General features: G+C 42.5%; 3 protein-coding genes across 7 annotated transcripts; 2 read left to right on the top strand and 1 right to left on the bottom strand.

Annotated features, from left to right (window-relative positions):
- Positions 1-20,641: 20,641 nt before the first annotated feature.
- Positions 20,642-32,313, bottom strand: lpar4 (lysophosphatidic acid receptor 4). 4 transcript variants are annotated; one of them, XM_079838659.1, is made up of 4 exons: positions 32,122-32,313; positions 30,790-31,574; positions 30,601-30,657; positions 20,642-22,977 (listed from the first exon to the last, which is right to left on the bottom strand). In XM_079838659.1, the coding sequence occupies exon 4, from the start codon at positions 22,801-22,803 to the stop codon at positions 21,760-21,762; it is 1,044 nt and encodes a 347-aa protein (XP_079694785.1). In that variant the 5' UTR covers positions 22,804-22,977; positions 30,601-30,657; positions 30,790-31,574; positions 32,122-32,313; the 3' UTR covers positions 20,642-21,759. The 4 variants fall into 4 exon arrangements, with proteins under 4 accessions (XP_079694785.1, XP_079694787.1, XP_079694788.1 ...); XM_079838662.1 differs by lacking the exon at positions 32,122-32,313 and having other exon boundaries at positions 20,662-22,977; positions 30,617-30,657; positions 30,790-30,887; XM_079838661.1 differs by lacking the exons at positions 30,790-31,574; positions 32,122-32,313 and having other exon boundaries at positions 20,656-22,977; positions 30,617-30,746.
- Positions 32,314-32,891: 578 nt separating this feature from the next.
- Positions 32,892-39,267, top strand: p2ry10 (P2Y receptor family member 10). 2 transcript variants are annotated; one of them, XM_079839652.1, is made up of 3 exons: positions 32,892-33,009; positions 33,733-33,903; positions 35,669-39,267. In XM_079839652.1, the coding sequence occupies exons 2-3, from the start codon at positions 33,746-33,748 to the stop codon at positions 36,495-36,497; spliced, it is 987 nt and encodes a 328-aa protein (XP_079695778.1). In that variant the 5' UTR covers positions 32,892-33,009; positions 33,733-33,745; the 3' UTR covers positions 36,498-39,267. The 2 variants fall into 2 exon arrangements, with proteins under 2 accessions (XP_079695778.1, XP_079695777.1); XM_079839651.1 differs by lacking the exon at positions 32,892-33,009 and having other exon boundaries at positions 33,644-33,903; positions 35,669-39,265.
- Positions 39,268-53,155: 13,888 nt separating this feature from the next.
- gpr174 (G protein-coupled receptor 174) lies at positions 53,156-64,422 on the top strand. The gene is made up of 2 exons (XM_079839118.1): positions 53,156-53,336; positions 61,468-64,422. Exon 2 carries the CDS (start codon positions 61,690-61,692, stop codon positions 62,680-62,682), a length of 993 nt encoding a protein of 330 aa, XP_079695244.1. The 5' UTR covers positions 53,156-53,336; positions 61,468-61,689; the 3' UTR covers positions 62,683-64,422.
- Positions 64,423-72,089: the final 7,667 nt, after the last annotated feature.

Here is a 72,089-nt window from a genome sequence, read left to right as displayed (position 1 = left end):
TTTCACTCCTCCCCTCACTGCAGACGCCTAGTCTCGGCTGAACTGCAGGCCGAACTCAAACAAGCCTATGGGCAAGGAGGTCACATGACCAGAACCAGGAAACATGACTGAGGCAAAATTACAAAAGAATTGACAAGTATGTAAAAGTATAGGCCTAAAAACTTAATCGAAATTCCTAATTGAATGTAAAGGATGGGTTATTTGAAAAGAAACATGTAAAAGAAGTAATAAGTGTTGTAGTTGCATCTCTGTTTTGTGTTTTATTGTGTGTTGGGTTGTACTGGTGTCCTGTATCAGGCTGTACTGGGGGGATTTTAATGAAATGTGTAGGATTGTATATTAATTCAACTTGAAGAAGCAATAACTTTTTTACAATTTGTCCATTCATTGGCATTAGCAGATGTATGTAACGTTTACATTTAGTCTCTGTACATATTTCATTTGAAAAGCTTTTTTGTTGTTGTATTCTAATAACTAATATATCTTTAACATGTATCCAGAATATAATAAACAAGGGTGCCACTCATGTTCTCAACTGAATAGAATTCATAAATTCAATGTTCAGTATGCATATGCACCATGTGTAGTATACACACACGTTTCTGGCCTTGCCTAGCCCTTCCCTGGTGGTCTAGCGGTTAGTGGTTCCGATTCCCAGTCAGGGAGCGTGGCCTAATGGTTAGAGAGTCGGACTTGTAACCTGGAGGTTGTAGGTTCGAGTCTCAGGTCCGGCAGGAATAACCAGCGCTCTCCTCCATCCTCAATACCACGACTGAGGTGATCCCTTGAGCAAGGCACCAAACCCCAAACTGCTCCCCGGGCGCCGCAGCAATATGGCATCTCCTGCACATAGCATTTGTCTCAATGACTGCTACATGACTATTGTAAATAGTTTTGGAATATGGCTGAATGGACCTTATAAGTTTATGGAGTTTCAGTGCCCCTGTCTCCCAACACTGGCGGTCTATAAGCTGATGATGCCCTTGTTTGCCTATGTCTAAAACTGACCCTGAGTCTGATTTCCAACAATTTGGGTGGGTTAGAGTTTATTTTAAAGGGTAACTTCAGTGATTTAGCATTAAGCTTTGATTCAGTAGAAACTCAGGAGTATATTCAAATTATGATACTTTCCCCCCTCATATCCCCCTGAGACAAGAGAATTATGCATTTTATTTCTGGAAAAAATCCTCAGATGACGCAAATATCGTCATTTTGCGTCATCGGAGGCTTTATTGACCAGAGGCTAGAGACTACAGTCACTAGATGGAGCTGTTCCGCATGTTATCAACCCGCCCATAGGGGAGGATCTCACTCAGATCGCGCATTCATGACGGAGCAAAGTGAGAAACTTTCCTATGAGAGTTAATCTTCCACATGCGATCAGATAACGCTCCAGACTGGACACAGGCTGAGAATGAGCCGCTCTTCCCTCAGCTCAGCTCAACTCTTCTCTCGTGATGAATGAGATCTAACTCTGCTGCGTCTGTGACGGGACTCTCGTTCGGCTCACTCACACTTTACTGAAAACACACGTTCAGTTTTTAATTGTAGTGTTTATTCTCTAACTGAACAAAATTATTGTATTACTATGAAGATCAAAACGACGGTGTACGGAGTGGCCTCGTAGGGCAGCGAAGCAAGTGCATTCTGGGAGTTGTCTTTCATCCACATGAGACAAAAACACATGTTCTGTCTTTTCTCAGTCTAGAAGGCACCAAAATCAAAAATAATTTAATATTTCTACTACACAAATGACCCAGTTTAAATACACATTCATCTTCCCAGGGTTGAAGTGCCCCTTTAAAGTGTTATTATAAAAATAGAAAAAATCCAATTAAACTTTACCAGGGGCCTGTGCCATGATGGTAGTTTAACAAACTCAGGGGATTAGTTTCAAGTTGACAAAAACCAAACCTATCTATTCAGGCTTTGTTGGTCCCATGATGCTGATCATCAGCTTTCTCTGTCGACTCAGGCTTTGATCCTGAGTTTAGGAGTTTAGCTGTGACATCAGCAGTGAACAGCCAATCACATGCTGTGGATCAACTGAGATTCACTTCTCTCTTCTGCAGAATATTACATGAGGGAATAATGTTAAAATTTAAACAAATTTACACAGCAAGAAGAAAACAGCTCTATAAAAGAGGACAACTTAAAGAAAATATTCACTACATTGATGCAAGTAAAAGTTATGAAGTTAGTTTACATTTACATTCACATTTACATTTAGTCATTTAGCAGACGCTTTTATCCAAAGCTACTTACAAATGGGGGCAATAGAAGCAGCTAGAGCAGTCGAAGGGCAACAATATCAGCAATATGCAAGTGCTGTAACAAGTCTCAGTTAGTCTAGCACAGAAATATATATATATATATATATATTTTTTTTATAAATAAATTAGACAGACAGACAATGAATAGAATGATAAGTGCTATTCTCGATCAGTCAGGTGTTGCTGGAAAAGATGTGTCTTTAGACGTTTTTTGAAAATGGCTACAGACTCGGCCGTATGAATTGAGATAGGCAGGTCATTCCACCAGGTGGGAACGGTCCAGGAAAAGGTCCGTGACAGCGATTTCATGCCTCTCTGGTATGGCACCACAAGGCGTCGTTCACTGGCAGAACGCAAGTTCCTTGAGGGTGTGTAAGTCTGAACGAGCGAGTTTAGGTATATTGGTGCAGAGCCAGTGGATGTTTTGAAGGCGAGCACCAGTGCCTTGAATTTGATGCGAGCGGCTATTGGTAGCCAGTGGAGTCTGATGAAGAGAGGCGTGACGTGTGCTCTCTTCGGCTCACTAAAGACCAACCTCGCCGCTGCATTCTGGATCAGTTGCAAGGGTTTGGTAGTGCATGCCGGAAGGCCCGCAAGAAGAGCATTACAGTAGTCCAGTCTGGAGAGAACAAGAGCTTGGACCAGTAGTTGTGTGGCATGATCTGATAGGAAGGGTCTAATCTTCCTAATGTTGAATAGTGCAAATCTGCAGGACCGGGTTGTTGCAGTGATGTGGTCAGTGAATTTTAGCTGATCATCAATCACAACTCCAAGGTTCCTGGCTGTCCTGGACGGAGTTATGGTTGATGATCCTAGCTGAATGGAGAGATTGAGATGCAGTGCTGGTTTGGCTGAGACCACAAGCAGTTCTGTCTTTGCAAGGTTGAGTTGCAGGTGATGCTCCTTCATCCAGGCAGAAATGTCTGTTAGGCAGGCAGCGATACGAACACCAACCGATGGATCATCAGGTTGAAATGAGAAGTAGAGTTGAGTGTCGTCGGCATAGCAGTGATAGGAAAAGCCATGTTTCTGAATGGCCGATCCCAATGATGACATGTAGATGGAGAAGAGAAGTGGTCCAAGCACTGAGCCCTGTGGAACGCCAGTGGCTAGATGATGTGACTTAGACACTTCACCTCTCCATGACACCCTGAAGGACCTACCTGAGAGGGAAGACTTGAACCACTGGAGAGCGGTTCCTGAGATGCCCATCTTCATGAGAGTTGCCAGGAGGATCTGGTGATTAACTGTGCCAAAAGCAGCAGACAAATCCAGTAAGATAAGTACTGTGGATTTGGAGGCTGCTCTTGCCCGTCTCAGTGCCTCCGTAACTGAGAGCAGGGCAGTCTCAGTTGAGTGGCCGCTTTTGAAACCGGATTGGTTGATGTCCAGGAGATTGTTCTGTTCAAGAAACGTAGAGAGCTGATTAAACACAGCCCGCTCAAGTGTCTTTGCAATGAAAGGTAGAAGGGATACCGGTCTGTAGTTTTCTAAAAGTGCTGGGTTTAGAGAGGGTTTTTTAAGCAGTGGGGTTACCCGAGCCAGCTTAAATGCTGTGGGGAAAGTCCCGGTGTGAAGAGAGGTGTTGACAATGTGAGTGAGTGCAGGAGTAACAGAAGAAGAAATGGCCTGAAGGAGGTGAGTGGGCATAGGATCAAGCGGACATGTAGTGGGATGATTGGATAGGATGAGTTTGGAGACATCTGCTTCAGAGAGCAGAGAGAAGGAGGGAAGCGTGGGTGTGATGGTCGTTGAGATGTGTGTGTCGGTTTGTGGTGTAGAGAATTGGCTGCTGATGGAAGAGGTTTTGTTTGTAAAGAATGATGCAAAGTCATCAGCTGTAAGGTTTGACGAAGGAGGGGGGGGGGAGGACAAAGGAGCGAGGAGAATGTTTTGAAAAGTGCACGAGAGTTGGAGCAGTTGTTGATTTTATTGTGGTAGTATGTAGTTTTGGCAGTGGAGACATTAGTAGAGAAAGAAGCGAGAAGAGACTGATACAGGGTTAGTTTAGTTGATATATAGAGAGAATTGAACATTTAAACTCACATGTAGTCATTTTTATAGCTTTATTTATTGATTTTAAAGCTTATTTGTATGACCTTTTATATAGGCAATTTATATTTATTTCAACTAAGTGCCTTGTAATCATTAACTAATGATACATGTGTAATTGATTAAGGGTATAATAATTACAGAAATGATGTCTAAATCATTCAAAAGTATGATTATTATAAATCAGCATTGTTAAAAGCCAGACGCTTTAGTCTTTAATAGCCATTTGCTCTGTCTTGACCTTTAATGTTGAGCAGAAACAGGGGGAGTGGCTTTATTGCATCAGAGGTGTGTCACTTTGCTCACAGCTGATTGGTCCAATTTCAGTTTGAGATCTCTTATCCAGAACATAGCCTGCCTTGGAACAGGTTAGCCGTGGAGCGTAAGTTACTATGGACATGAATACAGCTAAAAGCCAAACCACTTTAATGGTACCTAAAACCCAAGATTAGCACAAACTAAGCTTAAACATATCTGGCTAGCAGCTAAACCGGCTTCATGATACAGGCCCCTGGACAACATGCTGGGCTGTTCTGCTGATTAGCCAATGATTAGTTTTGAATATATGGGCTGCCAATGTTCCCGATACAGATTCAGGCATGATCCCTGATCTCAGTGTGTCCCACCCGTGATTCATGTGGCCTACATTTATATAAGAAGTAATAAGTATTGCATTTGTATTTTTGGAATTTTTAATGCAATTGTTTAATTATTATTATTATTTTCTTGATTTGACATGAGGGAGAAGTGTTTTGCTTGTACTTCCAGCAGGTGGCGATAATCATCTTTATATTCCTCTGTGAGTCTAATAACTGAGCATCTGATCTCCTCTGGTGTCTGAAAGAGGAAAATATACTCAATTAAAGATGAATTAGCCCATTGATGAGTGCTGTTGTTATCAGGATGACATGTGACTTTACACAAAGCTCATATTGTTACACAAGACCTCAAACACATCGGCTCTGAAACCACACGAGAGTTTAAGAGAGTTTGTCCAACAGGCATCTATAATACAAAATATGGATATGAGTATTTTACACTGTAAAACATAACTATATAAACTGACCCTTTATTACATCCTGATGATCATTTATTCTCCTAAAAGTGTACATATATTCAGGGTTGAAGATGTGTTTCACTACAGATTACAAAACACATGCTTTAAAAGGTCATTTGTAATGTATTTTGTTAGATTACACTAGTTTTGTATCTTAATCTAAATCCTCTGAACACTAATAAGGCCTAAAACACACACACAGGACTGGCTTTTCCTCTGCACATTAGTTTAAACTACATCAGTTATAAACAGTATTTCTTGAAGCCAAAAGCAGACAATCTTAGAATAAAGAAAAGAATCCTGACTCTCGAGAAGGAAACACGACACATGGAGATCTGGAGTGTGTGAACATGTGGGATCAGATGAACATAGTCAAATACACTCATTCTGTCTTCTGGGAAACATGTGGTTATCTTCTGCAGTGCTACATGAAAAAATATGATCTTTAAACAAATTAAGAAAAAAAATCATCCTCTGCAAAAGTGTTCACCCCCTGCTCTTAATGAATTGCGTTTCATGGAAATTTGTTTCCGCCACTAAATATAAAAATAAAAAGGTATTTGCGACTTTTTATCCTCATACTTGCGTATTATAAAGGTCAAAATTGTAAGATAAAAAGTCACAATTTAATCTGAGAAAAAGCTCAGTCTCAGTTGAGGAAATGAACGGCTGAAATGAATACGAAAGCTTCACTTCATCTTAATGCACGAGATGTGACGGCTCTACAGTAACACACTAAACATGAATGATGTTCAGCATCTGCCTAGACCTCTTCAAATAAAATCAATTCATCTTAGATTAAAAATGTTTTCCTGTAGGCTTATATTATGTTCATACATATTCTATGAACTCTTGCCCTGCCATTGACAGGATTTTCCAGCTTTCCGTGTTTTCCCTGTTATACAGTAGGGGGCGCTATGACACATCTTCTGAAAGAGTACAGATCTGATAGAAACAAGCCATATCATATGTAATCATATGCATATGTTTAATACCATGATCATCAACATTAAACATCATATAATTCACAAATGCGGAGATGTGGACCCATGAAGTGTGAGGTGATCATCATCGCTCTGAATCACATCTGCATGAAGACTTTGACAGACACATGATTTTCTCAGCTGTTTACTCTAAATGTTGCTGTTTTAAATGAAACTTGTGTTGATAAAGGAATGCATGAGGCTAGAATAAAACAGATTTTTGTTTTGTTTAAAATCTCTCTTTTGATATATGGCATGTTCAGATATTCATACAACAAAATATCCTTGGGCTCATGAACTTTTATGAAAATGACCAAAAACACTGGCGGGAAAAGAGTTAACATTTATTGATAATAAACTTACTTTCACTTTATTCTTTTTATAACTGTTTTTATGATTTTATTATTTTGTTAAGGCCGTCTGTGTGGAAGAGGCTGAGAGAAGGGAGAGGGATCTCATCCGGGATATTCCCAAGAAACACAGGAAGAGTTAGCCCTGGGGTCTGTTCTTCTCTTAACACATCTGAGAGGATACGACAGATCCCAGATCTTCTCATCATGATAACTGATTTGGTTCTTCAAAGGATTTGCGTATTGGATTATAATATCTGGAGGAAGTTGAAGATTACTGTGTGTTCTTGTGTTCCTGAAGAGGGCAGATGATCGATACTGGAAACCACGATCAGCAGTGCAGCGATTGGCTGGAGCAAGACAACGCAATGACATCATATCATTTAAAAGTCAGTCCAGGAAGATTTAGGCCAGAAAACACTTCACTTTTACACGTATGCGAGGGTAAGCGTATAGTGCGCGTGGCATGAAGTTCGTCATCAGAGGAGCACACATGTACTGAACACACACTGCTGGAGTTTCGTAACATGTGCTTTTAAAGGGGTGATGAACTAAGAAATCAACTTTCCTTTGAGCCTTTGGTATATAAAAGTTCATTGTGATATAAGAATATTCTGTAAGTTTAAGAGCTGAAAACATCCTTGTTAGTCAAAGAACAGCTTTTATAGACACGAGGCCCAGAAAACGAGATCTCAGACCACTGACTCGTGGAGCGAAATGATGCGGAATTGATTGCAAACAAGACACAGGTCAAGACTGGATCTGCAGACATATTGAGATTAAAACACAATGCTGTGCTTCTGGATCTGACAGGAACGCTGCAACACACTAATGTGAGTAAAACATGTGTTTATATGTGTTAGTGTTGCATTGTTACAGATGGTTTGATATCTATTGATTACACACCTCAGCTCGCGCTCACAGCCTGGAGAAGCTGTTATTGGTTCATTCGGGATCAGACTCGGACTTGTAACGCCAGCTCGCAAAGCCCAACGTCCAATGTGTGTTTTTCAGACGGGCGAGCGTGTGTGTACGTTTTGTGTGTTATATTCATTGATGATCAAGTGAAATGATACAGAAATATCATCCAGTCATTGGCGGGTGTATGAGATGAATCATTGTGTGTGTTTGATAAAGACATGAGCCCTGGCTGTGGGCGATTGATGCTGTTTACCACACGCTGTCCCTGATAGGAGGAGCTGAAGCTCATTAAATATGCAAATCTGACCCAATCCTAGCCGTGGGCGTTTACTTCCAGTCTTCAGTGTGGCACGCCCATCAAAACCAGCCGTTCCATCAGAGAGCCTCAAAACCAGGGCAGAAATAGCCTATTACTGATTCATTATGATATGTGTGAATGTAAAAACCACACGGACGTCATGACCTCAGACAACAGGATAAAATTAAAAAAGTCAGTTCATGACCCCTTTAATGTTTTTGCAGTATTTCCATGGGCTGTAACTCGTGGCGAGAGCTCAAACCTGTGCGAACGCCTGTGTACACGTGCGAGTCAAAAGAAGTGTACTCTGGGCTTTTGTCTGCAAGTGTTTAAACACACAGATAGTGATTCAGGTTATGAATATTTGAATTCCTTTTTTTGTGTAAAGCACCATTATGCATGAAATGTGCTATAAAATAAACTCGCCTTGCCTCATTCGAATCCTTTCTATTGGCAACATCGCGTGCAGTGTAATATAGGTTCATTTATTTATAACACACTTTTTTGTCTCGTCATTCAAAATGAAATATGAAGTTATTAATTATTTAAATTTCTGATAATCCCAGGTTTCTATGACCACACAGGCTTGTTTACTCATTAAACTCATGGACACAAGGAAAAATTTTCCCTCAACATAAAATCTCAAGACTTCACATCGCCTTCCCTTAACATAAGGACAAACGGATATATCATCCCTGTCAGGAAACACCAGAGATGTGGGACAGGTGAACACACACATCAGATGAGAATGAAAAGCCTCTCACTGTTTTACAGGTGATGGTGAAGAGCACACACTTCCAGGGATCGCCCACACAGGAAAGGGAAGCATTGGGGAATCAGACACAGGGAACAGGGAGGAGATCGGAGGAGAATAGTGTTCAGGTAAGCAGATCTTGAATGTGAGGTGTGTGCTCTTGATATCTGCTGATTGGTGTCAGGTGCAGGTGAGAGCCAGGAGGCATGCTGGGAAATATAGTCTTGGGTCTCGTGACAATAAAAAGCTCCTTCACCAAGACAAACTCTGTTGTATGTAGCATTAAAGCTCATTCAGACTCTGATATTGCTTGCAACTTATAATAAAAAAGGTCATTAATTGGAAAGAGAAAATGAGTGATTATTATAAGATTAACAAATGAGTGATTAGTAATAAACTTGATAAAGATGAAAATGGGCATTTAAAAGTAAAGGGGATAAACCCCTTCAGAATAGTTTAGAGGGCTTTCCCATAATCTGAGGAAGGGAATGTGCCAGAACATATTTAAGAGCATTAGGCGGCTCTCGTGACCTGGACACAAGCCTTTCCCAGCCCAGACAATGGAGCCATTGCTGCAGTCTAAGCCCCAGAGAACGGTCAGACAGTTTCTGAAGTCCCCGCAGCCAAACTCACATGTGTCCAGCTGCTTATTCAAGACAGAACTGTGCTTAAAATGATGGACGTCGGTCTGACTGATGAATGACTTCAGTCCCTTTAGTGTGTGAGGTGTGTGATCGCTCAAAGGCCATGTCACACACTCGATGCTGTGATACAGTCACACTGAACACACACACTAGGGCTGTGTATGCCCTTATACGTGTATCTGATATACACTGACCGTCTCTGATGGATTTAAATAGGCGTCTATGACTGGATCATTACTGCAGGGATTATTATTGTCTAGCATGTTATATGTTTGGCATCCATTCTTCTGACCCTAACTGATGGAGTGTGTAGCATTTCATTTCTTAAACAAGCATGTATGAAGACTCATCATGGCCATTTTCCAGGATGACAAGGTCAAGATTCATCAGTTCAAACTGTGAGAGAATCATCAGTCCAGACCGTACATTCACTGAGTCTTTGGGATGTGCTGGAGGAGACTATCCTGTCCTCGTGTCGTTCCAAACCCGTAAGATCTTCGGGAACACAAATGAAGATCTTTCTGATGAAATCTCAGATCAAAATGTCAATTTTTTGGGTGAACTAACCCTTTGAGACCCAATGAATCTAGCCAATTTTCCAAGATTCTATTAATTCTGCTAATTCTTGCCAGTTAATAAATACCTGTACCAGTGCTGAATAATCCACCACACACTTGACACATCTGAGGGCATTCATTATGGTGCGCTCCTTAATGTATAGATGAGAACATTTAAATACCAAAATCATGAAGGAAAGTATGGGGCTCTGAGTAACCGGGGCCCTTAGAATCGTCCCAATCACTGATTTCCCAATCCTCTGCAGGAGAACAGCCTTCCTAGCACTGGTCAGGATTCAGACACACTCTGATGAAGTCTAAAGGCCTTTGCAAAATGAGTCCGAAATTCACATGCGAAATTTTCGCACGTCAAAAAATTAATTCGACCTCACGTTATGTCAATCACGCTTGCACACTGCCTCCGAAACTTTTGTCTGTCAACAAAAGAAATCGAAACAGGTTCGATTTTCTGCGTTTTTCGCATCTGTTTTTCCCATCTACAGTGTCGATGCCAACATAAAACTGCTGGCAATGCTGGTGAATGAATCGCAGTGCTCATACAATTATATATATGCGGATCCATACCTTAAGACATTCTGCCAGTCTCTGTTCAGGATCAATTGATTCACGGAGATTGGTGGTCTTCTTTTTAATATGTGGCTCCAGTATCGCTAGCAAAGCATCAAACTGAGCCACTGACAGTCTAAAGTAAACTTGGAATCGGTCTGGATAATCCCGCAGATCCTTGATAAGGAGGTGGAACTCTCCTTCCTCTCTACGTGATCGCAGGAGTTGATGATGGACCCATTATTTCCTCTTTCTTTTTCTCTTTTTAAGAAGAGAGGACAAAAAAATCATCCTCACTACTTGAAGACGGCATTTTGTATTGTTTTGCGTTTTTTTCCGTAACGCATTCATTAATACGCATCAGACTCAGTGTGCAAGGTCTCTGTGCGTGACAAATTTTTCGGATCACGAATACGAAAAAACGCGGAATTTTTTTACTTAAAGGCTCAAGGCTCATCTCTTCAACTGAGCACACACCTCATCACAAACACAATGAAACCAGACAGAACCAAACGCACTTCTCATGGAATATAAATCAAAATTATTACGTGAATGGCATGTGTAATATCAGTCCAGTTTGGTTCACAGTCTGGCACTATGCTTATGCTGTACAGCCAGAGAACTGAGAACATCAGAAAGAAAAGCTGAAAATACAACTTGATTTCAGACCAGAAATAAGCAGTTCTGTTCCTGCGGGGCCAATGTCTTGCAGAGTCAGATGCTGTCTTATCTTGAAAGCTACCGCAGATTTTAGAACAGAAACTGAGGCTATCCGTTTACCTATGTCGCGTAACCTGCTTTCTGAAAACTACAGTACGGCCTATACCAAGAGTGGCCAACATCGGTCCTGCAGAGTTTATCTCTAATAAAACCTTCCTGTAGCTTCTAGTAACCCTGGAGAGCTTGGTCAGCTGGTTCAGGTGTGTTTGACTAGGGTTAGAGCTAAACTCTGCAGGACCGACTGTGGCCACACCTGGCCTATACTTTTAACACAATGTAAGTGTGGGCTTTTGATGAAATCAAAATGGCGGCGGCTGTTGTGAGAGGTTTGGGAGGCTCCTCTCACGAGCGTAAATCGGGATATATTGCCGCTTATACAATCCTTAACCAACTAACAATTGGTATTTTAAAGTTTTGGCACAACGCTTTATATGATATCTACAAATGCTTTCTCAAACAAAAGAGAAACTGCAAACATGAGTACGACAACTACCATACCGCAGTCTTCGCTACCTGTTGCGTTCTGGCGCTTATGTCTGTTCTGTTCATATGTGATGTACCAACTAAAGCGGGTGAAAATATCAACAGTGCTGCTGCTGATCAAGATCCATTTGGCATTCGGGGTGAGAAAGCCAAACTATATTTTTTTGGTTTTGGCTATGCTACCATCTTCTCTCACACCTTTGCTGCCAGTGAAGCACAGGCATCCAAAAGACTAAATCAACGAAACTGCATGAGCAAGCAGAAATGTGCTCCTACAAGAATAATTAAAACTCTATTGTTGTTGCTACTTTTGTCGGGAGATGTACACCTAAATCCCGGGCCTCTACGTAAACTCGATGTACCCCAACACATCTTTGAACAACAGTACCAAGCTAATGATTTACTACCGGGAGTGAATGTGACAACAAATGTACTCTCCCTGACTAAAAGAAATGCGGCTGAGATGGGTCATCATATCTCACAAGTGAATGCTGCGGTTGATGTGCCTTTTCCTGTTGCTGAGTCCGTGGGGGCGTCTGGGGGTCTGGGTGCATCCGTCGGCGGGATGGATGGAGCGGTTGCTGGCGCTGCCGTGCTGGAACCGCTGAGGACGCGTGCCCTTGGTCGCGGCGGGGACCGGAGCGTTGTGGAGTGCCATCCAGATCTGGCGGCGGGGTCTCGGGGCGCCGGTGTCTGTGGCCCAGATTCGGACAGCGCGGTGAGTCTTGATTTGCACGGCGCATGCATTACGATTGATGCCGAATGGAAACAACAACGGCAACTCATAAGGTCCAAAAATCCAAATCGGGCAGCGCTCAAGCAGAAAGAGCTGAAGATCTTTCAAACTGTAAATCATGCCCAGATTATTTGGAATCCCCAAACAAAACCAAAGGGGATTTTGGGTGGACACATTAATATAAGCAGTATTTTACCAAAAATAGATCAAATTAATCGAATGTTAACTGACTCTAACCTGGATTACTTGTGTGTGACTGAAAGTTGGCTAAATCCATCCACTCCTACAGACCTAATCAACATACCTGGCTTTAAGTGTCACAGGAGAGATAGGGTCCAAGGAAGGGGTGGGGGTGTGCTATTATACATTAAAGAAACATTTAAATGTGAGAAAGTTAACATTGATATGAAACTGGAATGCCTAGGGCTAAATGTAATTTTGTCTCCAACAATGAATTTCAATTTAATCGTCATTTACAATCCACCTTCACATGGAGCAAAGTTTGTCGATGATTTTAAGAGTTTTTTATTGAATATTGACAATTGTACTGAATGTATAATTATGGGTGATTTCAATATAAACTGGCAGGAGAAAAACAACAGCAAAACAAAGCTGAAAGCTTTGATGGATAACTTTAAATATAAGCAAATGATAAACAAACCTACTAGAATTACAAGACATAGCGAAACATTGATTGATTTGATTTTTGTAAATAGACCAGAAAGAATAATTAAAACTTATAACCTGATCACAGGGCTTACAGATCATAACATGACATTAATTGCCAGAAAGTTAACTAAAAAGCGTTTCATTAATCATAATAAAGTGGAGAACAAAGTGAAATCAACAGGAATTCCTAAAGCAAAAATAAATTCCTTTGAATGTGAATTAAACCAAATTAATTGGAATAGTATTACTGCTGAGACCGATATAAATTTGAGTGCTTCAAAATTTGTTACTAAACTAAATGATGTAATAAATAAGTATACAAAAACCTGGATAAGAAAACCAAGAAAGTATTCTCTTCCATGGTTCAACAAAGACATTTGGCTAATGGCTAAAAGTCGTGATCTTGCACTTAAAAAGTATTTAAAATCTAGGAATAATACTGACCATCTAATTTTCACTGGTCTTAGGAACAAAGTCACAAGTGAGCTGTGCAAAGCAAAAACAAAATATTTTATAAAAATGATAGAAGAAGCAAATGGAAGCAGCACCAAACTATGGCAACATATAAATAAATTGACAAATTCTAAAAGAAAAAAACATCAAATGACAGATTGCCTTAAAATTGATGATAATTACATTAATGACAACCAGCTAATTGCTAACGAGTTCAACAAATTTTTTGTTGAATCAGTTTACGTTTTAGCTATACCTTTCAAGGGCAAATTACCTTTTGCGAACAAAGTTCAGCCTAGCAGTACAGATCTTTTTAAAATAAGAGAAGCTTCGCATGACAAAGTAAGGAAAATTATTGTCAATATGAAAAATTCTACATCAAGAGACATACATAATCTTAATGTAGATCTAATTAAAAAACATCTAAGCAGTTTACTCGATCCTATTACTTACCTTGTAAATTTGTCAATACAAACAAATACTTTCCCACAGAGCTGGAAGATTGCTGTAATCACTCCAATTTACAAGTCAGGCAACAAAGATCAAGCCTGCAATTACAGGCCTATTTCCATTCTCCCTGTTGTTTCCAAAGTGTTGGAAAAAACTGTGGCAGAGCAATTAATAGAACATCTTGAAAATAACCAATTGTTGCATCCCCAGCAGTTTGGGTTCAGACAAAAACACAGCACAGAAACTGCCAACTGCTTTTTGTTGGAACAGATCAAAGGGTCACTGGACAAAGGGAAAGTCGTAGGTGCTGTGTTTTTAGATCTGAAGAAGGCTTTCGACACAGTGGACCATTGTATCTTAATGCAGAAATTACAGCAATTTCAATTCTCAGCTGCGGCCTTGTTATGGTTCAAGTCCTATATGGAGGGTAGAGAACAATGTGTGAAAGTAGGAACCATTAAATCCAACCAGATTCCAAATGACTTACGAGTGCCTCAAGGGTCAGTTCTAGGACCGTTATTGTTTTCACTGTATATAAATGATCTCCCAGATTGCTGTCAGGGTGTAAATTGCCAGCTTTTTGCTGACGACACAGTTATCCATGTGTCAGCAAAAACAACTGTACTGGCTGGACAGCAGTTAACACAGGCTTTACATAACATCTCAAAATGGCTTCAGCTGTCCCATTTAACTCTAAACACACAGAAAACTTTCTCAATGTATTTTTCTATCAACCTGAGGTCCCCTGACAGCATCTTTGAGGTTCATTTAGACCAAGAACTCATTCAGGAGGTTCATGAAACGAAATACTTGGGGATAATCTTGGATAAACATCTGAAGTTTCAAAGTCAAGTAAATCATGTTTGTAGGAAAGTCAAATCAAACCTGAACTGTTTTCGTTTTATTAGAGGAGAGTTGTCACATCATGCGGCTTTATTGTTTATGCACGCAATGGTTTTTTCACATCTGTCATACTGTATAACAGCATGGTCACAAACATCAGCGTCCACTTTGAAACCAGTTATCTCTCTATATAAACAAGCAATTAAGATATTTGACAAAAAACCAATGAGATGGCACCATTGTGATATCATACAAAAGCATAAGCTTTTTACTTTTGAAAATTTTGTAAATTTTAGTATTTTGAAATTGACTTTTAAATGTATGAACAACTGTGTGTCACCACTGCTCTCTGGCCTCATGGAGAGGCGTCAGGGCTCTTTTAGACCTTCCACCAGAGCCTCAGTTAGTGGTGATTGTGTTCTCCCGAAGTTTAGAACATCTTTTGGACAATCTAGCTTCTCCTTCAGAGGGGCAACACTATGGAACTCTCTTCCCACTGGATTCAAATTGCAGAACAATATTAACATCTTCACCAGAGAGCTCAAACAGTGGCTTAAATCGGGCCAAAGTTGTTCCCATGTGTAAATTGTGTAGTGTTTATTTAACAATTGTGTTTTCTGTTGTAAAAGCCCCTATGGACAGGTGTTGAAAATTAGCACATGTGCTATAACACTTTAAACAATGCATCTGGTTTGTCCAATGTTATTGTTATGTCCATACGAAATAAATAAATAAATAAATAAAAAAATACCGTCCAGACCACATGTTTACACAAAATGCATTGCCCAAGGAAGTGGCATAAGTGGATGGGACAAGAGCGTGTGTGGGGGGTTAATACAATGATATGTGCAATAACAATTGCAGAAAAAATAACCCAGAAATCACTTTCAATAGTACATGAGTTAAATGTATCGTCACAGAATTCGGGTGGCGCTTAACTACTATGTATGTACTACTTAACTAAATGTACTACTAACATTTTATTTCATAATTTGATACAATGCAATAATTGTGCACATACATGTTCTTACATTGTACTTACAATTTTAAAAAATACCTCCCCGTAATTACATCTGTAATTAATTTATGTACTTACATTTATAATTACACAGTTGACACTTCCCTTACACCTAACCCTACCCTTAAACTTACCCATACCACCACACCTGTCCCTAACTTTACCCTTAAACTTACCCACACCACCACACCTGTCCCTAACTCTACCCTTAAACTTACCCACACCACCACACCTGTCCCTAACCCTACCCTTAAACTTACCCACACCACCACACCTGTCCCTAACCCTACCCTTAAACTTACCCACACCACCACACCTGTCCCTAACTCTACCCTAAAACTTACCCACACCACCACACCTGTCCCTAACTCTACCCTAAAACTTATCCATACCACCACACCTGTCCCTAACCCTACCCTTAAACTTACCCACACCACCACACCTGTCCCTAACCCTACCCTTAAACTTACCCACACCACCACACCTGTCCCTAACTCTACCCTAAAACTTACCCACACCACCACACCTGTCCCTAACTCTACCCTAAAACTTACCCACACCACCACACCTGTCCCTAACTCTACCCTAAAACTTACCCACACCACCACACCTGTCCCTAACTCTACCCTAAAACTTATCCATACCACCACACCTGTCCCTAACTTTACCCTTAAACTTACCCACACCACCACACCTGTCCCTAACTCTACCCTAAAACTTATCCATACCACCACACCTGTCCCTAACCCTACCCTTAAACTTACCCACACCACCACACCTGTTCCTAACTTTACCCTTAAACTTACCCACACCACCACACCTGTCCCTAACCCTACCCTTAAACTTACCCACACCACCACACCTGTCCCTAACTTTACCCTTAAACTTACCCATACCACCACACCTGTCCCTAACTTTACCCTTAAACTTACCCATACCACCACACCTGTCCCTAACCCTACCCTTAAACTTACCCACACCACCACACCTGTCCCTAACCCTACCCTTAAACGTACCCACACCACCACACCTGTCCCTAACTTTACCCTTAAACTAACCCACACCACCACACCTGTCCCTAACTCTACCCTTAAACGTACCCACACCACCACACCTGTCCCTAACTTTACCCTTAAACTAACCCACACCACCACACCTGTCCCTAACTCTACCCTTAAACTTACCCACACCACCACACCTGTCCCTAACTTTACCCTTAAACTTACTCATACCACCACTCCTGTCCCTAACTTTACCCTTAAACTTACCCACACCACCACACCTGTCCCTAACTTTACCCTTAAACTTACCCATACCACCACACCTGTCCCTAACCCTACCCTTAAACTTACCCACACCACCACACCTGTCCCTAACTTTACCTTTAAACTTACTCATACCACCACTCCTGTCCCTAACTCTACCCTTAAACTTACCCTCACCCCAACACCTGTCGCTAACTTTACCCTTAAACTTACCCACACCACCACCTGTCCCTATCCCTACCCGTATCCCACCTCAATATCAGCAAAAGTGTTTTGCAATACAGTATGAACACAATATGTACATTGTACTTATATTTTGATGTAAGTACATAGTAGTTACGGCCACCTAATATAAAGTGGGACCAGAAGTCGTGTTTAACGTGACAGTTTCACCCTTACATCTGCTATAGCTTAATATTTTTATTATCTGATGTTTTATCTTGATATCATATCAAGATGGCGCCGCGGATGGCAGCCTCGGTATGGAGCTCTTCAGCTATTGTGTTGTTTTTGTTTGTTTGTTCTGCATTTAGTCATTCTTTTCCGATCAGTTTCACCAAAGACGAACTACTGGACATTAGGAAACACACACCAGACAACATATCTGCAGTTTTTGATTATTCGGACGTTTTGTTTGATTTTCTCGTCGGAGCCGCAGCTGTGTGTTTAAAACGCGTGGCCAGACGCACGCGGGGGAAGCGAGCAGGCGCGCTAGTGAAACTCTGTACGCGCGGCCTCCGAACTGCATTCCCTAGTATTTATCTTGCGAATCTCCGATCACTTCCTAACAAAACGCACAAACTTCTTCTCCTCACCCGCATTAACAAGGATTTTTCAAACTCTGCTGCACTTTGCTTCACTGAAACTTGGCTGAGTGAAGCCATCCCGGACAACGCACTATATCTGCTGGGCTTCCAGCTGTTCCGAGCGGATCGCATCGCGGAAATAACAGGGAAAATGAGAGGTGGTGGATTGTGTTTCTACATTAACGAAAGTTGGTGTTCAGATGTAACAACGCTGAAGAAGATGTGCTCTCCTAATCTAGAGGCGCACTTCATAAACTGTAAACCCTTCTACTCTCCGCGCGAGTTTTCCTCGTTCATTCTCGTGAATGTGTACACCGCTCCAGACGCGTGTGAGCGCGGCGTTACAACAGCTGGCTGATAAAATAACTGAGACTGAACAAAGGTATCCAGACTCTCTTTTAATCATTCTTGGGGATTTTAATAAAGCAAATCTCTCCAGTGAACTGCCAAAATACAGACAGCACGTTACATGTCCCACCAGAGACAGTAATATACTGGACCACTGTTACACCACAATAAAGAATGCATATCACTCCCTCCCACAGGCAGCTTTGGGGCTCTCTGATCACTGTGTGGTTCATCTTATACTGACCTACAGGCAGAAACTGAAATCAGCTAAACTTGTAATAAGGACTGTAAAAAGATGGACTAATGAAGCAAAACTGGACTTACAAGCCTGCTTCGATTGCACTGATTGGACTGTTTTTGAAGCTGCTACCACCGATCTGGACGAGCTCACAGAGTCTGTTACATCATACATCAGATTCGGTGAGGATACATGCATTCCTACCAGGACATTCTTATCATTCACCAATGATAAACCATGGTTTACTGAGAAACTCAAACAGCTTTGTCATGCCAAAGAGGATGCTTACAGAAGTGGGGATAAAGTCTTGTATAACCATGCCAGAAACAGACTGACAAAGGAGATCAGAGTTGCTAAAAGAAGCTACTCTGAAAAGCTGAGAAACCAGTTTTCTTCCAACGACCCAGCTTCAGTTCGGACAGGCTTGAAGAATATCACCAATTACAAGTCACCATCCCCCCGATCTGCTGAGAATCAACACCTGGCCGATGAGCTGAATGCTTTTTACTGCAGATTTGAAAAGCCCAGTCTCACACCACACCCGCTCTGATCTGCAATTCACACGTCCCCCATCACCTCCTGCACCCTCTGTCCTCCCGCCTCCTGCCATCCAACCCGAGCTTAAGGTCTGTGTGGAGGATGTGAGCCGAGTCTTCAAAAAACAGAAGACTAGGAAAGCTTCAGGCCCAGACGGCATCTCATCTGCCTGTTTGAAAGCCTGCGCTGACCAACTGGCCCCAGTCTTCACGCAGATCTTCAACAGATCATTGGAGCAGTGTGAAGTTCCCTGCTGCTTCAAACGCTCCACTATCATTCCCGTCCCCAAAAAACCCAAAATCACTGGACTTAATGACTACAGACCTGTCGCTCTCACGTCTGTGGTCATGAAGTCGTTTGAAAGACTGGTTCTGGCCCACCTGAAGGACATCACTGGACCCTTGCTGGATCCTCTTCAATTTGCCTACAGAGCAAACAGGTCTGTGGATGATGCAGTCAACATGGGACTGCATTATATCCTGCAACATCTCCACAGACCTGGGACTTATGCAAGGATCTTATTTGTGGACTTCAGTTCGGCCTTCAATACCATCATGCCTGATCTTCTCTCAGCTAAACTGACCCAGCTCTCCATGCCACCGTCAATCTGTCAGTGGATCTCCAGCTTCCTGACAGACCGACAACAGCTCGTGAGACTGAGGAAACTCACATCCAGGACTCTCACTACCAGCACTCGCGCCCCCCAGGGGTGTGTTCTCTCCCCGCTGCTCTTCTCCCTGTACACCAATGACTGCACTTCTAAAGACCCCTCAGTGAAGCTCCTGAGATCTGCAGATGACACCACTGTCATCGGCCTCATCCAAAACGGGGACGAGTCTGCTTACAGACTGGAGGTTGAACAGCTGCTGTCTGGTGCAGTTATAACAACCTTGAGCTCAACACGCTCAAAACGGTGGAGATGATAGTGGACTTCAGGAGGAACAGCCCATCATGAACAGCACTGGGGCAGCAGTGGAGTCATTCAGGTTCCTGGGCACCACCATCTCTCAGGACCTGAAGTGGGACAATCACATTGACTCCATTGTGAAAAAGGCCCAGCAGAGACTGTACTTCCTTCGTCAGCTGAGGAAGTTCAACCTCCCACAGGAGCTGCTGATTCAGTTCTACTCGGCTGTCATTGAGTCTGTCTTATGCACTTCCATCACTGTCTGGTTTGGTTCAGCTACCAAATATGACATCAAGAGACTACAATGCACAATCCGGACTGCGGAGAGGATTATTGGTGCTCCCCTGCCAACCCTCCAGGACCTGTACTCTTCCAGAGTGAGGAAGAGAGCAGGGAAAATCATCCCAGACTCCGCTCACCCTGGACACCTCCTGTTTGACCTGTTACCATCAGGACGGCGACTCCGATCACTGGCCACCAGAACATCTGGGCACAGGAACAGTTCCTTCCCACAGGCCATTTCCCTTTTGAACAGTTAAACACCCCCCCCCCCTTCCCTAAATGCAATACTCTGACTGTTTAGTACAATCTTCTAATCTCAGGAGATTATTTCTATATTCATACTACTCAAATACTGTAAATATGTTCATAATCTGTAAATGTTTAGTCTGACTAAACGTAACTGTGACCTTATATTTTTTATACTATTTTTCATATTTTATTCTTAGAATTTGTATTACTATGTTCTTGTTGTGTTTGTTTTGTATATGTGCACTGGAAGCTTCAGCACCAAGAAAAATTCCTTGTGTGTGCAAGCACACTTGGCAATAAAGCTCTTTCTGATTCTGATTATTATCTTCACTGATGAGATTCTTCACATCAGTGAATAAATGCTTAGTTTCCCACTCGTGTGCTTTAACTGTGTAGTGGTAGAACTCTTGTTAAGCGTGTCAGGGGTTCTGAGCTCTAATCCACACTCGTATAGTTTATTTCTCATTAAAACCAAAGTGTTCATCAGTGATTCTACATCAAGAAACAGAATAAATAAATACCGCTTATGTAACACAAACTAACAAATTGCTAATTAAATGGATATTTCTTTCTAGTAGGTACATCCTATGTCTCATAAAGTGGTGGGGACACACCCGTCCCAACCGCAAATTGAACCAGACATTGGCATAAACATCAGTTTTCTCATGACAGAGCAAGTTTGAAAACAAAGTTTACAAATAGCTACATGAAGAGTAACACACCTCGTTTAATGACAGATATGTTTAGGAAACGTCATGGCCGTCTGGAGGACTGAGGTTTGTTACAGTATATAATGCGTGCTGGGACATGTGCTAGTGTGTTTCTGTCTTGCTCAAAGGCTCATCTGTTTTACCGTTGATCAATCTCTTCTTCTGTAGCTTCAACCAGCAACGTTCTGTCCTAGTTTTGCTGATATATCTGGGATTGTGTGGTGATAGTGTTAAGTAAGGGTATAAGACTAATCATTTAACTGCTTACCATTATTTATTTGATGTTTTCAGTAAAAGCCAAAGCCAAAGTTTGCAGATTGAGAAAGCAAACATTCACACGTCATTAACACTGATCTGTAACAAAACTTTCAGAAGGTGCTTTAACTGGATACAAATATAATACAGTACCATAAGAACACATGTATGGTAACACTCATTGATCAAACACAGTGATAAATGACTGCTGCCTTGAGTAGGTCTATGTTTTAAGCAGTTGACACAAACTAAGAAAGGCCTTTCATGCATGTGTCCAGTACTTTCTTCAGTACTACACCCTGAGACCAGAACTTCACAGATCTCAGTACTGGAGCTAGGTCTCAGTGACCGGATCTGTTCCATTGCTGTTCAGTGTGTGGAGCTCAACCGGGTCAGTATTCTTCTTGACGGACACAGGGCCATCACTCCTGTTTTCCTGTGTGGCCTGACCCTTCCCGGTAGTCAGTGATTGCTGAAAGGACTCAGAGGTAAAGTAGTAGACCACCGGGTCAAAGCAGCAGTTGAAGGTGGCGATGCAAAGCGTTATGGGATACAGGGTCCGTGCGATCCTCTCCACCCAGCAGCTCACGAGCGCCTGAGTGCGCACCATGGCGTAGACGAAGAGAACAGAATTGTAAGGTACAAAGCAAATGATAAAAGTGGCCAAATGCACTACGATCATACGCAGAACGCGCTTCTTGTTGGTGCCGATCTGACATAGAGTGGCAGGTTTACGGAGAGTCCGGAGCACCATGGAGGAGCAGGCGAGATTGATCAGCAGTGGGATGAGGAAACCCACCACTTCAATCACGATCGTGATCTTAGACAAGTGGGTCTTCCACGTATTCTTGGAGAACCCTTCGAAGCAGGTTGTGCTAGCTTTGGACTTGTTGGTGGAGGAGAAGAAGGTGACCGACATGCCTCCGCCCAGGATCAACAGCCAGATGATGGCACACACGATGGCAGCATTGCGGCGGGTGCGGATGGAGAGCGAACGGAAGGGGTAAACGATCGCCAGGAAGCGATCCACACTGATGCACGTGAGGAACAGCATGCTGCCATAGATATTGGTGATGAAGGCTCCTCCGGAGATCTTGCACAAGGTGTCGCCGAAAGGCCAGTGGCGATTCACGTTATAAAAGATCTTGAACGGAAGAGTACACACGAACACCAGGTCTGATAACGCTAGATTGGTCATGAAAAGCGTGGTCTCGTTCCGCAGCTCCATGCGGCAGCAGAAGACGAACAGTGAAGCGCAGTTGGTGACCAGTCCCAGAACGAACGCCACACTGTACACCACACCGTACAGGTCGTACTTGAAGGAGTCATCGATGCCACAATTCTCCATCCCAGTCTCGTTAAGAACAAGACTGGCCATTATGAGCTGTGCGTGTGTTTCTAGTTAATTCCCAACACTCAGCAGGAGCTCTGCATGAGCCGTCCTTCCCATCATCCCCTCGCAGCTCCACAACGCTCTATCAGACGATCACATCTTATGCTGTGAAGGTTCCGTCAGCTTCCTTCGTCTGGTCACAGGCAAACCTGTAGTATCCTGCATGGGGGACGACAGTCAGAAAATAAGTTAGGGCAGTGCTTGAGTTATTGAAAGTCTAATGGTGCGTTCACACTGGACGCGAATGAAACGTTTTGTGCATTTCATTGATTAAATGTTGAGTCAATGCAAAGACGTGAATAGACATTCTGCGACGCACACACCGCAAATTGAGTGTTTGACGCGTGATTCGCACGGGTTGAAAAATCTGAACCTTGCCGGATATCCGCGGCTCGTTAACCAATCAGGTTATCCAATTAACCAATCACCAATCGCGTTAACTTGCTCTAGTAGTGACAACTATGAAGAGAAAATCATATGGTTTATATTAATCATATATTAATATGTGGTTCAGACAAGTGTGCATATGATTATCACTGTGATAACATTAAATGACATGAAACACAACCCAGTCTCTTTTTGTTAAATGCAAGTTTATGTTTGATCAATAATACAAAAGTATAAGTAAAAGGTATAATAAGCTACACATGAAATAAAGCAAACAATTCAGTCAAACATTCAAAGTCAGTGCTAGTCGGCCACAACGGTAATGTAAAGTTAAATAGCCTAAAAATAAAAAGGTAATGAAACTTCACTTTGCCTTCAGTCTAAACGATTTGCCAGGGAACAAATTACAGATCCATGAGAGCAAAGATCGGCCGTTACAAGACGAATTATATCTGGAGACGCCACAGAGACATCAGAGCCAGCGGCAGACGGCAGAAGGACTGGCCGAGGAAAGGCTGATCTCACCGGGTTAATGAGCTGAGCTGAGCACCGCTGATCCACTGGAGCTCACACACACACACACACACACCAGATCACATGTTCAGCTCCACACACACCAGATCACATGTTCAGCTCCACACACACCAGATCACATGTTCAACTCCACACACACCAGATCACATGATCAGCTCCACACACACCAGATCACATGTTCAACTCCACACACACCAGATCACATGTTCAACTCCACACACACCAGACCACATGTTCAACTCCACACACACCAGATCACATGATCAACTCCACACACACCAGACCACATGTTCAGCTCCACACACACCAGATCACATGTTCAGCTCCACACACACCAGATCACATGTTCAGCTCCACACACACAAGATCACATGATCAACTCCACACACACCAGATCACATGATCAGCTCCACACACACCAGATCACATGATCAACTCCACACACACCAGATCACATGTTCAGCTCCACACACACAAGATCACATGATCAACTCCACACACACCAGATCACATGATCAGCTCCACACACACCAGATCACATGTTCAACTCCACACACACCAGATCACATGTTCAACTCCACACACACCAGATCACATGTTCAGCTCCACACACACCAGATCACATGTTCAACTCCACACACACCAGATCACATGTTCAACTCCACACACACCAGATCACATGTTCAGCTCCACACACACCAGATCACATGTTCAGCTCCACACACACCAGATCACATGTTCAGCTCCACACACACCAGATCACATGTTCAACTCCACACACACCAGATCACATGTTCAACTCCACACACACCAGACCACATGTTCAACTCCACACACACCAGATCACATGATCAACTCCACACACACCAGACCACATGTTCAGCTCCACACACACCAGATCACATGTTCAGCTCCACACACACCAGATCACATGTTCAGCTCCACACACACAAGATCACATGATCAACTCCACACACACCAGATCACATGATCAGCTCCACACACACCAGATCACATGATCAACTCCACACACACCAGATCACATGTTCAGCTCCACACACACCAGATCACATGTTCAACTCCACACACACCAGATCACATGATCAGCTCCACACACACCAGATCACATGTTCAACTCCACACACACCAGATCACATGTTCAACTCCACACACACCAGATCACATGATCAGCTCCACACACACCAGATCACATGTTCAACTCCACACACACCAGATCACATGTTCAACTCCACACACACCAGATCACATGTTCAACTCCACACACACCAGATCACATGTTCAGCTCCACACACACCAGATCACATGTTCAACTCCACACACACCAGATCACATGTTCAACTCCACACACACCAGATCACATGTTCAGCTCCACACACACCAGATCACATGTTCAGCTCCACACACACCAGATCACATGTTCAGCTCCACACACACCAGATCACATGTTCAGCTTCACACACACCAGATCACATGTTCAGCTCCACACACACCAGATCACATGTTCAGCTCCACACACACCAGATCACATGTTCAGCTCCACACACACCAGATCACATGTTCAACTCCACACACACCAGATCACATGTTCAACTCCACACATACCAGATCACATGTTCAGCTTCACACACACCAGATCACATGTTCAGCTCCACACACACCAGATCACATGTTCAGCTTCACACACACCAGATCACATGTTCAGCTTCACACACACCAGATCACATGATCAACTCCACACACACCAGATCACATGTTCAGCTTCACACACACCAGATCACATGTTCAACTCCACACACACCAGATCACATGTTCAGCTTCACACACACCAGATCACATGTTCAGCTCCACACACACCAGATCACATGTTCAACTCCACACACACCAGATCACATGTTCAACTCCACACACACCAGATCACATGATCAACTCCACACACACCAGATCACATGTTCAGCTCCACACACACCAGATCACATGTTCAGCTCCACACACACCAGATCACATGTTCAGCTTCACACACACCAGATCACATGTTCAGCTCCACACACACCAGATCACATGTTCAGCTCCACACACACCAGATCACATGTTCAACTCCACACACACCAGATCACATGTTCAACTCCACACACACCAGATCACATGTTCAACTCCACACACACCAGATCACATGTTCAACTCCACACACACACTAGATCACATGTTCAACTCCACACACACCAGATAACATGTTCAACTCCACACACACACCAGATCACATGTTCAGCTCCACACACACCAGATCACATGATCAACTCCACACACACCAGATCACATGTTCAGCTCCACACACACCAGATCACATGTTCAACTCCACACACACCAGATCACATGTTCAGCTCCACACACACCAGGGCTGCGTTCAGCCCCGACAAAACGTTGCAAAACGTTTTTTAAACGGAAACGGTGCTGCGTTGAACACCCTGTTCTGTTGACGCAAGAGTCGTAACTATGGCAGCCGAGAAGGCCATTCTTTGTGTTCTTTTTAAGGAATTTTCGGAGCCTGATAAAATCGATATAAATACGTGTTTAATACTGCAAAATACATGCAATCACTTCCCTTGCCATCCAGAATAAATGAAAACACCCCAATCACATTTATTTAACTTTTTAATCTCCTGGTAATCAATTCTAATTTAAATCATTTTATTTCTAGTTCTTACTTTTTTAATAGCTTGTATTTTCTTTCTCACTTTATATCAAGCAATTACCATATATGAAATTTGGTATATAAATAAACTTGCCTTGCAATGAAGCTAAATATCTAAATAAATACATCATCATGTTGATTATATATATATATATATATATATATATATATATATATATATATATATATATATATATATATATATATATATATATATTCTCTTACGACATTCTAATATCTTCAATTGTTGTGTATACTGAGCTGCAGCGGACACATTTGTAAACATCTTCACTTGGACCCATTGTGTGAGCTGTCTCTTTAATACCGCGTGGTTTATATACATGTTGCTGCTGATTGGACTGACATATTTGACACACCCACCAAACGAGAAAAAACGCATCTCAAACCCGTTGCACACCGGTGCGCACCGTTTCCAGGAAACATGACGTTCAACCGGAAACCGTAGCAAAACGTTGCGCACCGGTTTGAGCGTTGAACGTGCCCCAGATCACGTTCAACTCCACACACACCAGATCACATGTTCAGCTCCACACACACCAGATCACATGTTCAGCTCCACACACACCAGATCACATGTTCAGCTCCACACACACCAGATCACATATTCAGCTCCACACACACCAGATCACATGTTCAGCTCCACACACACCAGATCACATGTTCAGCTCCACACACACCAGATCACATGTTCAGCTCCACACACACCAGATCATAGGCTTGTTCGCCTTCACCCAGCGATGCGCAGACCGATCGGCGGCTGACTTGAAGCAGTGCATGCCGGTTAGAAATTTTGTCCGACTTGAGGCAGCGCCGACGTCACGTGACAGTGACGTATGTCAACAAAGTGCCGCGAGAACGATTCGAGAGTTCATCTTCCAGAATCTGGCAGTTCGTTTTGGGAGTTCATTTTAGTCCATCCTGAAGTCCGTTTTGCAGAGATGGACTAAAATGAACTCCCAAAACGTACTGCCAGATTCTGGAAGATGAATTCTTCAAACAGTGGAGCTAGAGGATGTGGTGCTGGTCCTTCAAGAGTCATTCTCAACCTATAAAACCTATAAAGCCTATAAAAAAAACCTTCTTCGTGTATTTTACAACACTTCAGCTTGTGATTCTTATCTAGTGGGGGTCATATTTTAGGATTCTTTACCTAACTGAAGTCTCTGAGATCCTGACACCTTCACTTCTGGAGACTCCAGGTAGGTTCAGCTCTGGAAAATGGTGGCGCTGGAGACTAAAGGGTTCCTGATGGTTTCACCCTTAATTCTTCACCTTAATTCTTCATTCTTTTGCAGTTAATAGGTGTCTTTTCTTCACCATCTGTTTTTGTCAGACCCTGCTGACCCAACGAGCATTTCACTGTCCAATGGTCACGCCTTAACTGCAATGTCTAGTATTGCATTAGTATTGCATCCTTCTCATGGGCATTTAATACTTTTTGACTTTTCAGTCTGAGTTAAATCTCTTTTTTGGCTCAATTTATCTGTAAAAGAAAACATGCCTAATAATTCTGCACACCTGAAAATAAGGTGTTTTTCATTTTCAGCCTTCATGAACAATTATATATCACTTATACATTATTAAATACTAAATTAATAGTAGTTATTAGGATTACTGTGGTTTGGAATTGGTCAAATGTGCCTGGAAAAAAAATATGATTAGAAAATCAACGTGCCTAATAATTCTGCACACAGTGTATGTTTTGTCACACATTAACAGTAGATTTGAACTAAAAAGACGTGTAAACACAGCCCATGTCAGCCATTTCTCAACGAGACGAGCCGCTGGCAGAAGCCCCGCCCATGAGGAGAACTCACGTCTGTTGTGAAGTGAATGTCACGCGCGAATGAAGCGAGTAAACTCAAAATGTTCAAGCGTGATTTATTTGCGTCATTCGCGTCCAGTGTGAACTAACCATTAGACCTTCGGGGAATCTGGGGTTCCTATTTGATCCTAATTGATGCTTTAAAGCTCATGTCAGGTGTGTGACCTTTGCTCAGTCTTAAAGATGCTGAAACTGTTCTCCATGCTTTCATAAGCTCCTGTTTGACTGTTGGAACTCCTTGTTCTGTTTTCCACTAAAGCCCTTAATCGTCTGCAACTAGTGCACAATTCAGCCGCCTGTGCGCCTACATGGAACAAACAATCAGCTCACATCGCTCCCTACTGTCTACCGCATTCCGTTCAAAATACTCGTGTCAAATTGTGCCATGGTTTAGCACCCTTATATCACACCTTCATTTGTCCTGCCCGCACTCTTAGATCTAGTTCTGAGCACTCACTTGTCCTACCCACGGTCAAACTCTACTATTGGTGGTTACATAAACCTCCACGCTGTGACCTCACTCCACACCTGTGTTCACTCGATGTTTTGTTTCCTTTTTTGTTATATCCATATTGCTCATTGGTTATTGTCTGATTGTTCCTGTTATTATCTCGCTGGAAAAGTGAAAGGAAACTTTGCTCCCCAGCCGTTTCCGCTGCTGACTGGTTCTACGCTCAGTAATATGGTTTACTGTTGTAGCATGAGTGAGGGCACATGCAGTTATGAAGCGTGAGATATACCATGACATGAGTTGTAAGTAATACAGACACAATGACACAGGGCTGTGCAATTAATCGTATTGTATTTCAAATTCACTTTAGGTTTCCCGCGATTATGAAAACAGGATAATGGAGGTAAAGCGTTTATTGTGCTGCTGCCGCATTCAGTCCATCTTCCTTTCCTTCACACCGGTGCGCTTTCATTCCTCCTGAAGCCAAACTCAACATCAAATCAGCCGAATAAGGGACGTGCTTGATATTAGACAGTTATTAAAAGTTAATTCAACCAGGAAAGAGACACTGTTCCCTATGTGATCACCTGTGCACGCTCCGAGATGGACTAATCAAAGTATACTATGAGCTTCAGATACACGCCTAAACGCTCAAATAGCACACACACAAATGTCGAAATGCCGTTTTGGTAATTATTCTCATAAACACAGTGGGTTCTGTCTTAAGTGAATGCAAACACTGAGAGAGAGCGCGTGTGTATCAGTGAATTGGATCCGTGCATTCACTCTTAAAGTGACAGCAGCCTAATAAACCTGCTGTAGTCATTAATGATAATCAAACAACAGAGGACCGAGAGAACATCACTCACTGCTTTCGACTGAATAAGGATTAGTCTATATTTAATGTGTACAGCAGTGTTATTGTACATCTGCGGCAGGAGAAAGGAAAGCTTCTGTTATCGTGGCAGATTCTTCCCATCCTCTATAGTTCATGTCTGGGAGAAAGTACCTTTGGTGAAAAAGGCCAAGTATAAGAAGAAATTTATTCCAGCTGCCATTGATATTTTAAACAGGATCTTATTTTACTTTATTCTGAATTTTTTTTTTTTTTTACAATAAATAAAAAAACATATTTTTTTGTTATTTTTAGTCATTCTTCACAATATCTTCTTTTGTGATAAGTAGACTAACCCTTTAATTTCAAACTTTTTTGTTTGTTTGTTTGTTTGTTTACAAATGTTGTAGTGTTGTAACTGTAATTTTTATTTCAGTAAATTAATTCTTTTTCTATGCAATTAAAGCAAACTGATTACAGAAAGCAAAAGCATACAGTAAACGTGTCATGAAGCCACACAAAGCTTTGTGTGAGAAACATATGAAACGTATGATCGCTGATAACTGATTAACTTTCCTTGCATCTCTGCCAAATATTAATATTACAACTCAACCCTAACATTCAGAATCACAGCTTTAATAAAGCATCGCAGGACTGCATTACTGGTCTGTTAAATGTCCTAATTTAAACATATATCTGAGATCTATATAATATAGCGGGTGTTTCCTCTGCAATACTCTTCATAAAGCACATTATAAAGCTGAAACACATCTGAAACTTGACCTGACCTTTATTTCATGCGAGTTGACATTGAGTGGACTGAGTGGTTTGGCTAATAAAAGATTATCTGACCCAAAAGATTGATTCAGTCGCCAATGCACGCACCATACAAAATATGAAGAAACACTGTTTATGAGAATAAACAGCACACATATTACGAGTTAAATGATTAAACTGTTAACATTATTACTTCAGCACGCACAGGGAAATAAACAATCACAGCAAGCATCAGATCTTACCTGTGTATTCACTGACCTGTGTATTCACTGACCTGTGACGCCTTTCTTCAGGGAAATCTCATATGTTAGAAAAGACGTGAACAAGCACACAGAGTTCACACCATCAGTCGCTGAGCTCCACAAACACAGGAAACTTACATAAAACTGAGATCAAGAACCGGTGACTGGTGCAAAAGAGGGGCTACTCACTGCAGAGCCATAACCTCCAGCTCCGCCTCTCTGGAGCTCCAGCTCCACCTCTCTTGACTACTGTGGGCATGATGGGTGGAGCTGCATCCCCTAACCCCAGCTCTCCACCCATTGGACAGGTTAAGCTCCACCCTTGAGCTTCAGATGCTGTGCAGCGAGCACTACACCGGAGAGAACACGAGAACACGCCTGAAGAAACAGCCGCTTTCAAACCAAACATACAACAATAAGAATAAAATAAACTCTGATATTGACTTGATAAAACACATATAAACAGAGTGAAGTATTTTTTAAGTATATGTACGTTATCAGTGATTTTCTCTGGAGAACTTTTACTTCACTTCATTACAAACATAATGTCGTACTTTTGACAAAATTTATTTAATCAGAGTAAACATACTTCACTACTGTCCGCCTCTGCATATAAATCATTTTAACTATATTTAATCCTACATGTATTTTTAAAATACAATTTTCCTTAATTTATTATTTTCTGCATTTATTTTATTTTATTCTTTTTAACTCTTGTTTATTTATATATATTTTTTCATTTATTTCTATATTTATACGTTCATTTATTTTTATACTGTCACGTGGAAAAGGTTTCAGAAAAACTTCCTCTGAAGACTGATAGGAATAAATCCAGGGAAGGTTGAATAAATGAGGATGTCCAGCTGAGGTGTATTGCCCTTTGGCCTCTCCGCTGCGCCCACAGCCCCACTGAAGGGCCGATGGAGGATCTGCGGTCAGTCCTGCGGTCAGCACTCGGGACAGGACTCCCTCTGCTGGGAGACAGCCTCCGTTACAGTTAGAAACATACATCTTTTGCAACATTATGAATGTCTTCACTTTTAATGCATCCTTGATGAATAAAGTATTGATTTCTCTCTTTTGTTTAATCCTACAGTAAATCTTCCAATAGTATCAGAGTTTCCACTAAAATCAACATTATTAATAGAAAATAATGATAAATGTTTCTTAGCAGGAAATCAGTGTATTATAATGCTGAACATCCAGCTTTGATCACAGGAATACATTTCATTTCATCTATAAAAATAACAACAAATTGTAATAATACTTCACAATATTACATTTTTACTGATTGAAGCATAAGATACTTTTTTTTAAAACACACATTTGTAAAGTGTTGGTCCTTTATATGAGGTGTTCTTAACTACTATACTAACATCAGACATTAAGCTCAGCGATGTGTGATTATAAATACAACTACAGCAAGTAATCACAGATGTCATCACATGCAGGTATTTATTTTGTTATTCTGTAACTATACATTTAAGTCCTGAGTAATATTAAGTAACTGCATGTACTTACTCTAGGGTTAGAGTTAGGTTTAGTTGCATGTAATTATGCATAATTGACTGTTATTCCTACTGTAACTGCATGTTGTAACATCAAGTCCACTGGAGGCAAGGTCTCAGAGCCCAAGTGCAGTTTATTGTACTCAAAACAACAAACGATAACTTCACCTGGTCTTGACTAACTTGACGACGACAACCAAAACATAAACTCACCACCGACGGTTACAACGTCAACACTAGACCAGGACACATGGCAAACACGAGGGCTTAAATACACAAGGACTGATGACTAGACACACCTGTGAACAAAGAACCAAAGACAACACGACACAAGAACACACGAGGGCATGGGGATCGCATGACAACCAGGAAACCTGACAGAGAACATGACAAACTAAGAACAAAATAAAGATTTTTATAAAAACACAATAAGTGCATTGTATCAAATGATTCATGTAAATGTTAGTGTGTAGTAGTTAAAGACACCTCATATAAAGTGATGAGAATTTTGTAAAATGAAGTTTGACTAATCGTGTTCCTGACTTTACTAACACTTTATTTTTTAATTCATTTTTTTGGTAATTTGCTTTGTGTAAATTTGTAAATGTAAACACCAGTTGTGATGTGTGGTGTGTGTGTGGTTGTGATGTGCAGATGAGCAGTATTGTGTGGAGTAGGTTTATAACTAACTGACTGCCATTGAATCAACAAACATCCCCGCATCACGAAACACTTTCGCTTTCAGAGACGCGTCACGGCTTGTTTCTGCTACTGGTGTATTTCGACAATACCGTGCCAAATCATAAGACACGCCACACGCAGAACTTCCTCTCTCTGCAGAGCTGCATGATGAGCACGCCGAGCTGCACCAAACACACGCAGAGACAGCTCAACACAACAGGTAGGACAACACACACTTCTTCCTCTACAGCCCAAACACACCTGGATTAAACACACACTACATACAGTGTGCCATTCATCCTTCAACACACACATACACACTGAGAATTGCCACTATTAATGATGATTAGTGTGTTGATTGTGTTGTTTTTGTAGGTGTGTTATATGAGTTTATGTCTTTTAAAAGTCGAATCATTGATGTATCGTCATGTGAGCGGTCAGCACAATCTAAACGTGTTGTCCTGGAGCCAACAACAGATAAAACCACTCCAACTGAACACACACACACACATGAGCTGATTTGCATACTCGTGAAACCTGAGTTCCTCAATTTGATCAACATGTGCTTGCAGCTGTACAGTCAATATTCTAATGAACAATGTTAGAAATGTTCAAATGTGTTGTTTAAATGGTAAAATTACTATCAAATCCAAATGCAATGCTGGCAGATCCATTAATAATGTTTAAGTTGAAAATATGAGGCTTGAGCACGGAGAGGTACATAAACCATGTACAGCTGCCCACGTCACACACTTCCTACACGCTTACACAGGAAGGGAGGAGACACTAGTGAAACTTTATACGAACGTTATCATTTATACACCAAAGTGCCATCTGCTAAAGTTCATCCACTCACTTTTGTCAACCATACGCTTGAGAAGTGTATTTGTGCCGTGTGTGTGTGTGCTGCAGTAACTACAGTGCGTCTCCTTTGTTTCCACAGTGAAAGTTTGACCATGGCATCCATGAACATGTCGTGTCTGAAGTGTTCAACTAATATGACTGAATGGGAGACCTCCATGAACAAACTCTACACGTTCTTCTACCTGATCATCTTCATCCCGGGCCTGCTGAGCAACACCCTGGCCCTCTGGGTGCTGTGTCGCTTCATAAGGTCAGCGTCTCACCGCTAATATTCACTCAGTAAAGCCGGTGCACACTGGACGCTCTGGCCGTCCGCAGCTAATCTTGGCAATGCTAGAATATTCCTTCGATCCGAGATCAGAGTCTGAAGTCTTTGAGCGCTGAAATGTTCCGCTTAATGATCGCTGCGGTCAGATTTGACCAGATTTCTCCAAATCAAAACGATAATCATGAGTTAATGTGTGACTAAACTAATCATTGAGCATTGATCAACCAATGAACATTATATATGATTAATAGATTAAGTAATCAATAATTTTTATTAGTTAAATGTGTCATGGTGTATAAATTCCCTAATAACATATACACCGATCAGGCATAACATCCTAATATTGTGTTGGTCCCCCTGACCCGTCTCTGATGGACTCCTCTAGACCCCTGAAGGTGTGCTGTGGGATCTGGCACCAAGATGTTAGCAGCAGATCTTTTCAGTCCTGTAAGATGTAAGGCGGAGCCTCCATGGATCGAACTTGTTTGTTCGTCTCTTACCACAGATGCTCGATTGGATTGAAATCTGGGGAATTTGGACTCAAACTCGTTGTTGTGCTCCTCAAACTGAGATGCTCTGTGTATTCTGACCCCTTTCTTTCAGAACCAGCATTAACTTTTTGAGCAGTTTGAGCTCCAGTAGCTCGTCTGTTTGATCGACCACATGGGCATCAATGAGCCTCGGCCGCCCATGACCCTGTGGCCGGTTCTCCACTGGTCCTTCATGACCCTGTGGCCGGTTCTCCACTGGTCCTCCATGACCCTGTGGCCGGTTCTCCACTGGTCCTTCATGACCCTGTGGCCGGTTCTCCACTGGTCCTCCATGACCCTGTGGCCGGTTCTCCACTGGTCCTTCATGACCCTGTGGCCGGTTCTCCACTGGTCCTCCATGACCCTGTGGCCGGTTCTCCACTGGTCCTTCATGACCCTGTGGCCGGTTCTCCACTGGTCCTCCATGACCCTGTGGCCGGTTCTCCACTGGTCCTTCATGACCCTGTGGCCGGTTCTCCACTGGTCCTCCATGACCCTGTGGCCGGTTCTCCACTGGTCCTCCATGACCCTGTGGCCGGTTCTCCACTGGTCCTCCATGACCCTGTGGCCGGTTCTCCACTGGTCCTTCATGATCCTGTGGCCGGTTCTCCACTGGTCCTCCAAAACCCATAACCACAATGACATATTACTTAACGATTAGTTAACAGTCCTCAACAAGTCAAAACAAAATCATATCTTTGCAAAATCAAGACAACTGGACGTTGAAGTACATGGCTTCGACCCATTGTGGTAATTAATACATGCATTTACATTATTAGGTAATATAATATGTTATTAGGGTATTAATACATTATGACACATTGAATTAATAGTATTTTATTGATGACTTAATCTATTAATCATATAGACTCTTCATTAGATGCTGATGCAGTGCTCATCAACTCATGTTCATCTAGTTAAGCAAGAACTAGTGTTACCAGATGGTGTTTGTTTGCTAGTCCCCACTTCCAGCCCAATAATAGCAGTGGCGCTCACAGCCACTGAACATGTGACTGAAGCGTGACATGGCTGACAGTGAGGATCCTGTTCATTGAGTCTTGACGAGCAACAGTCGTACAGTGTGCACTCGGGGAATCAAGCTGGTTTACAATATTATCCCTCAGAGGTTCAGAATGTAGGCCTTCTTTAACCGCTGTAATGTATTTCACAAGGTCTTATGTGTGTCTTCTAATGCCATTGATTCTCTCGACCCACAGCAAAAAGACGAAAGCCATCATCTTCATGATTAACCTGACCATAGCTGACCTGGCTCACGTGCTGTCGCTGCCCCTTCGCATTCACTACTACATCCAACAAGACTGGCCGTTTGGCAGCGGGTTGTGCCTGCTGTGCTTCTACCTGAAATACCTGAACATGTACGCCAGCATCGCCTTCCTGGTGTGCATCAGCATCCAGCGCTGTGCGTTCCTCCTGCGGCCGTTCAGAGCCAAGCACTGGAAGTCCCGCTACGACGTGTGCATCAGCGCGGCGGTGTGGGTGCTGGTGGGGCTCTGCTGCTCGCCCTTCATCCTCATGAGGAAAGGGTCAGCAGGAAACGACAGACACTGCTTCAAAGACCTGCCCATGCGGAAGCTGGATTTCAGCGTGGCCGTTTCCATGATGGCCGCCGCTGAACTCTTCGGATTCATCGGTCCGCTGATCATCATCGGCTTCTGTACGTACTTGATAGTGAAGTCTTTGCGCCAGCGGAACAAGAACGAGCAGTCGACCGGCAACACGAGGAAGGCTTTGCGCATGGTGAGGGTGTGCGCAGGTGTCTTCCTCTTCTGCTTCGCCCCCTACCACATCAACTTCCTGCTCTATCTGATGGTCACCCAGTGCGTCATCACGAACTGTGAAGTGAGTCGGGCCATCAGACAGTTCCACCCCATCTCTCTCTGCATGGCCAGCCTGAACTGCTGCCTCAACCCTCTCATCTACTACTTCCTGACCACTGAGTTCAAGCAGCAGCTGTCCCACCACGGCAGCTCAGTGCTCCGGGGCCGTCTGATGAGCATGGAGAGCACCTCTTCCTATCGGGAATGAGGGGGTCAGCAGCGCATTATTATTATCAAGACTTTCTGTTAACACGTTTGGTGTAGGGCTATTCAGCCCGAGCACCGATGGTGTGAGGACCCTATTGGAATCGCTCAGTCGGTTATTATTATTCCCCGAAAAAATCGCATTTTTGAGGGCTTAAACATGCTCGAAACTTTGCACACCGGTCAGAACTGGCAAAAATGTACACCTGATATGGGTTTCAGAATTAGGTGGGGTAAAAAACCTCAACGGATTGAGCCTCCCGCTCCGTTTCACGTATGTGTACGATATTCGGATTATACTTGTAATGTGCCAATACCTACAAAAAAGTCTCTTGGAGTATAGTCCTAAACGCAACAGGAAGTCAGCCATTTTGAATTTCCTCTTCGATTTTTGTGCAGTTTTGCCATTTTCAGACGTCGTACTTTAACAAACTCCTTCCGAGTTTTTATCGGATCATCTTCAAATTTGGTGAGTGTAATCATAAGGCCTTTGCAACGCTAAATTCCGAAGATATAGAGTTTTCGTAGAAGGGCGTGGCCCTCGTGCCACGAAACAGCAAATTTCGATGTTTCGCCACGAAACAGGAAGTTGCTGTAACTCAGGTATTCAATGTCCAATTTGCCCCAAACTTCCCACGTTTGATAAGAGTCCTGTCCTGAACACATGTCCATGCCCATATAGTTACAGTCACAGCGCCACCTTCTGGCAACAGGAAGTGACATGTTTAATACTTTTATGGACTTCTAATAATATATTAAGTCTGTCAATAAGTTTTAATCTGGCTAGCAACATGCTATAAACATAATAAAACATGCTAGCAACACTTAGCTAAGTGCTAAAGAATGCCATTAATGCAATGAAACAGGAAGTTGTTGTAACAGGCATACAATGTCCGTCCGTGTTTAACACTGTGATGCACTACTAGCAACATACTAAAATATGCAATTGAGTATTAAACAATATTAGAAACATTCTAAAACATGCTAGCAACATTTTGCTGAGTGCTAAAGCATGCTATTGTCATCATGAAAAACTAAGTTGTTGTAACTGCATACAATGTTGAATCTGCGCCAAACAAGTGCCCTGGTTTATTTTTCTCCATTAGGTCACCTGATGGGGTTTTGGTTTCCTTGCCACTGTTGCCTCTGGCTTGGCGTGCTCATTTGGGGACACTAAATTTTTCTACATTTTTCAACTAAATATCCAAATAAATCTAATTATTAAACTAAATTAACCATATCAACTAAATTACTGATCTAAAGCCCACACTGTCACTGTATGATAATTGAAATGAACTGATGACATCAGCGTTTTCTCCAGAATGGCTATACAGCTGAATACAATTCTGTTGCATTATTTTCCTGTTTAACACTGTAAAGCTGCTTTGAAACAATCTGCATTGTTAAAAGCGCTATATAAATAAGGTTGACTTGACTTGACATGGTCTGAAGACATCTACATGCCAAAATGTAGCAATAGTCATAGCGCCACCAGCTGGTAGCAGGAAGTGTGGTAAGTACAATTGACTGATGTAGTCCTCGTATTGTTATATCCTTAAATACATACTGCTCACAGTGCTCTGTGTTCCTAAAGCCACCGCGGTGGAGGCGGTACGGGTGTGAGCCCTTTCATCACTGCTTGCAGCTTTAATTATTATTATTTAGTTTATCAAATGTTTCACATCTTGCCTAAATCGTCAATATACAAACTGAAGTACACTGCCATTCAAACGTTTTTGATAGGTAAGATTTGTAACGTTTTTAGAAGAAGTCTCTTATGCTCAACAAGGCTGTGTTTATCTGATCATAACTCCAGTAATCAGTGAAATATTCCTCCAGTGTAGATCAGCTGTTCTCTGTGTGAATATGTAGTAAAGTGTCATTTATTCCTGAATTTATCATCATTACTCCAGTCTTCAGTGTCACATGAGCCTTCACTACTCATTCTCATATGAGGATTTTATAATCAACACACATTTATGATTATTAATCGTTGTGTATAAAAAAATGTCAGGACACTTTGATGAATAAAGTTCAAAAGAACAGCATTTATTTTAAATATAATCTTTTGTAACATTGTACATTTTTTACTGTTACTTTTGATCAATTTAAAGCATCCTTGATGAATGAAAGAATTCATTTCTTTAAGTTCTTTCCCAAAAAAAGAAATACAAATGTCTTACTGACCTGAAACTTATGAACGGTAGTATAATGATGAAAAAGCTTCCTATAGGGAACGAGTGGTGCATGCCATACGTCAGCAGCGCATCATTATGAAGGATTAAACCAGCATTTCTGTTCAAACATTTAGTGTAGCGTTGCAACAAGCAACTGTTCAGTGTTATGTTTTTTCAGTTGATCAAATGTTTCACATCTGGCCTAAATCTTACATTTCAACAGTGTGCAAACTGGAGTATTTATTATGTGCTTTACATTGTTTGAAAAATATCAAAAATACAAAACATTTCAGTTCTATGTCCATCAGGTATTGTTCTGAGCAAAATGACTCCATTTGATGGCACATCTGCAGACGCTCTATGAAGTATTTGAAGTTTATTAGTGACAGGCATTAGTTTGAGGAGTTATGGAGCTGAGAATAACTTCCATTGACTGTATTGAGTTTACCTGTTGCTTTCTTGTATTGTGCTTAGAATAGATGAGATTAACTGTTCAATGTGCTAATGTTCAATAAATGACATTAAATATGTCTAATGGTGTTTAATTGTAATGCAATCAATTGTAAAATAAATGTGAAAACGGTTTGATATACTGATGTTGTGTTTCTGTCTCATTTACTCTGAGGGTCTGAATTTAATTAGTTTCTCATCACTTCTATTTGTGTGGAAAAGAACCACATGAGAGAAGAAAGAAAATCATGGTTTAGAACGGCGGTCGCCAACTGACCGAATCCGGACCGTGAGATAAACCCATCCGGACCGCGAAGGAAATAATTTATTTAATTATTAATTTATTTAATTATATCAGGCACATCAAGGTCAGCTCAGTAGAGGTGCTTGGGTCCTACAGCGCCGCGTGTGAAGAGAGCGGACAGATGAAACTTTCAAACAATGGCATTCTCAAAAATTAAGGAAGTAGAGTTTTGAGAGAATTGGGTGGAAAAGCATGCATTTGTTGTTCTTGCATCGAGCTGTGCGAGGCCTGTGAGTCTCACTCGCTCCGAGTCTGTTGTGGTTGTCAAAAGTGGAAACATTTAACATTAAAACATGAAAATGAAACTGACCCCCCTCTCAGCTGCCACAGCCACAGGAAGAGCTGAAATGCAGAGGATGTGCTCTTCAGACCGCACCTTGAGTAGCTTTAGCAGTCCATGAATCCCCCTGATGATAAAATGACCCTATTATGGCTTTTAAAAGGTTCCTATTTTTGTTTCGGGGAGTCCCAACAACAGGTCTAAAAACACTTTCACTGTCACAGTATATGCATTTATCTTTACCTGCTCGACAACTCCCAAAGGACTCGCTCAACGATTTGTCTTCCAAACCCCTACTTTTAGAGATGCTAATCTGCAATGACCCAGTCAGAAGTGATTGGTCAGATGACTCAGTCAGTGGTGATTGGTCAGATGACCCAGTCAGTGGTGGTTGGTCAGATGACCCAGTCAGTGGTGATTGGTCAGATGACCCAGTCAGTGGTGATTGGTCTGATGACCCAGTCAGTGGTGGTTGGTCAGATGACCCAGTCAGTGGTGATTGGTCTGATGACCCAGTCAGAAGTGATTGGTCAGATGACCCAGTCAGAAGTGATTGGTCAGATGACCCAGTCAGTGGTGATTGGTCAGATGACCCAGTCAGTGGTGATTGGTCAGATGACCCAGTCAGAAGTGATTGGTCAGATGACTTAGTCAGTGGTGGTTGGTCAGATGACCCAGTCAGTGGTGATTGGTCAGATGACCCAGTCAGTGGTGGTTGGTCAGATGACCCAGTCAGTGGTGATTGGTCAGATGACCCAGTCAGTGGTGATTGGTCAGATGACCCAGTCAGAAGTGATTGGTCAGATGACTCAGTCAGTGGTGATTGGTCAGATGACCCAGTCAGAAGTGATTGGTCAGATGACTCAGTCAGTGGTGAATGGTCAGATGACTCAGTCAGTGGTGATTGGTCAGATGACCCAGTCAGTGGTGGTTGGTCAGATGACCCAGTCAAAGTGATTGGTCAGATGACTCAGTCAGTGGTGGTTGGTCAGATGACCCAGTCAGAAGTGATTGGTCAGATGACCCAGTCAGTGGTGGTTGGTCAGATGACCCAGTCAGTGGTGATTGGTCAGATGACCCAGTCAGAGGTGGTTGGTCAGATGACCCAGTCAGTGGTGGTTGGTCAGATGACCCGTTCAGTTGTGATTGGTCAGATGACCCAGTCAGTGGTGGTTGGTCAGATGACCCAGTCAGAAGTGATTGGTCAGATGACCCAGTCAGTGGTGGTTGGTCAGATGACCCGTTCAGTGGTGATTGGTCAGATGACTCAGTCAGTGGTGATTGGTCAGATGACCCGTTCAGTGGTGATTGGTCAGATTGGTCAGATGACCCAGTCAGTGGTGATTGGTCAGATGACCCAGTCAGTGGTGATTGGTCAGATGACCCGTTCAGTGGTGGTTGGTCAGATGACTCAGTCAGTGGTGATTGGTCAGATTGGTCAGATGACCCAGTCAGTGGTGATTGGTCAGATGACCCAGTCAGTGGTGATTGGTCAGATTGGTCAGATGACCCAGTCAGTGGTGATTGGTCAGATGACCCAGTCAGTGGTGATTGGTCAGATGACTCAGTCAGTGGTGATTGGTCAGATGACCCAGTCAGTGGTGATAGGTCAGATTGGTCAGATGACCCAGTCAGTGGTGATTGGTCAGATGACCCAGTCAGTGGTGGTTGGTCAGATGACCCAGTCAGTGGTGATTGGTCAGATGACCCAGTCAGTGGTGATTGGTCAGATGACCCAGTCAGTGGTGATTGGTCAGAGGACTCAGTCAGTGGTGGTTGGTCAGATGACCCAGTCAGTGGTGGTTGGTCGGATGACTCAGTCAGTAGTGATTGGTCAGATTACCCAGTCAGTGGTGGTTGGTCAGATGACTCAGTCAGTGGTGATTGGTCAGATGACCCAGTCAGTGGTGGTTGGTCAGATGACTCAGTCAGTGGTGATTGGTCAGATGACCCAGTCAGTGGTGGTTGGTCAGATGACCCAGTCAGTGGTGGTTGGTCAGATGACTCAGTCAGTGGTGATTGGTCAGATGACCCAGTCAGTGGTGGTTGGTCAGATGACCCAGTCAGTGGTGGTTGGTCAGATGACTCAGTCAGTGGTGATTGGTCAGATGACCCAGTCAGTGGTGATTGGTCAGATGACCCAGTCAGTGGTGGTTGGTCAGATGACTCAGTCAGTGGTGGTTGGTCAGATGACCCGTTCAGTGGTGGTTGGTCAGATGACTCAGTCAGTGGTGATTGGTCAGATGACCCAGTCAGTGGTGATTGGTCAGATGACCCAGTCAGTGGTGATTGGTCAGATGACTCAGTCAGTGGTGATTGGTCAGATGACTCAGTCAGTGGTGGTTGGTCAGATGACCCAGTCAGTGGTGATTGGTCAGATGACCCAGTCAGTGGTGGTTGGTCAGATGACCCAGTCAGTGGTGATTGGTCAGATGACCCAGTCAGTGGTGGTTGGTCAGATGACCCAGTCAGTGGTGGTTGGTCAGATGACCCAGTCAGTGGTGGTTGGTCAGATGACCCAGTCAGTGGTGGTTGGTCAGATGACCCAGTCAGTGGTGATTGGTCAGATGACTCAGTCAGTGGTGGTTGGTCAGATGACTCAGTCAGTGGTGGTTGGTCAGATGACCCAGTCAGTGGTGGTTGGTCAGATGACTCAGTCAGTGGTGATTGGTCAGATGACTCAGTCAGTGGTGGTTGGTCAGATGACCCAGTCAGTGGTGGTTGGTCAGATGACTCAGTCAGTGGTGGTTGGTCAGATGACTCAGTCAGTGGTGGTTGGTCAGATGACCCAGTCAGTGGTGGTTGGTCAGATGACCCAGTCAGTGGTGATTGGTCAGATGACCCAGTCAGTGGTGATTGGTCAGATGACCCAGTCAGTGGTGGTTGGTCAGAGGACTCAGTCAGTGGTGATTGGTCAGATGACCCAGTCAGTGGTGGTTGGTCAGATGACCCAGTCAGTGGTGATAGGTCAGATGACTCAGTCAGTGGTGATTGGTCAGATGACCCAGTCAGAAGTGATTGGTCAGATGACCCAGTCAGTTGTGGTTGGTCAGATGACTCAGTCAGTGGTGATTGCTCAGATGACCCAGTCAGTGGTGGTTGGTCAGATGACTCAGTCAGTGGTGATTGGTCAGATGACTCAGTCAGTGGTGATTGCTCAGATGACCCAGTCAGTGGTGGTTGGTCAGATGACCCAGTCAGTGGTGATTGGTCAGATGACCCAGTCAGTGGTGGTTGGTCAGATGACCCAGTCAGTGGTGATTGGTCAGATGACCCAGTCAGTGGTGATTGGTCAGATGACCCAGTCAGTGGTGATTGGTCAGATGACCCAGTCAGTGGTGGTTGGTCAGATGACTCAGTCAGTGGTGATTGGTCAGATGACCCAGTCAGTTGTGGTTGGTCAGATGACTCAGTCAGTGGTGATTGCTCAGATGACCCAGTCAGTGGTGGTTGGTCAGATGACTCAGTCAGTGGTGATTGGTCAGATGACCCAGTCAGTGGTGGTTGGTCAGATGACCCAGTCAGTGGTGATTGGTCAGATGACCCAGTCAGTGGTGGTTGGTCAGATGACTCAGTCAGTGGTGATTGGTCAGATGACCCAGTCAGTGGTGATTGCTCAGATGACCCAGTCAGTGGTGATTGGTCAGATGACCCAGTCAGTGGTGATTGGTCAGATGACCCAGTCAGTGGTGGTTGGTCAGATGACCCAGTCAGTGGTGATTGGTCAGATGACCCAGTCAGTGGTGGTTGGTCAGATGACCCAGTCAGTTGTGGTTGGTCAGATGACTCAGTCAGTGGGGATTGCTCAGATGACCCAGTCAGTGGTGATTGCTCAGATGACCCAGTCAGTGGTGATTGGTCAGATGACCCAGTCAGTGGTGATTGGTCAGATGACCCAGTCAGTGGTGGTTGGTCAGATGACCCAGTCAGTGGTGATTGGTCAGATGACTCAGTCAGTGGTGATTGGTCAGATGACTCAGTCAGTGGTGATTGGTCAGATGACCCAGTCAGTGGTGGTTGGTCAGATGACTCAGTCAGTGGTGATTGGTCAGATGACTCAGTCAGTGGTGATTGCTCAGATGACCCAGTCAGTGGTGGTTGGTCAGATGACCCAGTCAGTGGTGGTTGGTCAGATGACCCAGTCAGTGGTGGTTGGTCAGATGACTCAGTCAGTGGTGATTGGTCAGATGACCCAGTCAGTGGTGGTTGGTCAGATGACTCAGTCAGTGGTGATTGGTCAGATGACTCAGTCAGTGGTGATTGCTCAGATGACCCAGTCAGTGGTGGTTGGTCAGATGACCCAGTCAGTGGTGGTTGGTCAGATGACTCAGTCAGTGGTGATTGGTCAGATGACCCAGTCAGTGGTGGTTGGTCAGATGACTCAGTCAGTGGTGATTGGTCAGATGACTCAGTCAGTGGTGATTGCTCAGATGACCCAGTCAGTGGTGGTTGGTCAGATGACCCAGTCAGTGGTGGTTGGTCAGATGACCCAGTCAGTGGTGGTTGGTCAGATGACTCAGTCAGTGGTGATTGGTCAGATGACCCAGTCAGTGGTGGTTGGTCAGATGACTCAGTCAGTGGTGATTGGTCAGATGACTCAGTCAGTGGTGATTGCTCAGATGACCCAGTCAGTGGTGGTTGGTCAGATGACCCAGTCAGTGGTGGTTGGTCAGATGACTCAGTCAGTGGTGATTGGTCAGATGACCCAGTCAGTGGTGGTTGGTCAGATGACTCAGTCAGTGGTGGTTGGTCAGATGACTCAGTCAGTGGTGATTGGTCAGATGACTCAGTCAGTGGTGATTGGTCAGATGACCCAGTCAGTGGTGGTTGGTCAGATGACTCAGTCAGTGGTGATTGGTCAGATGACTCAGTCAGTGGTGATTGCTCAGATGACCCAGTCAGTGGTGGTTGGTCAGATGACCCAGTCAGTGGTGGTTGGTCAGATGACTCAGTCAGTGGTGGTTGCTCAGATGACCCAGTCAGTGGTGGTTGGTCAGATGACCCAGTCAGTGGTGATTGGTCAGATGACTCAGTCAGTGGTGATTGGTCAGATGACTCAGTCAGTGGTGATTGGTCAGATGACCCAGTCAGTGGTGGTTGGTCAGATGACTCAGTCAGTGGTGATTGGTCAGATGACTCAGTCAGTGGTGATTGCTCAGATGACCCAGTCAGTGGTGGTTGGTCAGATGACCCAGTCAGTGGTGGTTGGTCAGATGACCCAGTCAGTGGTGGTTGGTCAGATGACTCAAGGTGTGTTCGACATCGGCTGCGGCTGGATGCAACTGACCGGCGAGAGTAGCCGCGTGCAGGCGGGGAGGAGCTGCAAACACAGACGTGAAGTCGGACACTTTCTGCTTCCCGCGGTGACGCTCGCGCTGTGTTTGCACACTTTATCAGCTGAAGTGAAATAAATGCAATATTTGGCAATACACAGATGTTTCAGAGACATTATTGTCATGTAATACTTTATGCACTGCTTAATACAGCGTGTGTTTTTACAAGAATAAAGTTCAACATATAAGCCTACACTATCAATGAAGTGGGGTCTTTTAATCAGTTATATTTTGATAAACATGACAATATAACATCGCGACTACATGAAAGGAGGTTTTACTGTTATAAATAACAGATTTGTGCGCATTAGTGGAGCTGAAGGTTTAGAATAAACACGAAACACACGTGATCGCTGTCATGCGGTGAATCTGGCCAATCGTGGAACGGCTGTGTCGTCATCAGAGCCCGTGCAGCCTCAAGCAGTCGCTCTCGAGAAACTGCACCGGCTGTAATCGCCGGCTGCTCTCGAATCGCTCTCGCGGCACTTTGTTGACATACGTCACTGTCACGTGGCGTCGGCGCTGCCTCAATCCGGACAAAATTTCTAACCGGCATGCACTGCTTCAAGTCAGCCGCCGATCGGTCTGCGCATCGCTGGGTGAAGTCGAACAAGCCTTCAGTCAGTGGTGGTTGGTCAGATGACCCAGTCAGTGGGGATTGGTCAGATTGGTCAGTTTGGTCAGATGACCCAGTCAGTGGTGATTGGTCAGATTGGTCAGATGACCCAGTCAGTGGTGATTGGTCAGATTTGTCAGATGACCCAGTCAGTGGGGATTGGTCAGATTGGTCAGTTTGGTCAGATGACCCAGTCAGTGGTGATTGGTCAGATTGGTCAGATGACCCAGTCAGTGGTGATTGATCAGATTGGTCAGATGACCCAGTCAGTGGTGATTGGTCAGATTGGTCAGATGACCCAGTCAGTGGTAATCCAGCCCTCTGCAGAAGATGAGAGGAAAATTAATATCGTTGACACAACTTCATCAGCCAAGCCTGCAGCACTCAGCATAACTGAAGCCTCCACTCCTCGATCGCCCCCCAGTGGCCGGTCCCAGTATAGCTCATAAACCCCACCTCTCGATCGCCCCCCCGGTGGCCGGTCCCAGTATAGCTCATAAACCCCACCTCTCGATCGCCCCCCCGGTGGCCGGTCCCAGTATAGCTCATAAACCCCACCTCTCCATCGCCCCCCCGGTGGCCGGTCCCAGTATAGCTCATAAACCCCACCTCTCCATCGCCCCCCCGGTGGCCGGTCCCAGTATAGCTCATAAACCCCACCTCTCCATCGCCCCCCAGTGGCCGGTCCCAGTATAGCTAATAAACCCCACCTCTCCATCGCCCCCCAGTGGCCGGTCCCAGTATAGCTCATACACCCCACCTCTCCATCGCCCCCCGGTGGCCGGTCCCAGTATAGCTCATAAACCCCACCTCTCCATCACCCCCCAGTGGCCGGTCCCAGTATAGCTCATAAACCCCACCTCTCCATCGCCCCCCGGTGGCCGGTCCCAGTATAGCTCATAAACCCCACCCCTCCATCGCCCCCCAGTGGCCGGTCCCAGTATAGCTCATAAACCCCACCTCTCCATCGCCCCCCAGTGGCCGGTCCCAGTATAGCTCATAAACCCCACCTCTCCATCGCCCCCCGTTGGCCGGTCCCAGTATAGCTCATAAACCCCACCTCTCCATCGCCCCCCAGTGGCCGGTCCCAGTATAGCTCATAAACCCCACCTCTCCATCGCCCCCCGGTGGCCGGTCCCAGTATAGCTCATAAACCCCACCTCTCCATCGCCCCCCAGTGGCTGGTCCCAGTATAGCTCATAAACCCCACCTCTCCATCGCCCCCCGGTGGCCGGTCCCAGTATAGCTCATAAACCCCAACTCTCCATCGCCCCCCAGTGGCCGGTCCCAGTATAGCTCATAAACCCCACCCCTCCATCGCCCCCCAGTGGCCGGTCCCAGTATAGCTCATAAACCCCACCTCTCCATCGCCCCCCAGTGGCCGGTCCCAGTATAGCTCATAAACCCCACCCCTCCATCCCCCCCCAGTGGCCGGTCCCAGTATAGCTCATAAACCCCACCCCTCCATCGCCCCCCAGTGGCCGGTCCCAGTATAGCTCATAAACCCCACCTCTCCATCGCCCCCCGGTGGCCGGTCCCAGTATAGCTCATAAACCCCACCTCTCCATCGCCCCCCAGTGGCCGGTCCCAGTATAGCTCATAAACCCCACCCCTCCATCGCCCCCCAGTGGCCGGTCCCAGTATAGCTCATAAACCCCACCCCTCCATCGCCCCCCAGTGGCCGGTCCCAGTATAGCTCATAAACCCCACCCCTCCATCGCCCCCCAGTGGCCGGTCCCAGTATAGCTCATAAACCCCACCTCTCCATCGCCCCCCAGTGGCCGGTCCCAGTATAGCTCATAAACCCCACCTCTCCATCGCCCCCCAGTGGCCGGTCCCAGTATAGCTCATAAACCCCACCTCTCCATCGTCCCCCAGTGGCCGGTCCCAGTATAGCTCATAAACCCCACCTCTCCATCGCCCCCCAGTGGCCGGTCCCAGTATAGCTCATAAACCCCACCTCTCCATCGCCCCCCAGTGGCCGGTCCCAGTATAGCTCATAAACCCCACCTCTCCATCGCCCCCCAGTGGCCGGTCCCAGTATAGCTCATAAACCCCACCTCTCCATCGCCCCCCAGTGGCCGGTCCCAGTATAGCTCATAAACCCCACCTCTCCATCGTCCCCCAGTGGCCGGTCCCAGTATAGCTCATAAACCCCACTTCTCCATGTATAACAATGGACACAAGACACACTAAACAATTACATTACACTTCAAATAACTGTTTTCTAAAGATGGTTTCTGTCATTGTAGGCAGTTTTTATCACAATGATTTTATTTAAAGCTGCACCGTGTGTGCCTGCTTTGGTGAAGAGAACAAAGCTCACTGCGAGAGAGCTCGTCGTTTGCGGGAATCAGTACGCATGTGCAGACTTTGTCAAACAGTCACGCTATATTTACTCCCCTGTATATTGTGTTAGTCTCGATAGACTGATAAATGTTGATGTTTACGGTGCGAGCGTAGCCAATCATAGACATGTCTGTCCTGTAGCTCAAACAGTAGAGCGCAGCGCTAGCAACGCCAAGCCATGGGTTCGATTCCCAAGAAAAGCAAGATCTGACAAAATACCAAATGTGTACCCTGAATACGATGCAAGTCACCCTGGACAAAAGCGTCCGCCAAATGCGTAAATGTAAATGTCTGTTGAGCGCTTGAATGCAATGACTAATTGGAGGAGTTAACATAACCAGAATATACACAATCAAGACTGAATGGTTCAGCGCTTGTTCACTGACTAATTCTGCCTTCTAGTGCTAGTGCATACGCTTGACCAACGAAGAGTAGAGCATGCTATAGATTCATGATTCGGTGTAGTCAGATTGACTGAACGGTTTCCACTGTTGTAGGAGTTTATCTGAACTGAAGCATTTGACAGTTTCATGCGTTTATAAAGGGAGCGCACTCTGCTCACTTACTATATTCATAAAAGATTTGAATAATAGTATTCCTGTGCTGCGATTTAGTTGCTGTACAGATGCAATCTTTATGTAAAACGGGTCAGATTGAGTACGGAATTAAATTATTGCTGCTATCGAATATCAAGTCAAACCTTGTTTTGCAAACCTTACTCGACATATGGTGCTTTGAGTACTAGCGAGATACACATTTGTTTAATTCATAATTGTAGCCATGGCATCGTAGTACAGAAGGACCGAGTGAGACGTAACACTAAATTCTAAAGTTCCTAAAATAGAAAGAGGTATCCAGATATCAGTAGCTGAATAAAACACGAATAGAGTCAAATTAACTGGAGTAACGCAAAGACTAAAGCAAACAATTACTATATATGACCTGTTTGTTTTTATGAACTAATTTATTAATATGTAGCGCATATTTATAATGCAATAAGCAGCGGCCCCTTTATATGAGCACAGAACGCTACAGTTCTTCCTCATAGGACAGGAAGCCATGTCGAATCACGAAAGGAAGCCATTTCAACACTGGGTGCCCTGTATGATTGAGCAAATGATGTACTCTGCTGGATGACAGGCCCAAAACACTTCTGAGCTTGAAACTATGTTTTGTCAGTTTCAATTGCCTGTTGTATGTGACGAATCACAGCCGTGTCTTTGATAACATGCCCAGAGAGTCCTCCATTAAAGTGATTGTTCTGGATCTAAATGATAGATTTGCTCTCGTTAGGGAAGGAACTGTCTGTTCCCACGACAGCCCGATGAACAGAATGATAGGCTGACATGGACTTAGAACACTACTGTATGCACATTATTAACTTTATAATAGGACCAGCGATCGACCGCTACAGAACGTCCGGATCGTCAACTGAAATGTTGGCTTCAGCATCTGTGAACTCAGACATGTGTGTGTGTAAGTGACCATCTTTTATACTCTGATGATTAGGACATGATTGGTTAGGTCTGGATGTGATAAGTGACGTAACATTGAATCTTCCTGGCAGAACTTTACGCTAGAGCTTTCATTTCTGCCATGAGCTCAGTTTGGTTTAATTTTCATTTGAGGTTATTGACATTATGAAGGACTTAAAGGAAGTTAAGTAGAGATAATACAAGTGGATGAGGTCTGCGTTCATTGATTGTGATTGATAGTCTCAGTCCAGCAGAGAAGAGCACTTCATGTTGAAATGAGTGTATGCTCAGTGCAGATTTAGAGATGAAGGCATTTTCCATCATATTTTTGCCAGACATTGTTACTGGTTGAATTTAGATATGTTGTACCAAAGCAATTTAAAGGACATAACATGAGATCCATTTTGAGAAGGATTATATGAAAAGACATTTTGATCCATACGAGAACAATAAAAAATGTAATCTACACTAATTTCTTTGGTCTGGCAAAACCGTTGATTCATGTTTGAGGTGTATAACTGTCCTGACCTCGGCTGGTGAGGAGGGTTTATTCACTGGAGCTCAAGCGTTTAGCTGAAGACCCCTGGTTCAGAAGGACATTAGGGTGAGTTGAGGGGACGTCCCGTATGCCTGAGGGAGTGAGATGCGTCTGGGATTTTAAAAGGATTTTCAGTAACTGCAGCAGCACTTCCATTTCCCTTCAAATTACGCAAATTGAAATTGCGAATTGAAAATACGCCCAATTTCGCAAAAACTCCTATATATCGCAGAACCGTTTGTACGCTCGCATGAGGTGGTTTTTCAGGCAATTCAAAAAAGGGAATTTTCTGCAAAACTGCAATGGAAACAGTTATTTATGCATTTATAGGTCACCTGATACGGTGAAGCATTGCTGCCGCACAGGGCCTACATATTTTTCCACTCAATTATGTCGTAATAACGAGATCTTGTGTTGTTAAATCGACATATATTTTCTCCTAATAAGGACAGTGGCGTAACTTTAACCTAGTAATGACGGAGCCCGGTGCAGCTACAAATATCATAACTATCTATAATAGGCCTACTGTAATTGTAAAGACATATATTCAAGAAATGTATTAAAACAGAAAGACGTTGTAGTTTCAGCCTTACTCAAAGGCCGAAGAAAAAGTTACGAAAAAGTTACGCACGTCAATCCATTCCTGATGATCTTGGTTTGCTTCTTATTTATTAAATATACAGGAAATTAGTTGATGAAACATTGATCAACATTAAAACACAATTTATACAAAACGAAATTAATTTTAAAGAAAGACTTTCTAGAAAATAAAACTCAAATGAAGTGGTCAAAATCATGTCTGACCCACTCCATGTCTCCAGACTTATTGCGCATCTTATGATGTATCTTACTCATGCTGCTCACTTTTCATAATCAACATATGAAATAAAAAAAATTATATTATAGGCTAGTATTTAAACGTAGCCTATTTAGTTTCATAGTTAGGCTATGTTTTCTTTAACCCATGGCCGAGGAAGGTGTTGGCACCTTCTGATGGATTTTTTCCTTTATTACAGCGGAAACAACTCACAATACTCCATAATTTTTAGCCATACAGATAGTGCAAGACATAATTATAAACCATAAACGGTCTACTTTTATTTCTGTACACTCACAATAACAACAAAGGATTCAGGGTACAGATTATTTTGCACTCCACCCCAAACGCTGTCTTCATTTCAAAAATTTATTTTGTTTATTAAACGCAAAGTTTTTCATTTCAAAAGCATTTCTAAATTCAGTTCATATTTCCAACAAACTAAATTTCAAGCCAAAATAACGAAGTGGTACAAAAATAACCTTTGAGTTACCACCATCAAATTCGGCATGTGGCAATGCGTCACCATAACCTGGCGTGCGTAAAAGTCAATCATTCTTTACAGATGGTGCGGTGTGTTTGGACAGAAGACGAGGCAGAGTTCTTTATTAATCTCAATGTAATTCTAGTCAATAGAATTACAGGCATACTGGACTCTAAACACAGAAATGCCACATTATCATGAAGAGGTATAAGCAGATCTGAGGGAGAAACACACACACACACCTCACGTGTAAGGGGTTTTCCTTGCCATCAATGCTTGCATAACACACACGTCTCCTTCCATTAATAATAATGGCGTGCGGTGGATGGGATATACATAAACCTACCAACATACGTGGCGTCATTTCTGGAATGACCTATCGCGAGAGGAAAAAAATAAGTTTCAGTCGCATAACTGCTGCTAATGGAAACACCGTCATTTCGCAATAGTTTTTTATCGACATTTAGAAAATATTGCAAAAGTTTTACGCAAATCTGTAATGGAAACGCGGCTCGAGTGTAAACTCCACATTCAGACTTGGCCCCTCCTCGTGGGCGGAGCACACCAGAAGCCACACCCCTTGTCCTGATATGATATGACATCAGTTACACACTCAGCTCATGTGTTTGACTGTGTCCTCTGCTCATCTATACTGGACAAACATTCATTCCTTAAATCATAGCTGCTGTTTAAAAACATAAAATAGCTCAGATAAATAACTTTTATTTTGACTTTATGGCAAATTATATAAGTAAAATAAATAGAATAGAAAAATGCCTCTTAGTGCCCATTTGAATTAATATTTACTTCCTTGTATTGCTTTTAAGAGACACATCACTGTGTTTTATGAACTTTTTTTAACTTTATTTTGTTTTATCCAGTCATAAAACATCATTCAGTATCATCATTAATAACTTACGCTTAAAAAGAACTGATCACCATATCATAACAAAACAACAACACAGTCTGCTCAAATAAGGCATGATGACCAGACTAAAGGGTTGTTTGTGAAGAATGATATTACAACATAACGGAGGTCACACACACACACACACACACACACACACACACACACACACACACACACACACACACACACACACACACACACACACACACACACTGCCCCTAAACCTAGCCCTCACAGGAGACTGTGCAGTTCACTTTCTGTGAAAAAAAACTCATTCTGTGATTTATAAGCATTTTGAAAAGTGAGGACATGGGGAACGTCCTCATATTTCACCCTCTTTTTGTAATACCCATGTCATTATACACATTTGTGTCCTGATATTTCACAAAAACATGCCCACACTGTACATGTCTGACAAGACTGAAGGCATTAGATGTCAAAAACAGATTCATTCAGAATATTCAAAACAATCATGTGCTAAGAACTTAACAGAAATCAGACTGAAAGAATAAATCTCTGAGATATATCAGTTTCATAAATAAATCAATAGCCCTGTGCTGTACAGTCAGTATTATGAATGCCATAAAGCACAACTGTCTGGAATCATAGCTGTCTGGCTCTCGTAGAAATCAATATCAGTGTAAGTTATGAGCCATTAGCTAAAGTGAGAGATGTGTACAGTGCTGGAATATTCACAGCCTCCAGTCAGTGTGTCTGCTGTAATTATATAGAGATATAATGGAGAATTGTATATATTTTGTTAAATGAATGCCTTGGAAACGGTAAAGCAAAGCGAAAGTAACATGTCTCAGAGAATGCTGGCGTTATTTGTCATCACAAGCTCAGATCGGGCAGCACTCAGAGAGAAATAGCAGAAGTGGGAGTATAAAACACTGCCGAACGCGGTTCACTCCCCCACAGGAAACTACACACACACACACACACACACACACACAACTGCCAGGACACTACAGAAATACTGTTTTAAACACAGGGGGGATCAAAACTGTCCCAAAGGTGAAGCGTTTCCATGAGTGAGAAGATGGAGTGAGCAGATCTAGAGAAACAGGGAGTTTGAGATCACATGTTCAGAGAGGACGACCACTTAAGGTAAGACACGCTCCTTTCCTGGGTGTAGCTCATTATCACCCGCTAAACCTTGATAACTGTGACCGATCCTAAACCTTGACTGGGTTATGAATGTGAATATGGTGCGTTGACATGCTTTCAAAACTCAATGCGACTGAACTGCCCATCCGACACTGGACATTAGTTCATCTTTCACTCTTAACACACACTCGCTCTCTCTCTTTGAGCTCAAGCTGAATGTCTGAACGTCAACGCTAGAGAATATCACTGCTATTAATCCGCAGATTTAGCCAAATGTGTCAACAAATACAACAATATATTCAAAGATCTTTTCAGTGTCTTTCTTTCTCAATGTAACTTTTACCCTGTTAACCTTTCACATGGACAGCTATTTCAACACTGCTTATAACATATTATTTTCATCAGATTCGTAACTGTAATATTGGTGCTGGATCCGACTGGTTTGGCTGTGTGTGTTTGTAGAGTTTCACATGTAATTCTGAGAAAGTCAGGTGGGATGTTCCTTTGAAGTGTGCTCAGTGCACACGCGTGAACACGGAAAGTCCCACACGGAGATAGATGACACGGTCTCATGGTGAAGCACATCACCCACAAACCAACACACACGCACAGCAGCAGAGCTCCACAGAAGAGTTGCAGGACTTGCACTGAATAACTGAGACCAAAGAAAGAGGAAAAGTGCTTGCGTTTGCCCTCGGGGTGTTGCACGGTGTGGATACGCAAGTGTTTTGCCTAATATGAAAAACAATCCTCTCTGAAAACACAGACACCTCTATAGATGATCTGAATCTGCTGGTCAGGGATGCAAATTCTGTGTTCAGACTATTTTCCTATGGGATTAAACGAGCCCCAAAACTGTTTACAAATATATGAAGTTCAGGAGGAGCACGTTCCTGAGTTTATCAAGCTTCTCAAAGTGCCATTTTAGTCCAAAGTGCTGAGAATTCACGAGGTTTACTCCAAGTATAAAAGCAAGTGATCAAATGTCTGAAAGCCAAGGATCCCTCTTACTCTCCCGGTGATTTAAGAGCTCTCTCGTGGTCAGGAGTTGGGCTTGTGACGCCACTGAGGAGACAGAGATTGGGGAGAATGGTTTTGAGATGTTTGACGATGAGCACTTAAACGGTATCGTTCGGACAGCTCTGGTTAATGTTGGGCTGAACCTAATGTTGGCCTTTTATAACATGTCTTGCTAGCGTTTGTGGCAGTGTCTTGAATCATCTGGCACTTCAGATTCACTTAAAGTACGACTGAGATGCTTGAAAACTAACTTTTTTTACTCTCAAGTCAACTCTTAGCAGTGTTGTGAGTAATTCTCAGAGGCTTGATAAATACAGGCCCTGATAATTAAAGCCAATCACACAGGTGGAGCTCATTTAGTTCATCCACTCAGCCAACAGACTAAAGGTCCACACACAGCAGACTTCCCTCGGTCCGTTGAGTTTATCAGCATCCCTCCACCTCCCCATCTCTAATCGGACATCAACACAACCCATAACACAATGCAGTCTAATTCTAGTCTATTTCTAGCACATATTCAGGCCAAAGTTCCTCCCCGGACGGCACGCCAAACACACACAATCTTTCCTCTATTTCATTTGATGTAAGAGAGCAGATGCATCTGTCAACAACCAAATCCCATTCAACTTTTATCTGCATAATTCACAACCAATGTGCGATGGTTTGCCCACATGCTTTATCTCGTGGATCTGGTTCATTAACGTCTTCTCTGAGCTCATGTGGGCTATGAGACGTTCTTTCCGTGGTGTTCATCATGTCAAACCCACACACAAACGGCTACCAATGAATAATCCCCAGAGCTCGGCCTCTTCATCTCCATTTGACAAACTCAAACTAATGCTTTTCAAATCGTGTCTGCAGAATTTCGGATTTTGTACAGAGGCATATTTGTAAATACAAATGTTGTATTTTGAATCAATGTATGGTAATTTGTGAAAGTAACATGTCTCCACACACTCCTCTTGAAGTGTGTGTGCAGTGTTGTGCTTTCAAATATGATTATGACATGTTTGCAGCTGATCCGTGGTTGTATACCACACACACCTTTATTCATTATTTCTATTTCAAATGCAGAAGCTGCTCAAGCAAATGGCAAACATTTAAACATATGTTAAAATAACAACCATTTTAAATTAAAATTCACAACTGGCAGAATTAGCAGACTCTCTGTTTAGCACCAAGGCAAATTCAGTTCATTTATTGATGTTTTGATCAAACTTGCATTAAGCCGTGTTTCCACCGCGGGACCTTTCCCCAGGAGTGAGGGACTCTGGGGTGGTTTCGACCGCAGGGTCTACATGAAGTTCCAGGTAAAGATTTCCCCCTCAAAACGGCCCTGCTCATGAGGTAGTGCTTTTCAAATTTCAGGAGCGTTCAGGCGTGGGAAAAGGGCGCTGAACGTGCTGATTGGTCAACATTTTATTTCAACCTCGGTGCGTGCAGTAAGAGCTGTTTGCTATTCAAATCAAGGACCCTGATAAGGGTTAATTACACTTTCATTTTAAATATCTGTGGAGGAGCTCTGACCATTTGAAAGCTTAGAGTCTCTACTTTCTGGAGACATGCATCACTTTGGCTTTTGTTTTACACAGAGTCACTTATTTACACTAAATTACTCTGGGACCATTTCCTCCTGGATTTTGCCTCCCCAAATTGAAAAGCTTCCCATACACTATTGCAGCTCAGACAACTTATACTTACACTTTTATCACTTTTAGCAGTGGTTTCACGAAACTTCAAAGGGTTTCCTGTAAAATGACCAAAATTTCCAGCGTACACCTGGCGTACACCCAAAACCACGGTGACTTTGAGATTTATCAATATGGAGGTTGGCGTACGGCTCAAATCCTACGCCAGCTCAGGAGGTGGTGTACGCACGTTTTGAGTTAGTGCGAAAATGCGCAGAAAAACTATTCCTAACACCACAAAACGCACTGACAGAGATATGCTATATTATGACCCACTGTAAAAAAACAACAACAACAACATAGTAATTATAAACTTCAGTGTTTATTTTTGTGCAACATGGACTTCAATGTTTAATTTGTGTGACTTTACCAAAGCATTTGATTTGTAGGCATATGTATTCCTCCAGTTGCGAGCCTGTGCGCTTTACCGGACGGTTCAGGGTTAGACTGGGACTGAAAATAATTCAGACTGACAAAATAATAAAAATGACATTCTTCTTCTTTTAAATAATAATAATAAAATAAATAATAATAATAACGACATTCTTCTTCTAAGTAACAATAAGCGTCATTAATAATAAAAATGATAATAATAATAATAAGAAGAAGAATCTTACAAATTGTCATGCAATTATTAATGTGAATGAATGGTACTCCACATCACATCATCATCCCTATTGTACACCCCAATACATGTGACGTGATACGAAATTAAAAGCTAATTGTTTCAAAACATGTGCTGTAAAATAATGCAGGTAATTTCTCATCCAAACAGCTATTTAAACTGGATTTCCACTGTACACCAATTGTCAATGATGGCTGCTCTGGCTCCTCTTCAGTGCCGAGACGCGCCTCTTTGTGGCGATCTTTACATCTGACCACTTTTTTTTCACCTACAATAAACAAGAAAACTCATACTTAACTTGATCACTATTGGTCTATATTAAGCAATAAAATATTACCTCTGCTGGAGTGCGCTTCTCAACCCCCACACTATTAACAGTACTCGTAATTTGGGTCCATATTTTGTTTTGTGGGCGCCTTTAATCCCACTCTTTAAACTCCCAAATAAAACAATTTTGTTTTTTCCACTTCCCTGGTGATGGTCTCGATCTCCACGTCAGAGAAGTTTCGCTTCTTTGTCGTCTTCCGAGTGTCCATGGCGTAAAATGAGGGCGTGGGGGAGGCAGAGGCTTGAATATATAGGGGCGTGTTGTTCTAATGATGATAGTTTTCAGCCGCGGCATTTATCAAGGGCAGGTTTTGCGTACACCTGGATTTCAGAGGTGCGCACAGCTTCAAAAATCAGGCGGTGAGAGGAGTGTAAGCATAATCTTACGCTAACATATACGCCCGTTTCTACGCAAGATTGATAAATGAGGGCCAATGTGTGTGTGTATGGGAAGCTTTTCAATGTGGATAAGCCAAATCCAGGTGGAAATCCCCCAAAATTGTCCCAGAGCTTAAAAGGTACAAAAATAGAACCGATGGACCAACGACGAGGTTCAGGCTTTATTAGGCTTATATCAGTCCTTCCAGAAAAATGCCACCTTTTTGTGATTTTTGCGGGCAAAAATCCTTGATTATGCAGCACGTTTTCTTAAAAAATGCAATGGAAAATGCGGGATATTTATGCAATTTTATGCAATGAAATTGCGAGAACTTGCAAAAATTGCGGTTTGATGAAAAAGAGAAAAAAAGCACTACATCACAGAAAGTGCTGGGAATATTTAAGTTCTCATCTTGTTTTATGGAAGACCTTAATAAACACATGGCTCAAATTTACAAAACATTGAGTCAAACAAGTCCGTAGCTTTACAAAAGGAATATGCTACAACTTCTGAAAAAATGAATAAATAACTTCCTGTTTTACAGAGGTAGCTACAAAACAGACATTTGAGTGCTTCCAATGCAAGAAGTGCAATCTCTTAAAGGGTTAGTTCACCCAAAAATGTAAATTGTGTCATTAATGACTGACCCTCATGTGGTTGACACCCGTCAGACCTCCGTTCATCTTCAGACACAAATGAAGATATTTTAGTGTAAATCTGATGCTCTGAAAGGCCTCCATTGGCTCAATGCACTTTACACTCTCAAGACCCTTAAAAGACACTAAAGACGTCATTACAAAGTCCATCTCACTACAGTGGCTCTACAATAACTTTATGGAGTGACGAGAATAGTTTCTGTGCGCAAAAAAACCCTAAATAACGACTTATATAGTGATGACGATTTCAAAACACTGCCTCATGAAGCTTCGAAGCGTTATGAATCAGCGAGTCGATTCATGATTCGGATCGCGTGTCAAACTGCTGAAATACGTGGCTGAATCCGAAATCGCCCCCTATACCCTTAAATAGGGTGCTATTTGAGGGGACAGCCATTTGTAGTGGTGTCCGAAACCATAGTTGACGTTATTGAGTGCACTCATTCAATCCCACTTTGCACCGCAATACCGAGTGTACAACTGTCCGAATTCGCTCACTTGTTTTCATTCACTCCTTCAAGTGAACCGTATCAGTGGACTAAAGTAGGGAATAGTGATTGAGGTTTTAGGGGGCGATTTCGGATTCAGCCTGTGACTTTGGCGATCCAAACCGCTGAATCGACTCACTGATTCATAACGCTTCGAAGCTTCATGAGGCCGTGTTTTGAAATCGGTCAACACACCGGGAAACTGCTTTGCTTTGGTCTTTTGCTGTTATTTTTGTTGGCAGATGTGAATTTGCGTGCTACATCATGGTTTCAGCGATATCTATGGTTTCAGTGATATCTATAGTTTCAGCGATATCTGTGGTTTCAGCGATATCTGTGGTTTCAGCGATATCTATAGTTTCAGCGATATCTATGGTTTCAGCGATATCTGTGGTTTCAGCGATATCTATGGTTTCAGCGATATCTATGGTTTCAGCGATATCTATGGTTTTAGCGATATCTATGGTTTCAGCGATATCTATGGTTTCAGCGATATCTATGGTTTCAGCGATATCTATGGTTTCTGCGATATCTGTGGTTTCAGCGATATCTATAGTTTCAGCGATATCTATGGTTTCAGCGATATCTGTGGTTTCAGCGATATCTATAGTTTCAGCGATATCTATGGTTTCAGCGATATCTATGGTTTTAGCGATATCTATGGTTTCAGCGATATCTATGGTTTCAGCGATATCTATGGTTTCAGCGATATCTATGGTTTCAGCGATATCTATGGTTTCAGCGATATCTGTGGTTTCAGCGATATCTGTGGTTTCAGCGATATCTATGGTTTCAGCGATATCTATGGTTTCTCCACGGGGTTTGCAGCTTTTCGATGACGTTCACGTCGGGTAATTACATCACTTCAAATGTTCCCATGGCAATAGGGGGAAATGGTGGCTCGTGTGAAGTAAACGAACATTTTTCAACTTTATGCTAATATATATGACTTTTTTGCAACAAAAATGCGGGGATTATCATGCTAGCCCCGCATATTTTGCACGTGGAAATAGACTATTTATGCGGCGAAAGTGCCGCGTATTTGACAAAATGCAGCCCCCGCATAAATATGTGGACTTTGGCTGATTATGCATTAAATCATGCGATCGCATAATCACGTTTTTCTGGAGGGACTGTTATATGCGGAGGACTAAACCCAGTGGAACTGTAAAGTGGCGCACAGTCCTGCGTCACCGGACTAATCTTCACGGTACTTTAGACCGATAGAAACGCAGCAGGTCTGGGGGAACAAGAGTTCCTGGGACAAATTGTTCCGGGTAATTTTGGTGGAAACAAGGCTTAAGACACAGAATAGATGAAGTTACCGTTTGCCAAAAGCGTTCAGTAGCCCCAGAACAGAGCGGTTGTATCAGTACTCCCTTCATTCATTCATCTGTAAAGGGGTTCAGATGAAACCCAGGGATTTACACGAATAATGATGATCATTTATTAAACAGGGAAGCAAGAGGAGAAGAATTGGCGTAGCTGCCAAAGATGATCATATTATTTTTCATCAGATATAATTGCAGTGAGATTATGAGAAACATCATGTGAATGCTTGGCTAAAGAGACGTGTCTTTAATCTAGATTTCACAAGTTCGTGTGCCCATATAATCTTAGTGAAAGTGGTAAACAGATTTGGCTTGCTGTCTGCTAGAGAGGGGCTCGGAGAGGATATTCTACCCGAGCTCCGATTGCCCCCCTATAACAGGCAAAATTGTACAAAAGGAGGAGCAGGGGAGGAGGAGGGATGCTGCAGGAACTAAAAATGGGAAGAGGTAAGCTGCTGGTTTTATACCTTGGTATTAATTGGAAGATTAGATGGGCATACTCCTCCCGAAATTACGTTTAATAACTTCACTTAACTCACACACAAATCAAATGGTGACTTCAGAGTTGCTGCAGGTTTCACCAAGTCAAATTTAAGACTTTTTAAGACATTTTTAAGACCATTATGAATTAAATTTAAGACCTGTAAAGGAAATGCAGTCACAAAATGACTTGCAACGTAAATTAATTTATTCAAATTGAACAAATCGATAAATTTGCTCTTCAAATAGGCAGTGGAAACATAGGCCCTAGGTTTGTTTGTAAGCACTTCAATCCACACCCGATGGTCTTGGTTTGCTTCTTATTTATTATATCCAGGCAATTGTTTGATTAAACATTGATTAAAATTAAGATACAATTTATACAAAACAACATTCACATGTCTGACCCCTCCATGCCTCCCGACATATTGCGTATTTTACTCATGCTGTTCAGTGTTCACTTTTCATATCCAAAATAGATTAAATAAAAAAATAGCATTATAATATTTAAACATAAATATGAACCTAAATGTGTTTTCTTTAATGGCTACGTCACATCGTTAAAACGTAGCCAACCTTGTATTTCCTGGATTCGGGACAACTGCTTTGATTTCGGGACACCCTAGATTCAGGCCCACTGTCACATCAGCGGGGTCTATCAAAAACAGGGATTAAAATGTTGTTTCATCTTTGGTTCATTCCTGAGGTCACTGGTTAGAATGAAACAGAATCATGTCCATTATCCTTTTATAATGACACTAGATCTTTTAAAGCTGCTTGAAGAAGAGAGACTAGCAAGCCTTGTGGTTTTTCACAGAGCAGGTGTGACTCAGAAAATCCGCCAATGAACACACGCATGTCACCTGATGCACAAATGCACATCTTGTTGCACACACAAATTATGACGCATTAATACAAAACGTTTTGCATGTCTCCATCTGTACAAATCTCTTCACATTGATTCAATTCTGAATTTCGCAGACAAAAGTTGAACAGAATTTGGTTGTGGATGATAAGAAACAAGTTCATGGGTAATTGTGTGCATGTGTTTGAGACTAACTTCATCCCATTTATCCAATGTTAGACTATAGGAATGCTTTACTGTATCTAACTTGAGCCGTCTCTGCTGTGTTTCAGAATGGGACATCTCTCCTGTGAGAAGGAACAATGTCAGAGGACTATTTCTGGGATTTCTTAAATGACCTCATTCTGCTAAGGGATTTTTGTGTTTACTGGACTCTGGATGCCGAGAGTTGTCTTTGCCATCCTAAAACTACAGTGCCATGCCAAGCTGAATAAAAGATCAACATTCATATAGTCAACAGGAAGACTCTTGGATTGCAGTTAAATGAGGAAAAGATGAATGTCAGCAACTTCTCGTGCAATAACACTAATGATGGCCAAATACGAGAATATCAGCACCGGATCTATGCAGTCTTCTACACCGTGATTCTGGTTCCCGGACTGATCGGCAATGTCCTAGCGCTCTGGGTTTTTTATGCCTACATAAAGGAAACAAAGAAGGCTGTGATTTTCATGATCAACCTGGCCATCGCTGACCTGCTGCAGGTGTTATCGCTGCCTCTGCGCGTTTACTACTATTTGAACAATTCATGGCCTTTTGGTAGTCTCGCTTGCATGCTCTGTTTCTACGTGAAATACGTCAATATGTACGCCAGCATCTACTTCCTGGCCTGCATCAGCGTGAGACGCTGTCACCTCATCATCCAGCCGCTGCACTATGGCGGCTCAAAGAGACGGCGGGACCGCAGCTGGTGTTTAGTCGGGTGGTTTGTGGTGTGTTTGGGATGTCTGCCGTTCCCTCTTCTACGGAAAAACGGCAATGCAACTTGCTGCTTCTCCGAGCTACCCATGATGCAACTCAGCAAAGAACTAGGAGTGTCCCTTGTGACCTTTGCAGAAATTGCAGGTTTTCTTCTCCCACTGGCTGTAGTGGTCATCTGCACGTGGCTGACCGCGGCGAGTCTGCGTGAGAAAACCTGCGTACTGCAGGACACCGGAGAAAAGCACAAGGCCTTCAAGATGGTGTTGAGCTGTGCTACCGTGTTCCTGGTTTGTTTTGTGCCCTATCACATTACGTTCCCTTTGGACTTTTTGACCAAATCAAACGGTAATGTTAGTCCTGCATTCAAGTTGGCAGTCCTCCACGCTCATCCGATTACCCTGTGTCTAGCGAGTCTGAACTGCTGCCTGGACCCAGTGATGTACTACTTCACCACCGATGAGTTCAAGCGCCGTCTGTCCAGGCCAGAATTGCAAGAAAGCTTGCATTTACACCTCAGAGGTTCTCGCTCCACAGATCGTGATGCGCGGTCTCAATCAGACGAATAGAGTCCGGACAGAGACTGCACAGGAGCATCAACTCTCTGTGTACAACTGAGGAACTCCAAACAGAAATGTGATTGTTCAAACTGCAGAATATTTATAAAACTCAGCTGTGAATTGATATTATTTTTATTGATATAAGCCATGATAATTTCACAAATAAATCGTGTTCTGCTTATGAAGTTCAGGGAATGGGCAAATATATTTTAAAATGTGATCTATTCATATGATGACAAGTTGAATATGCTGATTTGGTGTAAACTGCTCAAGTAACATTACGTATCACAGGTGAGTGCTTCATATTTTTGTAGAAACGTTTATTTTCAGGATTCTTTGATAAATAGAAAGAATTTATTTGAAATATGTGTGTGTGTGTGTGTGTGTGTGTGTGTGTGTGTGTGTGTGTGTGTGTGTGTGTGTGTGTGTGTGTGTGTGTGTGTGTGTGTGTGTGTGTGTGTGTGTGTGTGTGTGTGTGTGTGTGTGTGTGTGTGTGTGTGTGTGTGTGTGTAACAATGTAAATGTCTTTATTATTCAAGTAAGATAAGCTGGAAGAAAACAAAACTGCCGGTTTTTCGCATTTTGTGGAAAGATAGCATAATCGCATACGTCACGGCTTTAAAAAATGCTAGATCTGTTTATTTCTCGACTCTCTTAGAAGATAACAAACACAACCCTAGGTATTTATTTGATACAGTGGCTAAATTAACAAGAAATAAAGCTTCAATTTCTGAAAAATCGCAACTTGATCCTACAGAATTAGTCGATTACAGGCCAATCTCAAATCTACCCTTTCTGTCAAAAATACTTGAAAAGGCAGTGTCTTCACAATTATGTTCCTTTTTAGAAAGAAATGGTATCTGTGGATATTTCCAGTCAGGATTTAGACCGTATCATAGTACAGAGACTGCTCTCATCAGAGTTACAAATGATTTACTCTTATCATCCAATCGTGGTTGTATCTCTCTATTAGTGTAACTCGATCTTAGCGCTGCATTTGATACTATCAACCACAACATTCTTTTGAATAGACTCGAAAACTATATTTGGCATTAGTGGAACTGCATTGGCATGGTTTAACTCCTTTGCAGTCAAAGATCGCAGATGGCCCCAGATTACTGTCGTTCAACATTCACTGCTCAATAAAACATCACACACTAATTTCATCTGGACAAACTCAGTATCATTAGACAGATTAAAGACTCCAGCTTCGATATTTGACCACGGTTTAAGATAAAACTGGGTTGTAGTGACATTAATTTCTTAATTTATGTCAGGAGTGCAAAATAACAGATCTGTAATGAACAATATTTTGAATGGAATATCACACGCAAATTAATTCTCTCTTCTGCAGTCTCAGTTCAGTTGTGTCCACACAGCTCACAAATAACAGATTTCAGTTCAGCTCTCGTGCACATATTTGGAGAAATATTGATTTATTATCATGTTTGCAAAATATTTCGTCATACAGAATACCATTTCTATTAATTTCTCACTGAATTATCCGATCTCCATTCAGCTGAAACATGTACACAGCTCTCTCTGTGTCTCCTCTTCCTGATTTGCGTCAGATATGAGTCATCATGTGCTCATTCGTCCTCTACTGCTGTCAATCATCTCACCTGATCCTGCCCTCTGCATGACGCTCTTCTGTGTTTACACTTCCTCATTCTGTCTCTGTGAAGAACAAACCAATTCTACATTTCTACGCGTGAACTAAGAAGCTAATAAACACACGATTACTATGGCATAAGGTTTTTGTGTGATTTTTCATGTGATTTTATATCAATAATGGATGTCTACATTATAACTGCTAGCAGGTATATATCGATGAGCTCCATATAAAATGCTAAATATAACATGTTTTAACATCACCATATGAATGAAATCCCCATTATATCGAGACAGGAAGCTAATACAAACACGCGATGGTGCTCTAAGTGACATTTTGAGTGAATATGTAATTTTAATCTTTATATTGTGTTGTGTAGCTTGATGCTAACCGTAGCTCTAATGCACCTGTTGGACCAGGAGCTTTGTCTATTTTGTTACAATAATTTACAGAAGATTCCAAAGATGCGTTTAATTAATTTATTCTTTAGAAAGAAAATTCTTTAGATTATTCTTTATTCACATAATATGTGAATTACTGGGAAGTGCTGTTAAATGGACCATTCTTGCTAGCATAAAGGCTATAATGGCTTTTAATGAGGTTATAAAAAACAAAAGGATAACGATTATAGTATAATGAGGAATAAGTCTCACTCTAAAAGGTGTAAAACGATCGTCGATTGAGGTCATTGTAGAATTTATTGAGCTGTTCTCCTCACCAGACATTAGACAAAAGACAGCAAATGGGTGTTTGGCCAACAACATATTTTGGTAGCATTTTCTCTAAAAAAAAAAAAAATCCTGACATGGCCTTAGAAAATATTTCATAAAATTCATAGTTTTGGACATAGCCTCAGATTTGAAATTACTCCAGTTGTGGTTATAAGTTGCTATACTACATTCACATAATATTTTTATACATTTAAAAATATATTCTTAATATTTTTATTTTTTGTTTTTATGTTTGAGCCTATATATCTCCATATTAATGATTACCAGAAAATACACAACACAAAATTTGTGGGAAATCTTTTCATAGAATTTAAATTAAAAATAAAAAATAATAATATGGTGGTTTTTATTAATTAAATTAAGTACCTAGTAGCCTACTAATTACTAGTAAATATTACAGTTTACAAACATCTTACATCAGCTCTGGCATAATGTCAATAACACTTCTATAAATGACTTACAGGTTCTTTACCGTTCTTTATTGATGTAAACACATGTGAACGGTACCCAACCATAGAAGGCAGTGTTGAAAAGTGAGACTACAGCACTTCCACCATCCCTTGGGGTCTGCAGTACAGGTCATAAACCCCACCCGCTCCATGCAAATCAATGGGACGCGAGCCAATTACACTTCAAATATTTTTTTTTTGCAAAGATGCCCTCTGTCACTGAGGATGTTCATTTTCCCAATAAGTTAGTTATTTGATACTATAAAAATGGGCGTGGCATCATGATTGACAGCTGTGCTTGTTATTGAGTCTGCAGGAGTGTGGGAGGAGCTTGATGCCACAAACAACGCTGTTTCCCCATAGTGTCCTCTATAGAAACTGGATACATTCGTACATCTTGTGAAAATGAGTGTAAGAATCAGCTACAAGGTGGCGCTATAATAAGTAAATTTACGTTTTAGATAAGAACTCCACATCAGTGGATGAGAGAATCAAAATGGTAGTTTCTGAGTGCTTGCTTTAAGCAGAACAATAGTAATTAAACATTTTATGCTTATCTAAAAACTGCCATTCTAAGACTCCTTTAACTGTGATGCGCTCTGAAAGAAAAATATCCATATTTATACCTTTATAAACTATAACCAACTGTCTGACCCGACGTATGTTTTATAGCTTTATGTAGTTTATAAAGTTATGAATATGGATATTTGTCTTGGCTTCAGAACAGCTTTGCTAACCCCTGAAGCCGTTTGGAGCGCTGTTATGATGGATGGATGCGCTTCAGTTACCATTCACACTCATTATAAAGCTTGGATTATAATATTTAATATAACTCCAGTTGTGATTGGCTGAAAGAAGAGAGCCATATAAACACCTAGGATGGGCTTGAGGACGACTAAATTATGGGATAACGTTCATCTTTGGGTGAAAAGTGAAAGTTGCACAGGTAGTGACAGCTGAACAAACCTCTCACTAGACCACTATCTCACAGTGACACGACACTCATGAAGAGGAAATCACACAACAAAACCAGGCTATGAAGCAGACACGGCCAGCTGCTGATGGAGAAATAAGCAGCGTTTGGCAAGAGTTGGCACAATAACATATGTGGCAATACAAACAGCTACAATTCATGAAGCTAGGATGATTTACCAACACACTTACTCTCAGAGTGTCTGTTCAGTGGCATCAGACACACACACACACACACACACACACACACACAGAAAGCCAAGAGGGGATTGTCGACAAGAAGGGTGCAGTCGAATGAGTGAGAGAAGGGAAGAAAACAAAGAGAATAAGAGAATGACACAGAGGACGAGCATGGACATGTGTAATAGCTAGCATTATGTTTATTAACTAAAACCGTAATCATTTATCTATGTATTTTAGGGGTGTAACGATACACTCATATCACAATTTGATATAAATCAAGATACTGAACTCACGATACGATATCTATCCAGATATTTTAAGCCAAAATAAAGAATAGGGTTTTTTGTATTTTTTATTTTTTACTTTTTTATTACAGTTTTTCTCTATTGTTTACACACATTTTCTGAAAGCATGCCTCATACTCTCAGAACTCTACACACAAATCCAAAAACACACACACAATGGGCAAAACCCCTCAATTCTCCTGCAAAATGCAACTTTACATTCAAAACAATGTTATTTCTTCTCAAAATGGTATTTTGTTTCCAAATGACACACACAAACCATCATATGAATAGACATTTATATATATATATATATATATATATATATATATATATATATATATATATATATATATATATATATATATATATATATATATATATATATATATATATATAAAAAAATTTTTTTTTTACTATGCTGCATCCTCTCTTCGGTTTCTCACCTGTTGCCCTTTTATGCTAAAGCTCTGTTTGCTAATTGTAAAACTGTGTGACGGGTGTTTGCCCACGTGAAGAGTCAGTGTGTGTATTTGAATGGCAGTGTGTTCCTTGTGAAAACAAGAGATTTTCTGCATGAAAATTGTGCCAAATGCAGAGAATTGTGTGTAGTGTTTTGAAAAAAGTGTGTTTTAGAACTGCAACTTGAGTGTAAAGCAGGAATTGTGCTTGTAGTGTAGCAGAATTGGTTCAGTGGGCTGGTGCATGAGTTACATGTTGTGGTCATTGTGTCTCAAGTACCAGTATTTGTGTGTAAACAATTGAGAAAAACTGTATTACTAAAATAATATTAATTATTAGTGTATTATCAGGACGCACAAATATTCCCTCATTGCATTATTATACATTATATTCAACATTATATATAGTCGTTTAATGTATTAATGTCACTGAAACTCTGTAAACGTTCATTTTTTCCCCTCAGGCATTACTCGAGCTTTCAATGCAGACAGCATCTCTCCCAGTGCTCGCTGTGTCCCGCCTCTCACGCTATTAATGCACTACACATATAGAAGAAACCATCTAAAATGCTTTGAATAATCATGCTACTAAAGCTAAATGTGATCTGGTGATTTAAATGTTTGCACTCTATCGTTGAAGAGTGGCTCAGCTCTAATCCCGAGAAAGCGTCTCAAAATGGCCACTGAAACTGTAAACGTTTAGCTCATCCAAGAATCTTAGTCCTGCGTTTACTCCCTCTCATGATGTTTTCATGCGTCACGCAATCATTTGAACATCCGTGTTTACTACAGTATGAGCGTCGTGGTAAATCTGTTCATCATAAGCCATCGTTCGCGTCTCTTCAGAAGACGTGGATCTGGATTAGACACTCGATTAGTTCTTTTACGAAGCCTTTATGACATTTATTGGATCTTTTAAGTTTGAGAGGAATGGACTTTAAATGGAGGGACAGAAATCCCTCAGGTTTCATAAAGAATATCTTCATTTGTGTTTGGAAGTTAAACGAAAAATGACATGATGGTGAGCACATTTTACACAGTTTACATTTGTAGATTTGTGTTTGGCTGAATTATAGCTTATAAACAGGCCGACTACAGCAAGAGCCTCGGATAAAACAACTATATCGCCAATCATATCGTTTCAATCAACGATACGTTTTTTTATATCGCGATATATCGTTACACCCATAATGTATTTGAATATTTCTTTAGCAAGCCTTCTCTGTAGCCACCAGAGGGCCGTGATATCCACACTGGAGGAAGTTTGAACCTCAGACTCTGGTTCTTCTAGATCTCAGTGCTGCTTCTGATGCTGTCAAACACAACCCTTTGCTCCACCGCTGGAAACTGTCGTCAGTGTCTCTGAGACTAGTGTAGATCTTATCTCTCAGATTATCAGCGGTCTGTCTGTATGAGTGTTTCCGCTCTGAGATCAGCTCTGTCTGTACGGAGTTCCTCAGGGTTCAGATCTAGGCCTTTACTCTTTAGCATTTGCAGAAACGAGAAGATTGAGCCATTCCAGCGATATCTCAGAGGCGTTGATAAAACAGAGCAAAGGATCTTTCAGAAGTGGGAGATGTAGTCTACGTCACAAATATGGAGCAAGGGAAGTCGGACTAAAGGCTTAAAGTGCTTGAAATGTCCTTCTGAGAAAGTGTGTGTCCAACACACGAGTGTGTGTGGATTGACTTGTTCCTGAGCTCGAGACTCGAGACGGAGAGCAGAAGCTCATCTGCAGAGACGTGTGTATAACTGGAGGAGAAGCTGTGGTCATGTGGTGAAGACACCAGCTGAGCGATGAAGTGATAGTTGGTGTTTCACCCATAGTAGGGAAAAGTGAGGGTAAGTTGTGCCAGTTTTTACTCAAAGTGAGGCCATGACAGTAATGTCTTCAACTTATCAATGTACATATATTTCAGGATGTGGTGCATCCATGAGAACAATAACTTTGGATCTGAAATAAATCGTTTCCGAAATATAGCTTATGGGGAGAAAAAGTGGTCTCGTGGCACAACTTGCCCCTGGTGCGGGGGAAGTTGTGCCTTTGGGGAGAATACGTTGGGGTAAATTTCACACAGCACTAAAACATGTGTGAAATGTTTTCAAACTTGTCTATAATTGTTCAGACACTACAATCACCTTGAAAACCTTGATCATAGAAATTTTATTTTGAAAGGAAAAAAAGCTCAAATGTGCTAATCTCTCATGCCATGTGTCTCTCTTCTTTAGAGGATGAGTAAAATGGATGGCTTTTCAAAATGATGTGGTCACATGACCAATTTCTTCTATGGTTTTCCAGAAACAATGGGTGGAACTACTTCCCCCCTGGCACAAATCACCCCACTCTCCCCTACCTTCTGTGTTTCATTTGAGAAAAAGAGAAGGGTTTTGTATTTGTTTAAATGAGTAAATAAGTGGTTTAAGTTATAAACCTAAATATTACCAATGCAACCCTCTACAATGAGAGTAACCCTTCCCTCTGGGCGACTACACAATATCTAGCATTAGCCATTGGCTAATAAACGCTTAGATTGTACTCGCCAGTGTGTGTGTGTGTGTGTGTGTGTGTGTGTGTGTGTGTGTGTGTGTGTGTGTGTGTGTGTGTGTGTGTGTGTGTGTGTGTGTGTGTGTGTGTGTGTGTGTGTGTGTGTGTCACACACACACACTGCCCCTAAACCTAACCCTCACAGGAGACTGTGCAGTTCACTTTCTGTGAAAAAAACCTCATTCTGTGATTTATAAGCATTTTGAAAAGTGAGGACATGGGGAACGTCCCTTATATTTCACCCTCTTTTTGTCATATACCCATGTCATTATACACATTTGTGTCCTGATATTTCACAAAAACATGCCCACACACACACACACACATACACATACACACACACACATGTATGAATGCATGTTTGATATTTTTACTGAACTCAGGACTGGTGGCGGTGCTTAAGATATTGTTGGTCATTCAGTGTTTCTGTAAAAAAAACATGCGTGCGGGCATGCGTGTGTGTGCGAGTGTGTCTGTGTGTGTGTGTGTGTGTGTGTGTGTGTGGGCATGTTTTTGTGAAATATCAGGACACAAATGTGTATAATGACATGGGTATTACAAAAAGAGGGTGAAATATGAGGACGTTCCCCATGTCCTCACTTTTCAAAATGCTTATAAATCACACAGAATGAGGTTTTTTTCACAGAAAGTGAACTGTGCAGTTTCCTGTGATGGGTAGGTTTAGGGGCAGTGTGTGTGTGTGTGTGTGTGTGTGTGTGTGTGTGTGTGTGTGTGTGTGTGTGTGTGTGTGTGTGTGTGTGTGTGTGTGTGTGTGTGTGTGTGATGGGTAGGTTTAGGGGCAGGGGCAGGGGCAGTGTAAGGGGATAGAAAATACGGTTTGTACGGTATAAAAACCATTACGCCTATGGAATGTCCTCACATTTCACAAAAACAAACGTGTGTGTGTGTGAGTGAGTGTGTGTGTGAGTGAGTGTGTGTGTGAGTGAGTGTGTATACTGTGTATAATTATTGTGTATATAAATGCACACACATTAATGTATATATTTAAGAAATATTTGCATGTATATACTGTATATATATATATACTGTATATATATATATACTGTATATATATATATATATATATATATATATATATATATATATATATATATATATATATATATATATATATATATATATATATATATATATATATATATATAATTTATATCAGTCTGGAGAGTAAACTAAACATGTACTAGCCAATGGCGATTCTATTGTGTGTAGAGGGGATGTAGTGTAGTGTATGAGTTCTCAGAAGAAAGTACGAGAGGTGGGAGAGTTGCAGGAAGTAAGAAAAAAGGAGAAGCGGAGTTGAATAAAGCGACTTTAAAACGAAACTCTTCTTGGATGAGATCATAGCAACCGGTCCCAGTATAAACCGCTGATAACTCTGGAGGGGGAAGTCCCAGCGAGCTCAAACTCAGGTGTGAAGCACCTCTCAGAGCCCTTGAGCGACCACATCCGTCACGAGCCTCAGACGCCCCCCTCACGGCCCCACACCAGGAGACACAAGCCCAACATACACACATCATGACCGGACATAACTGCAGACTCCGAGCACCCCCACCGTGTGGCTGGTCTCGGTCTATAGGGGGTCTCGAGCACTATCTACATCTCGAGTTTCAGAGTTTCCCCCCTCACCGCTCCAGAGTCAAAAACCACCGGGCGCAATTAAAAAACCGTCACCGGTCGAAGTAGAAAACCGCTCATAACTCGGGAGGGGGAAGTCCCAGCGAGCTCAAACTCGGATAGGAAGGACCTCTCGGGTCCCTTGAGCGACCACATCAGCCTCCTCTTGGATCGCTGCTATGCAAGACCCACGACTTTGACAGTCCCTAACTCCCGAACCCGGACGAGCTCATTTGAAAGGGCACGTCCAGATCATCCTAAGATCGGTTTGAGTTTCGAGTATTTTGCCCGAGCCGTTCCCGAGATATAAGCCCAAAAACATACACCTTTGACTCGGCTAAAACCACATCAAATACAGGTTCATATCACTAACACACTCTTTAAATAACACACAAATACTGCACTATTGACTTTAGAGCAGGTGTGTGTTGGCCAATGGTCAGTGGTGTTCAGTTCCTCCTATAGCAGCTCCAGCAATGCTCCTGATCACACCTGGTGTTCAGACCAGATGCCCATGGCTGAACAGATGAGCTGTGCGTTTGAT

This window comes from Gobio gobio, assembly GCF_949357685.1.
Source record: "Gobio gobio genome assembly, chromosome: 16".
Lineage (NCBI taxonomy): Eukaryota > Metazoa > Chordata > Actinopteri > Cypriniformes > Gobionidae > Gobio > Gobio gobio.
This window is presented reverse-complemented; position numbering and strand designations above follow the sequence as displayed.

Bases quoted from the DNA above. Each gene is read 5' to 3' on its own strand.
- gpr174 (XM_079839118.1), top strand. From the start codon at position 61,690: ATGAATGTCAGCAACTTCTCGTGCAATAACACTAATGATGGCCAAATA.
- p2ry10 (XM_079839652.1), top strand. From the start codon at position 33,746: ATGGCATCCATGAACATGTCGTGTCTGAAGTGTTCAACTAATATGACT. The intron at 33,904-35,668 runs GTCAGCGTCTCA...CTCGACCCACAG, and splicing joins GTGCTGTGTCGCTTCATAAG to CAAAAAGACGAAAGCCATCA.
- lpar4 (XM_079838659.1), bottom strand. From the start codon at position 22,803: ATGGCCAGTCTTGTTCTTAACGAGACTGGGATGGAGAATTGTGGCATC.